Below are 68,014 nucleotides of genomic sequence, written 5' to 3'. Positions count from 1 at the left end.
GAGGGTGAACGGTTAAAGGACGAAATTATTGCAACTATGCTAATAAAAAGAATTAAAGGGTTGGTCTTTTGTGGCTGTTTACGAAAAGAATGATCTCTAGGATAAATGCACTACCATTGGTTCTGGTGTGTACTCATCATTGTTGCAGAAAAGGCTTCAGCTAGGAATCTAACTAACTCTCAACTTAATAAATGATCTGCATACGTTCTTGTACAAAGAGGCAACATTATTTTGAAAAGATTCGTCAAACTTACTATTTACCTGAAAGTCTATACAAAGATGATGACGTAATTATTTATGTATATTAAATTTGTATTTTGTAATTGACCTTTGTCTACATTTGAGAGTAAGAGTTTGGGCGTACCTGACTAATGTTTTTGTTGCTGTGGTAAACAATGTTTTATAGCTAACTTTTGTATTTGATTGTAGATTATATATTAAGATAATTATTACTTGTGGGTAGACATGTTTACATAGATTTGAGTTCAGGACATTGGTTTTTCATCGGGAATGCCTGGTGTATTTTCTATTTGCCATGCTCTTTACTAAAGTTTAATTATAGACCTGATCTTGTTTAGAATTTAGAATATTACGGAAATTATCTTTTGACCATCATCTTGGTCGTGTCTCATCTTTTATATTGAGGTTGTTTAGTTTAAAAAATGCTATTTCATATCTTAAAATCTGAAGTGAAATTAGTCTTTTATTTGTGTTCAGTTTTAATTTAAGAAGATTTTTATTTATATTACGCATTGGATTTACAATGTGCTCATTGTTCCTTTTAACTTGTTATTTTGTAAGTATTGTGAATTCATTTAGAGACAGTTTGGATGCTATATTTGTCATTCATCAAGACTGTTAGCACATCAACACAATTACAGGCTTTTGTACATCAGTACATTCAAGATTGGAATTCATTCGGAACATCATTGTAAGTCCTTCGGAATACTCTATACATTTGGACTTGTGGAAAACATCAGGATTATTTGGGATTTAATTCACAATACAACAAGTTCATTTAAAATTGTCATTTTGTATTCTAGAGAAAGAAATCATTTGTTAAATTTACTTAACGTGTTGGTTTTCGCCCTTTTCTGTTTCTTATTTAAAGGACCATAAATGCATAATACATTTCTGACTGAGAACATTAAAGTGGGCGAACTAAATCACTTGTGCATTCTAAATTTTAGTGACCGTCTATTTCTCTGAGTGGATGGCTGCCGCGTATATGGAAGATCATCCAAGATATCACTTCGAGCTTGTAACTGAATTAAGCGTTTGGAAAATTAAACATTGATCACAGATTTATTAAGTCAGAAGCTTCCTGCTACCGTTTTGTAGGTCATGATCAGAGTGTTATCTTGGCATAAAGAGGCGATGATTATTTAAGGGTCGCCAGGTTTGTTCAGGTTCAACATAACATTTCAAACTTGTTTCACGTTAACTCAGTTTGTAGTCGATGAAAAGCTTCCTGTTAACATACTTAGATAAAGGCTTAACTATCTGCACATATCTGGAGACACGAGTGTGTGTAGTGGCGTTTTACGACAACTCATCACAATTGTGGTTAAAAGGTACCAACTACAGGGAAGTTCGAAAATTTAAAGATGACACACACACACACACACACACACACACACACACATATATATATATATATATATATATATATATATATATATATATATATATATATATATATATATATATATATATATATATATATATATATAAACTTAAGGAAGATCAACCTTTCAAAATAAATGTAAAGATAAATTAAAGTAAGATAAAATGTAAAGCATAAAGAACATATAATACTCCAAAATGGACGTACAATGAGAGATAAAAGTGACCTTATGCCATATGGTCAAACTTTGTTTTATGAACCGTATTTCTTCACAGAGTTGTCGGGTGGTCCAGCACCATTAAACCTCTTCATGCGGCTCACATTAATTAGCCTAGTTTCGTCTCATTGGGTGAGACACAACTGTATTCCATTGTCAGCGAACACTAGATTTGTATGCACTCTGGTCGAAGTTCTAGGTATATATTTGTATGCACTCTGGTCGAAGTTCTAGGAATATATTATGCCTAAGTTTCGTTTCGTCCAATTGTAAATGCCAAAGCATTTACTACACCATTGGTACAAAATGAAGAAAATTGTTTCTTATCCTGTTCATATAGTAACCATGTGCAAGAGGGATATACATTTGTGTTACCTTCCATGGGATGGAATCAAATTTACAATTATGTCAATAGAAGGGACCATTTTGCATATTTCTGGACCAAGCAGGATAGATTCAGTTATGGACGGAGGTCGTGTATATATATATATATATATATATATATATATATATATATATATATATATATATATATATATATATATATATATATATATATATGTTTATGTGTATGTGTACATATTTTTTATTAAGTATGCGACACAGTTCCTATTCGACTTTGTTCTTTAGGTCAAGGTCACATACAAATATGATCCATAATTAGGTTTAGGTTAAATTTTTCATTTGCAGATATTTCAATAACCCATTGATGGACTATGTTCATGAATGGGACGTCTCATAATGAATAAAAGCAAACTTCCTTCTGCAACTCAGTTCATCTCTTTGTTCTTTGTACTTTTATTGAAGTATACACCATGATGAGTTCAGTACGTGCCATGGGAGTCCTCCGAGGGAGATTCATCTGATCTAATTTCGATTTGACTTGCTGCTATAATTTTTGATCTTGTTTTACAGTTGGAGAGATTTCGAAATGCTAAAGACGAGCATTCTGCATTCAGTTTTTGCTATAAGTGATGATTTACTGGAAATTAGTTATTTTTATCATTATCGTGAGTCTTTGAAAGACACAAAATTTGTGATCATTTGAATGTATTTATATATTTATTTCAAGTATTCATTGTAATTACAAAGTGCTTAGATTCTGAGGATTTAGTAGCTGTTGTATGTATTGTTAATTCATTTAAAGACATTTTAGATTATATAATTGTGATACGTCAGGACTATAGGTACATCATTACTACATTTACTTGGATTACCACTGGAACTCATTTGGATTACTCGATAACTTTGCACTTGTGGTGGAACTTTTAGGTCTCTAGAGTTTCATTCACTGTACTGTAAGTTATTTTGAATTTGTCACTTTCTATTTTAGAGAATAAATATTATTTTGAATTGTACAAAACTTGTTGCTTTTCAATATTTTTGTTACTTAGATTAAGAGCATAGAGTCGTAACACTTTATACCCGTCTCATGTAAAAAGTGTGTAGTTTTTAAAAAAAAATGCGACTCATTGATTCGACCTTGATATAAAAGTCACAATGTGTGCGGTAATGATATGAGCTTCAGATCAATACTGAAATCTTAGAATCATTTATTTTCTCATCATTTTCAAATTTCATGTTGATAAACTTGGTGTTTTGCTAATATCCTCATCGTCTGCGTGCTTCTGTTGTAACGGATTCTGCATTTAGCCGTAACTCTATTCTTTATCAAACTATACTAATTTCAGTGTTCATTTCTGTGGACTCTGAGTGGTGAAATATTTTTATATTTCCAGAGAAATATGGTTTAAACATTTCTGTCATTATCCTCGTATAACGTTTATTGGACAAGGTACAAAGAGGTATTGATTTTCTGCCCTAATTCTAAAGATAAATGCTTGGTGCTGATAACATTTTAAAGTGTGTCAAGTAAAGGTATTTAGACCATATCAAAGAAAGGGATGGGCAAATATACAAAGTCCAATGGCGCTGTTGTCAAACAGAATAAATGCATTTAGAACACAGAAAAGAAAAAGATGGGCAAATATGCACAGTCAAATGGCGAAAATGTAATTAGATCATATAAATTAAAGGTGTGGGCAAGTATGTAGCACAAAGACAAACAACGCTATTGTGAAACCAAGTAAAGGCACTTAGAACTTAGAAATGAAAGGGGCGGGCATGGGTGTAGTACAAAGTCAAATGGTGCTACTATAAAAAAGTAAAGGCATTTTGACCATATAAATTAAAGGGAGGAGCAATGTTTAAAAATAATGGAATTGTCGTCTTTCTTTATCTCGATGATTTTAGAGGGAGGGGTAGGATCTCCCTGTCTCACTAATCGATAAATTATGCATATGCAGTATGTGGGCAATAAGGAAATGAACGATCTCAATGATAACAGCAACGTCACCACTTTTCATTATAAGGCAAGACAACGTGTTTTGATACTTGAATGACACGTTATATGCATTATTTAGGGACATAAGTGTAACATAAATTCAAGACATCAAAGAAACGGAGAGTAAAAATAAATAAATGAATTTATGCGGGATCGACAATATGTATAATCTTGATTGTAAAATTGGTTGCAAATAACAGCTCTCACGAGCTAAGACTGACTTAATGATGGGAAAGAAAGTTTTTTTATATACTAGCAATATATATGTTTGGGACTATTTATACAATAATCGACACAATTATTTTCGTGGAATTAACTGTTTGCAAGAATAAAATCACCGATAAGAACAACATAAACTACCATTACTAGTATTACTACTACTACGATACATTTAATCATCGTAATGTTAACAAGAACAATAATTATAAAAATGAGATGAATAAGGAATATTAGACGAAGAAGAATAGGGACGGTGTAATTATCGGCCTAGTGGCCCCTCTGTATATGATCCATCAGGCAAGGCAGTCAATATTCTACTCATGTATCGAATTAATAATAATTATAATATGTATCGAATTAATAATAATAATAATAATAATAATAACGATGATGACGATGACATTATCCGCTAACAAACATGGTGCTCATTTCTTTTAGTTTTCATTATTTGTCTAAATTTAAATTTAATGTCGGTCTCATTTAACAAATCTCTTTTAATCTGACTGCTAGAGGAGGTGGAAATACATTTTAGATAAATAAACCATGCACAAATGTAAACATTTACCGTTATGTACTTTTTTATTATTCATAAACCTCAATAATAGGGGAAAATTACTCAAGATCTGAGGCAAACTTACTCATCTTGTTAGAACACACCCATCTTGTTAAAAAACACCCATCTTGTTAAAAAACACCCATCTTGCGAGACATAAACGTTTCAGCACAGTCTTAGCCATATTACACACTTAAGAAAAAATTCACCATGCCTCATTCTGAACAGTCTTGCGAGACGGGTAATTTGGTCGTACCCAAATGGTAAAAAAAACTCCAACAAAAACAACCCAATATGTTATCACTATGTAATGCCAGACCATCTTTAACGAAACATTTAACTTTAACATTTTATGGAAAAAGAAAACATGCATGAATTTAACAATTGTCTTTTCTATACCTACTTACTGCGAAGATGAGAAACCAATGAATTTTCTTGGTATAAAAGTAAAATCCTGAATTAATTTGCACTTCTCTGTAAAAGTTCTGACAAATCTCGGACAACGCCATTTTCTCCAGGTAGACAAGTCAGCTAGCAACTTAATATTTACACAAAGGCGGAAGAGATATTGATCCTTGGCAATTAGATAACTGGCATGTATTTTCAAATGATAAGTTACGCATGTCACAACTTAGCAGAATGAGAAGGCTGAGCTGAGACCAATGTAAGCGTTCCCCAGTCTAAAATAGGTGACGAATAAGAGCAATATGGTCACATGTCACTGTGTAATCAAACAGAGGTAGACGTTTTCTTCTCTCGCAGATTAGATGAAATCATTTTAATGCCCGGTAATGTATTTCAAGTGGTAAGTCAGTCTAGAATCGCTATGTTAGAGCGATAGATAAAGCAAGTCATTGGATCTATAATTGGATCATACGTATCGTTCATTGTGATACCAAGTGAAAGTTTACGCCATAAAGTTTCTCTCTCTCTCTCTGTGTCTGTCTGTCTCTCTTTGTCTGTCTGTCTGTCTGTCTGTCTCTCTTATTGGAGTTAATTATATACAGCGATCATAACTACTTTGAGACAGTACACCAATCACTCGTTAGCGCGTTTCCTGTATACTGCTTGCATGTATGGCCTCAAGTTTCATGTGCGCATTTACATTTATCAACTATGTTAACACCCATGAAAATTTAATTGTGGTTGTAATGACCCACACGTCTTGCTAAACTGGCTATAGCAAGTGTTTGGGTTATATACTATACAGGCGAAGCAGACGAGACAAAATTCAACAATAGTTCCCACAGGTTCATTCTTAGCACAGACCTACTAATTTGGACCCAGATAAAAGCCTAGAAAAGAGAAAAAAAATCTTTAATTTAAATTGATTTAAGGTAATAGTTCACAAGATTCCTTTTTGCTATTCTTATATTGTGCAGAATTAACGAAATTTTACAGTAGCATGGATTAATTTCGTATAATGGACCCAGATGCATGTCACGTTTGCTCACCGCCAGCTATAAAAGCATGTATAAGCTATAATCTACTGTCTTGTAAATATTATTGCGGCATACTCTGTGTCTTAAGGGGAATACAAAGAGACTGTCTCTCTCACTCACTCACTCTGTGGAAGAAACGTTAAATGAATTATTTTGAAAGGCACATGGACTTATTTTTACATCAATACATCGACAATTCAGTCCATCAGAAATGATCTTTTTCATCATTTGACTGAATAAGTAGAGGACATTTTAAATAAATCCCACTTGTGCAATATGTGTATCCTCTGCAAAGAATTGCTTCCCTTGTCCGCCATATTGGAGGGTCAAAACCATAATTAAGTACGTGTCTCGATCTGCTTGACTGTATTTGCATAGAGAACGTGAATATGTATTTATAATAATGAATACAATATTACTCCACACACATAATGCTCCTTATCTGATGGTGTACATTAAGTGGATATGAAATATGGATGCTTGTCTTGCCTTGCCTTAAACGTTATATATATATATATATATATATATATATATATATATATATATATATATATATATATATATGTGTGTGTGTGTGTGTGTGTGTGTGTGCGTGTGGGTGTGTTTGTTTGTTTGTTTCTCAAAATTGATGGCATGTACTGGTTTATGTTTCAACTCTTTCCCTTGGCAGAAATGTAAGCCAGGATATTGTTGTATATCTAATCAATATTTACATCAGCAAGTCGAAGGAAGCCTGGGTATGTTATCGGCAATTTGAGAGATTTATGTACTCGTTGAAATATGCTTCTTTATACACTAAATTTGGGATAATCATCGATACCATGGTAGAGCGGTTCTGGAAGTATGCACTGTAACTCGGTGTGAACCTTTTGATGATGCTGGCTAGTACTGTTTTTCAGCTTTTAATAATTCGATTTCCCTGGTGTCACAGGTTTCAGAAAGTTTGGGGCGTTGACATTTCCTTTTGGGATGATACCCATTCCCCTTGCCACTGGTTATAACATTTTTGTGTCTAATTGTGCTGTATATTTCCTTGACAATGTAATCATGTAGATGAATATTGGGCTTACTCAGTTTGTCTTTTTCTTTCTTATTGACCCTTTCGTTTCCAGCCCGCATAAATTCCACCGTACAATTATTTTCTTCCAGGATTTTGTATGCAATTTTCTGTTCTTAAAAGATTAACAGTTCCTCTCTGCGCTGGAGTTACCTTACCTGACTCCAGGCTGCGCTGTACACTGACTGAAGCGCTGATTATAACAGTTTTCGTTTTCATTGTGTTGTGAGTAGCTTGTCTTGCCCCCAAGTCGATGTCCTCGCCCGGGTTAACCACCGCTGTTGTAGTGTAATCGGGCGCTACTCTGAAGTCTTCTCTATCAGCCCATCGACAATCCTACTTAGTCTAGCCTGCAGCTCGCCCAGCACAACTTCACTGGATGTGTTCCCCGCTATCCACATTCTGCTGTCGTCAGCGATCTGCGATAGGTCAGTTCGTTTATCAAGTACACTGCCCCTTAGTGTTCCATTTTCAGGTTCGTGACAATGTGAGAGTTGATCGCCCAGTCTGGTTCTGATTTTTCGACCGGTTAGAAAATTGGTTATCCATTTATGAATGCCTCCTTTTAATCCATGACAATTAAACTTCGCAATAAAGCCTTTTTCAAAGATTAGATCAAAGTCCTTTTCACGTTGGAGGAAAACCTCGATTAGTTTGCGATCACGTTTCTTCTTTGCGGTGAAGTCCAGTGTTATGCTTGATTCCAAGCGTACAAGTTGATATAGGGTGGACCGTTTTTTACGTCTGGTACACAACATCTGATAATATCGTAAGCTTCTTAGTTACATCTTTGGTCCAGAAGCATGAAAAGTGAAATGAATCTTATCCCACACTTATCTGATTTAATACTGGAGCTGGTCGCCACTGATTGTCGGCTCGGTGTTTTCAAGGGACTACATCTTGCTAACTCTTGTTTGGACAAATATAGTAATTTTCAGTTTATCATGAAATTAAGAAACACTGGTCGTAGATTAGGCTTGGCAGACATCATTATGGATGAATAAGATGTGGAGATGACAGGAGAAACAGTCAATAAGAGGCGAGGTTTTCTTGACTTAGTGTGCGTTCTAGCGGCGACATTTCTTTCTGGAGGTTTTAAATAGATGATTAAATACGCATGAGGTGTTGCCATTTGCATAAATTAGTCAACATATGCACTTGCGATTTGTTTCTTGGACTTTTATACAACATTTTACATTGGACATTGCGACTTTTGGACTGGTGTGCTCACCATTGTTGAACTAAGCAGTGAGTATATAACACAATACTGGCATTACGATGATGTCTGTTCTTGTAAACCAAAGCTTAATTTCGTCTTTATCTTCTGTTAACATATCATATGCCAATATGTGTTTGACTAGTTCAAAAAGGATCCAATCGTCTTCGTTAGAAATGCCTCCTACAAACGACATGAATCATCCTTGACTTTCTTGGAGTAATGTGTAAGACGACGGCCACTCTTAGTAGCGCCTCACTATATGTTGTGAAGGTTGATCAAACAACTATGATTTGGGTCCAATCAAAAGTTTAACAAACTTGGTTTTGCCTGGCTCACTGGGTACAGCAGGCAACATGTTGAAGTGAGGGCGACGAAATATTGCTTCCCAACATTACCGATCGAACTTTTCGTCTATCACTTTTAGCTCGGATGATGGAACCATAACTATGGTGCTTATAAAATACTAAGATGCCATCAACAACACAAGAAATTTTATACACGTTAACTTTGTCTTGGCAGTATGTAAAAACAACACCAAAATCATTTGCATTTGAAAGACAGTATGCAAGAATTAATACACGAAAAGAAAGAAGACACAAATTACTCCGTACACAAACGAAACAAATTAAAATCACCATAGATGCACATAAATAGGTATGGGTCATATTAATCTATGTAAATGCTCTGGCGTTCTAATGTCTGATGAATTTGTTACCCTAACCTCCTTTTTTCTATCTCAACATTACCATACTAATTTCGTGGATTTTTAGCATTTCTTCCTCTATGTCTGATTCTTCGTTTACCACTGTTCTTATAAATGATTCTAATTCCATGTTCGTTTTTTGGCTTTTTCTCACTGGTTATAAATTATGTTTTGATCAGACACACTTATTGTCTTTGGCATAATTATCCACCCGGTGTATCCAATGATCGAAGCCTATATTTTACCAGTCACGTGCATGTGTCCAGTCGTAAAACTCTTGGTGTAACCTACTACCAACATTCATTTTTTGGTGTGTATGAAGCGTGGATAAAGTACGACTGATCTCTTCTTCACACACAGGTTAAGAACTAATCTTTATCACTGTTCTCAAAACATTTAAAGCAAAGAATTTTTCTTGCATTGATAAAGTTTTGATAGCCATGTCATTGCTGCATATACTGTTCCTAAATTGCACACGGATATGTTGCTAAAAAATCTGCGAAGTAGTCACACACACACACACACACACACACACACACACACACACACATATTCACACACGCACGTGTTCGCAAGCGCGCGCTCTCACAAATACACACAGATGTACACATGAACAAAACAAGTCGTCCAAAATTCAATGGAATTGTATGTGGAAGCAAATCTGTTAACATTAGTTGATAATCAGCTAATACCTAAACTCTGTCATTGATTTCATTCAAAGGAATTTGCTGCAACACTGATGACAAAAATAGTAGCTTAGTACGTTTTTCTATTAATCATGAGAAATGCCTTCGTTTTGAGGAAATAGTCATACTTTTGACAAACACCATCTACTTTTATAAAGAATTATGAAGAAATATTTCAGTCACTAACTCGCAATGCACCTCACGCCGTAAAGAAGTCACTCGTTGATGCAATACACCCTTTAATAGATTTTGTAATCCAATAAGTTATTGTCCTCTGGAAGTCTTTGTAGTATTCCAGCCTTGAAGGTAGAAGTCATCGAAACTCGTCTTAGCTGTAGGTATTTGATCCATATCTGACCATTTGAACACTTTCAAAGTAATCAACCCTCTTATATCTTTTGCCTTGCATTTCAGAATAATCTGTACAGCATATCTGCAAATGTGTTCTCTCAGCTCTAAAAGTAAACTATGAACTTTCTCTTCTAAAGTATCACTGTGGATATTCAGGAAGGGACGTCACAGAAACCATCTGGCATGTTCAAGGAAAGCTGACATGTATTTATACTCTAATTCCCGAGTCTTCACACCACAACTGAAACAAACGCTAAGCGTGTTGTTACTGTGTAATCCTTCCAGATCGTAAGGTCTTGTTTTGAACATCGAAATTAGACTTCCAAAGTCATAATAGCCAGACAGAACCACATGAAACACATTTTCTTTTTTGATATGTAAAGATCAATGGGCAAGCTGTTTCCTAAGAGGTTTTCGAGAGCATGAATGACATCCATAAATAGACACACACATGGTATCACCTTTACCAGTAAAAAGGATAGGTCGTACTGCATTGATCCTGATAATATATGCTCTCGTACGATATGGTCTTAATCCGGTTGTTCAAGGCACACCATCGTACGCAATTTTAATGAATTTGGAGTCCACAGGGGGTCGCTCGCTCAATGCTCAGTCAAATTTATCGTTCTAGTACCGCGTTCGTATTTGCATTTTCTTTTGTTGGAGCAATTTTATAACGGGAATCAGCATGTCTGTGAGGTAAGGTGTTCTGCTCTAAACGTTGCACTCGTTCTGGTGGACAATTCGATATACCTTTTCCAAAGCTCGAATGACGATTTGGTGATATTGCAAATGTAGACCTTCCATATTTGGATGATAACTATTAGACTTATAGATATATATAAAACTATAGGCGTCACACTAAAGGGCTCTATCGCCAAAACGTTCAAGGACAGTATACAGTTTTTTTAAAAGGGTAATAGTTGCAATGTTATGCTGCAATGATGACATTTTCTTGCTTCAGTGTTAAGAATTGGTTGATGTAGACTGACAAAAATCCTTCATTGGAGTCAATGTGTTTTCGATATTTTGTCTATGATAATAAAGTACCAATTTTCGTCTGCTTCGTACAGTTGGCATCCATGCTCAATAGCACCAAACAATCCGACACTCACCTACGTTTCTGTCAAACCGCGTTCTTGATTATTGTATCGGCAAGGCTGATCTTCATTACATGTTGCAGCATGCTTACAGTATAAAGGAAACAAGTTTTCATTGGAAACGATGGACAAAAACAGGATGGTACTACTGTGTTGGTAGTAACACTTTGCAATGGATCAAAGACAAGTAAACAAATGTGTTCTAAATCGATGCGTTCTATTAACATTTTAGGGTGACCGCTGGGAATCAAGCACATTAGCACACCCATGTATACAAGGTGTAAAAATGCAAGGAACACAGATCAATGTATTTGATTTCCGCTCCTTGATATATGTCCACCTTGCATTGGCACCTAGAAAAACAATAGTCGTGATTAAAAGATTCGATATCAATAAAGTCATAATCTTTTGGCAATTTGTATAAATTCTGGATTGGTTTTCAAACGTCGATCATAGTCGTGATCCTGCACATGTGTGATCAGGGTAAGAATTTGTTCAGTTCCAGAATAATTTAGTACACTTAGTTTAGTTCTTGACTAATAGGAACCGAATTTAATATTTTTGTAGTTCATGAACCAGTCTAAATTTGTGTATTTATGATCTTCATGACACAGTTTTGTTAGAAACTACTTCATTAAGGAAACCTGAATTGCAACATGTGTCAAAATCACAGACAAAGCGCATGATTGTTTCTTCATGTTTATTGCTGAAAATGTCAGACTAATAATAATATTACACTCAGAAAATAATCTTACAGAAATCTGCCAGACTTAATGAAATATAAAGAATATTGCGCCCATGTCGTAAAAAACGATTAAAGATGTTTGCTATGCAATTGAATCAATGATAAATACACAAGTGGAGGATCTACAAAATATATCGAAATATAATCTTAAAATATGTTCGTACTATGTTTAATAGGTTCCCATTTAACTTTGATGTTATTGACGATTTCAGAAGGGAATTAAATATATTTATAAATGTTACTGAATTATACTTGTAGAGTTCCAGAATAACATACCAGTTTCAAGTTGATAATTTTTAAGAAGGTTGATATGAAAGATATGTCAAAATCAATATATTCACAGATTAAGTACAAAATACAACTAAAATGTATGTGGAATATATGTATTTGAACCTATATGCATCAAAATTTAAAATGCAGTATCGCAAGAGCAACGAATAGTGAATGAATATAATTCCACAACAGATGTCAACCGTCAATTAAGAACAAAAAATTATCGTACTCAAACAAAGTAGAGTTTGTTGCATATTATGATTTAGAAGCAATACATAAACCAATACAAGCATGTAAGGCTGACTCAAGTCAATCATTAAAACGTATGATAACAAATCATATCCATCTAGGATAAGATTTGCCTATGAGTGAAAAGTGAGTACCAAGTACGCATGCTGTAAAACAAAGTCAATAATGCACTCATTTGAGTTAATTCTTAGAATGGGTATGCCAATAAAGCTGTTGGAATTAACGATAATGTTCATTACAGTTCGCTCATGTACAAATTATGACGTAACTGTGATTTGATGGAATGCCAGCCACAAAAGTTTTTTTTTTTTAAATATCACCAGTTGTAAAATTACGTATGATATTTTTGTTGAAAATATGTCTGTTGAATAACATAGATGAAACGTTTTACTTTTACATACGAAATATAGCCAGTTCTTCCTTCTATCGTTTGTTCTTCTCTTTATTTACATTGACTTTTTATTTGAAGTAAATTGCAATTAAATTATATTCCATGATTTAAAATCAACATCCATTTTGTGCATATACATATCTTTAATTGACAAATATTTTTTCGTAGAAGAATATAAATCGCCCTTCAAAGTGACTTATTTACATTGCTTTGAAGCCTAAAACTAGGAATGCGATTGTCAACAAACCCACTGTCATTCCAATATGAATAAACAGTGTGGAGGCTATACTTCGTTGAACTCTGTCAATGACGTCTGCACGTACGTTAGATGACTCTATTAGAACTATCCCTGGCAACGCGTTCTTCCTCATTCCAACGATGGAGGGATTTTTCAGTAAGGTATACGCAAGCAGCCATTTGGTTCTTGCTCTTGCGTTGCCTGGTATTCATGAAAAAATAATTGATAATAATAGTCCATGTCAACATAATATCTAATGAAACACAAGATGAGTATCGTGCAAATGTTTACCTTCAATTTAGTTGTCCAACGAGTACGTGATTAAACAGGTACTATTAATCATGTTGACAAGTAGTTATTATGGTGACAAGTAGTTATCAAACTACAAACTGAACAATCAGATCATGATCAATAACAGTTTGCTTCGAGCAATTCAATTTCATTTTAGACAGTTAAAGTAAAATGTTCCGCGTTTTATTGAAGTCATATTCTTCGCAGGGAGGTTGCACCAGTTTTCTCAATGATTTCCCTAACTATTACAGCATTGACATACTGTGGCAATTACAAACTGTAAAACAATTGTAAAATATTTCAAAAGATACTAATATTAGCATCTGCTCATTAACCTTTTTACATTCTAAATCAATGTTGTACCACTGGATGGATAATAGTTTGTATCTGATAAAGGGCCTGACTTACATACTAACACCTAAACAAAGTGCCAACCATTAACCTTACGTCTCTTTCTGCGGTGCATTTCATAGGAAGGTAGCAGAATGCTTTTATTATATTTAGAATAGTGTTATTAGTCCAAAATGCAGCATAGCAGTGGATAAAAATGACTGAAAAGAAATAATGTAAAGTCAGTATAAAATAGAAAGGTGTTTTGGATTGTCTACCTTTCACATCACTAGTGATGCAGGTCAAATAAGTGTCCATGGTGTTTCGAATGTTATGCATATTTTCATCCTTTTCTAAAAAAAGCAGTTACTTTAATATATCTGTAATATTTTGTAAGGGTGGAGATGGAGGGAAATGCAGTCAGAGGAGCACATAGGTTGACATGCATTGAAGTCATTGAAACATTGTGCATCAATCTACACAATACTATTGTCAAAGAAGACAGTTCTAAAGTATTAAATATTGGATGTGGTGGTGTTATTGCGTATTTCATAAATACGTGAGGTTCATGGGATACGAGTTATAATGGTATCACGCAAGCATCAAGGAAATCCAAAATGTGTGATCTTTCTTTCCAATGCTTGATGTCAACTGGACAAGACACCAAAAAGGTCCTCCCAGAATATGCTTCAGATTTAAAACGTGGTAGTATCGATATTTCTAATTGTTTCTAATTGTTTCTTTTTATTTATACAAGGTACTTGTTTTATATACAAAAGTTTGCTATATAATGCATACCTTGATATTGTCGTGGAAACGCCAGCGCTCCAATTTCACCGTAAGTGGCATTCTGGACGATAGTATGCTCATTGCTCCGTTGATCGCGTTCCTTAACAACGGTATTCAGAAGAACAGAACAAAACACCCTCATGATGGGGTTATTGTGCGTGAAATCCACAATCAACATACCGACGTAATTCATGTAGCCTAAAAAATATGAAATGTATTCAGTATTCAGTCGACTGTCAGATCAGGTTATCTTGAAAGTATTAACAATAATTCGAAAACTTCAGACAGAAGGTATATAATTAACGCTGTTTAGCTCCCTCTTTATGTTTACATAAATAAATATATGCTTACATATATATAGGACATATATGTTCAGCGATCATACGGGAATGTACTTACATTTATCTCCGCTTTCGAATCCTTTGGGAAACATACATCTATCCATCCTGGATACGAGGAAAATTCCTATAAATATGTAGCTGATTAAGCGCCTCAAGAAGACCATAAGACCAACACTGAGATTTAGAAACAGCATGAAGAACTTGAAGAGATCGTGGGCTTTTCTAAAAGACAGGAGAAACAATTAAATATAGTGATGTACTTCACATTCTAAGTGTGAATCTTAAAAACATTAAAAGTAGTTTAGTTATCGATTTTTTCAAGCAGCAAAAATATGGCAGCATTCTGCCGTTGCGAGAAAATGATCATTCTACGGGCCTGGTATATTTTTATTTTTAAATTGGAATTTATCGACATCACAAACTGTTCAATTGATTAAATCAAGCCTGTAGCATCCCTTTAATGTACTGTAATCACTGGTCGAAAGGTATTGTCATTATCTTTGAGACATGTCATAAAGGCAACGGCTAATGTAAGTATAAAACCCTCTTTATAACTATTAATCTGAATAATTGAATTGGTTTAAGACATGCCATAAAGGCAACGGCTAATGTAAGTATAAAACCCTCCTTATAACTATTAATCTGAATAATTGAATTGGTATCTTTGCAACAAATTTAATTAATTTTCATTATTATACTCTACATTGTCACGTAAACATTTTAAACTATGGACGTTTAGATAACATTCGATCCTTCTTGGGAACAACATTACTGTCAGCTTGAGAGTTGCTCAAAAAGATGTACATTGAAATGTACTCTTTATCGTTTCAGTATAATGGTGTACTCAATGCGACCCACTTGTCGCTAATACTGCGAACTTACTGCAACCAAACAATGCTTAATGCATCTATACTATCAAAACGCTAGCAGGCGATTGTCAGTTGTTCTCCTGATCTACAAACGCTATTGTCTGTTTGGAAATGTACCCGTTACTGACATCTGATATACAAACGGACATTTTTACTCACATTCCTTAAGACCATGAATAGTGGAAATCATACTAAAACACTATCATTCTAAATTTAATAAATCGATATAGAAGGTACTTAGTCCTTTTAAAGACCGGAAGTCGGTTAAAATTATTGTCTGAAACAAAATATGTCTACCCTAAGCTGAGCAATTAGATCACATTGAATTTCTAGCGTCTTGATATTATGATTTCACGATAAATTTCTTGTTGGCAGTAAATCAGTAAATCGCTGTACGGTGCACCTTTCGAGCATACCATGTATATATATATATATATATATATATATATATATATATATATATATATATATATATATATATATATATATATATATGTGTGTGTGTGTGTGTGTGTGTGTGTGTGTGTGTGTGTGTGTGTGTTTGTTTGTTTGTGTGTGTGTATGTTGATGCTTTGTTTTTTTAGAGCACCTTCCAAACACTATTCGTTATATCATTATATCATATCTAGGAAAAGGGAGGTAAGTACCTGCCCTAAGGACTCACTGAAACAGCCAACCCTGTCTGGTCTAGGCGGTATCGAACTCACAACCCTTTGAATTACAGAGCTATTTTGTTTTGATTGAATCCCATCATCAAACAGACTTTCTGAGTCATCAACGGCAGCATGCTCAGATGACATATGTTTAATTACAGATAAATTGCTATGCTGTGTCCAATTTATTTTCTTGTGCCACAAGTAACTGACCTTTGACTCTTGAACACTATGTGTGTATAGGCTTGCAAGAACATCAGCATAGGCCTGACTATATAGCGATAATTAAAGGTCAAATTACAAAAATATATATAGATAAACAAAAGTGAGCAAAAAAAAATCAGGGAGATAAACCCTCAAATAGAATCTAACAAAATAAAAGATAAAAGGCAAAGATGTCAGAATGATGACGGTAAACACAGCATGCTTAAAATATAATGTATTGCTTTAAAACACTCTGAGTTTTTCTGGTGGAACATCATCGAAAAGCTTCAGAAACTGAGTTCAGATCAGAATAAATCTGTCTCAAATGGTAAAAGTTGACACAGCAGAGAAACAATGTTCCACTATTAGTATACATTGGCATATTATGCACTTTGGCCAAACTTTACCATTTCGTAGGTATTAGGCATGAGGACGAAGTATGCGTGTCCGATGCGTGAGCTGGACAATACCACCTTATTTCTAAGATTTATTTATTCCATGTGAGGGATGCGTACGATACCCCAATGCATGTTGTGGAGCTTACAATCCAAATATATAGGGTTACCCAAATTCATATAATATTTGAGGCCAGAATAGATTCCTTCATTCAAAAACGGGCAACTGCAGGGCAACTTTGGCAGTTTTATCTGACATTTCTTTATAAAATTATTAGGAGAAGAACAAAGATCACGACGGATGTATAACGAGATTAACAAACAAAATAATAGTAAACCTGTTATCGATAGCAAGCGGCCTCTGTTGGTCAGTCGTGTTTAATCTCTCTTGTAACAAAAATTTGCCCACGACAAAAATTTGTAAACGGAAGATGATGAACACACTGATTGGGTACCTAAATCGGAAATGTATAATACAAGATTTTAATAGTTTATACTGTGCAAACCATTTAAAAATGCCAGTAAAAATAGAAATAAACCTGATTATACGAACTATATAAAAAGTAACGGAATGTGTAATTCATAAGAATGCACCTTAACCAGAATACAATTAATGAAAGACTGCACCTTAACCAGAATACAATTAACGAAAGACTGCAAATATTGTATTCCTTTCAAGACATGGTATTTCTCTGGGTACCAAAGCATTGCAAGGATGTCATCTGAAACACAGCAATAATGTTATGTAGCCAATATAACAATAATTTGATCAACTTAACAATGAAATTCTGAAAATAATAATGCAATTACTTTTTATTTAAGATTGGAAAGATTGTATCCGTTAAAAATCATGCTGAGTAACATTTTCTGCCTAAATCAACATAGTTATCACGATCACACTAAAGCAAAACCAAATTGTCCTCAAGACGATAAACAGTTATTTAAAATATGTCAAGTCGCAGATGTCCAGATTTATATATTTCTATTTTAAACGGATTTTATTCCTGTTTTCAGAGCTATGTTATCATATGAGTATTACAGTGATATTATATTATGAACCGATCTATACTTAGGATACTCTTTTTATTTCTTAAAAACATGTTTTGAAGTTGACTGTTATATTTCTTACCATTAAGTAGCTTTTTCTTAAAATACCCCAGAAATAACCATTTTTACTGCTTTTTCGGTACGTTTCTCACACTGACATAATCTTCCTTAAACTTCACCTAGTTTTTGGACAGCTTTTAAATCCAGACAAATTCAGAAGCATCCAATATTTTATACTATGATAGGTTTTCTTCATTTTGTGTTCTTCTTAAAATTATATTTTTTTAAAATGTTATTTTATTATTTTAAAAACACATCTTTTGAAAACATCACATACCAGTTTTCATTATTAATCTACAGGGCTTAATGGTCTGTTAGGTTAACTTACTGGTACCCCACTGAAGTAAATATTTGTAATAACTAACTACACTTTTTAATTTACGCTTATTATATTATAAGTTAAAGTAAAGTTAGATTTTTGACAGCATAACATATTGAAACAAATAATTGAAAGATATTTTCAGATATTACATAACAGATTTTATTATTTTTTTCTATTTTAACTCTTTTAGCTCTTAATTCTTAAGTCTATATAATTATTTAGGTGGATACGATATTAATTTAGGCATATTTTAATTATTTACTTAAATATCTCTATTTTGGTTCCGCACAACATTTTTGCATTTTAATATTCCGATGCTAGTTCTACGTGTCATATACGCAACATCTCTCCTTGCTTTCGTTTTCTTGGTGTTCATTTCTCTCCAACAACTTCTGCTAGTAATATATATCACCAAAATAAGTTAGGTCCAGAATATAATATCACTATATTACTCCAGGACCCATTCTTATTCCTCGGCTAAAAGATTGTTTAGATTATATATTATATTTGTCCATTAAATTAAATTTGAATAAAATTTGTTCCTAGAAACCAAGGGAAGAAATGGTGACTATTTAAGTGTGTATAATTGCCTTGCTTACACTAAAATTTGAAATTGTTCTAATAACTGTGGAACTTTATTCAATTCTTGTACGAGTTTGAAGACCATGCACAAAAGAGACAGCGGCACAAACATGCAGATGAAACAAATAATTGTGCCTGAAAAGAAAAAAAATATGATAAAGTTAAGTACATCTGATAAAAGAAAGATAATGATAGGAACAATTGATTTTAAATGTACGTACTTTTGAGACATAAAATAATAAAACTATTGGAATAATAAGCAAGCTGCTCATCATTTTATTCTCGTTCAACGAGTATCAAATCAGTTTATGCTAACATACCCGAGTTTGAGATTATGTTTATTACATTATGTTACGTTGATTAGTTCATATCTCCAAGTATTGAAAATCGAGTTAGTGCTCAACTCCACGTTAAGGTTCGTGAGTTAGCGAAGTTCCTCCAAGTAGGTATGCAGTTACTATGATGTGATGCTTATGCTATACATATCAAAAATAGGAGGAAAGTTAACAATAAATGTATTTTGCATACACGGTCAAGCAGCACATGTTTAACCTGTATGCTATATCAACTTCTTTTATTCACAATAACAGCAACATCAGCAACGACAGTGACATCCTTTCTGGCCACTCAATTAGCGTTTTTGAAGAGCTATGAATCTAAAAAGATTTTAATCTGTCATGCCTTTTGAAGTTTTATTTATTCAGATTGAGACCAAATTGTACAAAATACGATTAATTTTATTATGTATATGTATCAAATTCCTTTGGTATATCAGTTGAACATAAATGTATTGGAATATCCGTCTCTCTCAAAAGCGTCGACTTGATGGCAAAACAAATAGTCTACCGAGGATATCAGAGCGTACGTTCATAATACTTTGTAATAATAATGTTATATCTAAAGGGACTGTGAAGTGGTTAAACTGACATCGTTCTTATTGGCTCTAGAATGGGTTTAAGCAAATCAGCTAGAATATTGAAAAGTATTAACCTAAAAACTGTTTATTCTTTATCACTTCCAATTAGACCTTCATTATTACCACGAAGTTGAGATTAGTATTAAATATTAAAAGAGATATTTCGAGATTGTGATATCAAGTATGTAATGTGGAACACGATAATTCTTTAAGGCTTCTTAAGGAATGTTGCTCTTATTTAGGTTGTATACCATATAGCGTTCCGATGATTTGATTTCCCATGTACTGTGTACTTCGAAGCTGTAACATAAAGACAAAATGTGTTGTAACTATTAGGACAGAACGTTTAAATAAAATTATTAAGATTTAAATATTATCTAAATTGTATTAAAAGTACTTTTTCATTAAATTAAATTGAAAGTAATTTTCCGCTAAAATATATTGAGATAAATTTTATATATTTGTGTAATATAACTGTATGCTATTTTATAAAGATCGCGCTTTACGAGCAGGTGCAGAAATCTATAAAATACATTTCGATCGTATCTAAATGTCACCAATTGTCAGCATAAAATACATTTCGCTCGTATCTAAATGTCAGCAATCTAGATTTTGGGGGAAGCTGCTGAACAGACAAATTATTATATCAATAATGGATGAGTTACGGCGATGGTTCACACGATGGCCCTGGGAAAGTTCAAGAGTCTTGTTTTGACTGGCCTGAACGAAAAAAAAACCTGTATAAATAGAGAAGCGGGCTTGCGAAGGGTTAGTTCGTTCTTCGAGTCAGAACAGCTCTGTCTTTTCCTTACAGGTAAGACTCGCCTGTGTTCGCAATCTTCTTTAAAGAATGGGCACTTTTTAATATTTGAGACTTTAACGGTAAAATTCATATTTTCCCAATATTTTTGTGTGTTCTTTATATTTTATATTATAATATAATGGAATGTTTAATTGTATTTGTGGTATGCATTATTGGAAAAGGCGAATTCGCTACCAACTTCATGTTTAGATATAATTTGGAAATAAAAGATTCTTTAAGTAATAATGACTAATGCTTAGTAACCTATTCCAAATAAGTATTTTATTTTAAATTTAGTAAAATACATTTCTTCAAAATGATTGCAACTATTGAATTTCATACTCACTGGATATCATGAAGTTAATCGAGATTTAACTATCTGTATTACATTCTAAAAGGCAGAAATTATACAGTGAAGTTGGTAAGCTCGATGGGAAAGTGTAAGTTTATATGCATTTCCTGTATTCTTAATATAAAGGCTTTATAAATGTATCTTTAGAATTTAGTGTTATATATCAATAAAACAGTTCGTTCCTCGAGTCAGAACAGCTCTGTCTTTTCCTTACAGCGATTCCGTACCTCATTCCCCAAGATGTAGCCGTATCTACACGGTTATTGGTGACACTCTTGTTATAGAGCATGAACTCCTTTTTTTTGTCTCTCTCTCTAACCATGGGCAACGACATTTCTTAAGTTATGAGTAATCCATTCTCATAGTAAGAGATGAGAAGAAGGTTATGATGCAAACCGTATCATAACATAACTACCACGAGAGGTATGTTTTGGCTATCTTACCAAGTCTATTTGTTTCAAACAAGGTTGGGGCTGGATTGCTTTGACTAGGAACGTAGTTAGCATTGGTTACTGGTCAGCAATTTTGTCCTCTTGGTTGCATCGTGTAGCTTCGTTCGTCACATCGACGTTTAATCGCGACCTACCTTCAGTTACAAAAATGTAGAAAGCCGCTAGACAGCTGGCCTTCCTGGACAAAAGCACAGGGTAATGAGCCAAAACGATTTCCCCATTGATGAATGAATTAATAAAACATTTTTTCTTGTTAAAAGTAATAAGACAGTAAATTCAGATATAAATTATCTTTTTCATAATTTACTGTCTGTCACGTTTGAGCAAAGCAAGGGAGAATAGGCTCATCAAATCTTGATCGGAACAAAATCACTTGGTCAGAGATTAAACCCATCTCACGAATCATGCAGTCAGAAGCGTAGTTTTGTTCAGTTGTATCATCGGCTGAATAGTATAATTTCATTAATCCTCTGCATCTTTCGTATTGTTTCAGTACATAGATTTAGTCAATAATATTGCAACAGGCGATCCGTTAACAAATCTCAGCTACAGTTTGGTTAAATGACCAAAATCATACTCGATATAAAACTAAAACAGTGAAGAAGGTTCATAGCGCTCCTATCTAGAGAACAGCAAGACACGGTCCAGTTTCAATGTATGCACAAAACTCAGTTTCTAGGACAACACAAATAAATCCCTATACTTCCCTTCCAGGACATACCCCCACCTCACCAACAATAATCTGATGTACAAAGAAAACCCCGAACAATCACCTAATAATAAGATGAGTACATCGGAAGAGATATGTATGTATGTATGTATGTATGTATGTATGTATGTATGTATGTATGTATGCATGTATGTATGCAGCTGGTACACTTTACATAAAGCGTGGTCAGTTTACTATTTTTGATATATCAACATGTTAACATAACGCTTTATGTGAATATGACCGGTGCAAGTGAGCCTATGACATTTTTGCGCAGTATTCTTTGTAATGATTGGTTGTGGCAGTGAGAATTTCACTCGATGTATGTGGACAGTCTTCATCTAATCCGATTTAAACATATTACATCGGAGATAGAATGTTCAAAAGTGATGCTGTATATGTCAAATGTACAACTGATCTTGAAAGGACAGTTGCTATTGGAATATTACAAGTTATATTACATTATTAATCGATCTAGCGTCTGTGACTAATATTTTACGTGCAACAAATGAAAGGTGTACTGCATGAACCGGAATGAACGAAATTTTTCTTTCTTTCTAAACTATTTCCATGAAAACACAAACTATGTAATAAACTGAATCTTAAATGCGTGATGAAGTAATATTAGATTCAATTTATGAAGCACATAAAATAATGTCGCCAAATCTGGACATTATTCAACTCGTTTAAATAATTCAATAGTAAATCACTAATCATTTGAGATCCTCTTTCTTTCTCCGTATATAATGGTTATGATTTACGCCTTGACGCTAGTGAAATTAAATAAGAATTAATTCCAACATTGGCTTAACATAATGTGACTCCTATGTTATTTGCCAATAATTAATTATCTTTTTTATTTCATTCAAATCGTCCACTTCATTACTTACTTGTTTACCTAAATTATAATTATCCTATTTTTGTTATGCTTTAGTGCGACCCATCCAAGTTTAACTTAGTAATGATGTTTTAAAAGCAACAAAAGAAAGGACGCGGGGCTTGTTGTTGGATATACTACACTTTAAAAAGTTTTTGCTTTTGTTTTCTTTCTTTATTACAATTCCGATAATAATATTAAGTGCCTGTGCAACGAATATTGGAAAACAAGTACATTTGGACAAGAATATTATATTTATTCTAACAATTTCATTCTGATGCATTCAGCATAGAATTAATGACGTAGTTCAATGTAATCGAAGAACAGCGTGTTTAGTTCGAAATTGTGAGCAATTGATTTGTACTTGCACCTTCATCAGTTGTGTGTGTATGTGCTTTATATATGCATATGTGTGTTCTTTGATACAAAAAACAACAAAACAAATCTGAAGCAGAAACAACTCATAGTCCGTTATGTAATGAGTACAAAGTTCGATACTGACACCGCAGTTGGGTTACGTTATATGCCATTGGAACAGAGAGTGTCATAAACGAAACGGTGAACTTTCGATTTTTTCTGTCCCGCCGACTTTGGGAGAAAATAAAAAGAACCCCAAAAATTGAATATTTAAAAAATTCTGAAAATGTTATCTGATCAACATCTTGGACCAGAATTTTTGACCATTGATATACTTTTTGGTTTGCATTTGGATTCTGCAGGGTCAATGGGTATGGACTGAAGAACCCCACTATTCAACCTGAATGAAGGTAGGCTCACTTCCCCTTACACTATATTACCAATACACTCGACACAAGGATTTGTTGTCTAAGCTTGGGTCCATAAAGTGTGAAACGCAATATACAATTTTCTCGCAAAATAAGACAAGGTTTCTCCAAGCTCTCAGTGCTTAATAACAAAAACCTTAACGTTCTTGGAGATTATACATTAATATTTTCCACCTAAAATAAAACGCTCTATCGTATTGTAATTTAAAAAATTAAAACTGATGAAGAAGATACTAACTAAGTGTGTTTCCGCCTTTATTTTCTCTATTCCTTGAGGAAGAAATTCTCTTTCTCCTTTGTACAACATCAGCATATGCCGTCTGAAAAAAAAATCGATAGCGAATGGTAAATAAATGAACCAGAAGAAGAACGACTGAGAGTTGGTTTATTGTCTATTTGTTTTTTGTTCGTTTGCTCGATTAGTTTTATTTTCTTCTTTTTATTAGTATCTTCTTTCTTAAACCATATTTGAAGCTATTAGTATTAGCAACACGGGCACATATTTCACAACTAATATTTAGGCGTTTTAAAAGTCATGCCCATAGTCGAAATTAAGTATAATGAATTCATATACGTACTTGGATTTGGTGGCATTCCGTTTTCTAATTGTTTTAATTAAGTCACCAGACTGTGTATTCTATGCAAGGGGTCTAATTAAAGGTTTGGTTTTGGAAAAGATTAAGAAATATTTTCATTTTATTGCTACCTTTTGAATATTTTGTTTGATCTCTGTTGGATTCATCTTAAAATTTATTTTAAATCTCGTTCAGAATTTGTTTCAGTCGATAAGTATCATTACACGCAGAAAATGTTAACATCCCCAAAACGATATTTTAATTTTCGATTTAAAAATATTAACAGATATGTATTGCAAGGGCGTGGCCTTACAGTTGTTACAACATACCTTTCCATAGCTTAGAATGATCATATATACAATATTTACATTTAAGTCCTTTTAGATTCTTCCACCGAAAAGTGAGCATGTACAGGAATACATGTCACAGAGCTGTTAGCTGCAAATATTATAATATAATATAAACATTTACTGAAATAAAATTATCTGAAATTGTATTGATTTAATGAGGAAAATAATCTAGTTAGAATAAAAACTTTAATGGCAATTAATTGGAAAAGTTCTATGAATGGTCGCCCATTTTCTGAAGATATTTTGCGTCGGCCCAGTAAGTATTTTTTCTATCTGTCCAAATAATGAGTAATGGATATCCCCGATAGTGTGCACTATTCGAGACGAAAGGGGTGAAACAAAATCAGACAAACAAATAATAAAAGAAAGCATTAAAAAAACACCTGAAAGATCAATTGGCTAGCTAGAATGTTCTAAATTAGAAGAGAAGTACAATGAAAAACGTACACCATGGAAATGGTTGCTAAATCCATTTTTGTTCTTTGTTTGCAAGAAACATTATAACAATAGTAATAATCAGTTATTAACTGCGTCGAATTACAAATTATTTGGTAATTATCCTTTCAGTAAATCTTTTATCCTTGCCCCACGGGTGTCAGACGAACTACTTGTAGTTTTCTCAGTTTGATAGAATAAAACAACCTATTTAAAACATTAACTAGATGGAGATTTCAGTACTTTCCATATTCAAACAGAGTTTTAAATCTTTATCGAATGATGTAAGAGTACATGAGAATAGTGAACTTATGAGATAGAACGGGAGGGCCTGGCTTTACCATACTTTTGTTAGAAGCGCTTGCTCGAAAATAGAGTTTTAAATCTTTATCGAATGATGTAAGAGTACATGAGAATAGTGAACTTATGAGATAGAACGGGAGGGCCTGGCTTTACCATACTTTTGTTAGAAGCGTTTGCTCGAAAATAGTACATTCAGAGATAATAATATCTATTCTATACCATACTATTTAGAAATTTAACGACGGTATTTGTCAGTGTAACTTCAACATGGAACGAAAGGGTACTCTTAATGCTTCTCTCTATAAGTCTAGTCGATTCTAATATTTTTCCTTTATCAATTTGACCTACTTATATCTCATATATGTCTACATAATACAACTACAGTGAGAGAAGAATAAATTTAAGTTTACCTACTTGTATGTCATGATTAAGGAGTAAATCACACTACAGCCATATATTCCTGTAGCTATACCGGAAGCAATACCACATCCTGTAAATTTGTTGACAAAATATGTTTTTCTTAATACATTCATTATCAAATATATGAAATAGCGACTGATGTTTACTGTCTTAAAACGGCTGAGTTACACAATTTTTTCACTAAAAGATTTGAAAACCTTTTTCTAGCTATTACCCACTATGTTAAGGTTTTCGTTTATTATATTCATTCCTACTAGAAATGTAAGATACAATTGTACATCAATGCATGAATACGTTTCTGGCAAAGATTATTACGTAAAATAGTAAGAATGCAACACTTCCTGTTACGTTCCATTGGTGCTTAAATGGATGGAAGCTCGCATGCACACCTCAAACTACGACTCATTCTATTTAAAGAGCCGATCTTTTACTGATTATTTCTATGGTTCATTATTCCAGTAGAAAGACCATCCCAATTTACGGATTACAAACTGTAACTTCAGAAAGTCACTCGTTTGATAATCGATCTAGCAATCATCGTGGTTGCTAGACAGTTAAAACATGATTCAGTATAATCAAGAACCGGTGTCTGTTATCATCTTCAATCATACCCAAATCTCTTAGCACACTATTTTCTTACAATGGTAAGTCAAATGTGTATCAAAGCGGAAGAAGTTTGCAAACAAAATATTATCTGAAAGTCTCATTCAGTGAGAACTAACGCATCGCGGTCGTTTGCATCATCCAACATTTAGCAAGAGTAAACTAACTTATTGACACTACTGTTTCACAACATCGCGTAGCATCCTTCCATCCATATATTCATACAACAATCATATCACATACATACATACAAACATGAATATATGTAGGGTTGTAAAAGTCATCATCTAATATCAACGGCAACCAGGAAATAAAACCACTTAACTTACGTCTCACTATTGGTTTCGTAAACTCTAAATTAACTTAAAACATGGTATATGATTGTAAATTGGAGTTCTTTTAGTTGCATTTGTGTCTTATTTCTTATTATGTACCAATTTCGTAATATAGTGGAGGTCGCCGACAATACGAACCTTTAAGGATATCAAAATACTCGTCCAATGATAACCCTTTAAAATGTTTGCGTAAATATTTTTGCCAATAATCCACCACAAGCTGCTCACCAAGAATGACCTGAAAAACATAATGAAAAGTCAGATAATGTGATTTGTTATGATTAAACGTTTAAAAGACAGTACTTGCTTCAGAATTTAGTGACCCGCATAAGACAAATAATATATCTCTTAAGAATTAATAAACGTCTTCAAATCACTTAATACTGAGTACATGTTTTAAGTCAGGAACACAGTTAGCTTTTAAGATCCATATCGTAGGTTGTTTCATAGCTGTTGCTTGGAATCAATTGAAACAGACTCTGGCCTCCCTCCCCCATTTATCGGGATAAAACCCACCTTAGAATTGCAAAATTTACAAAGTTACAGTTTCTCACCAATAAGAAATAAACAAATTAAAGGAAATTAGCAATGACTTTCGAAGGCCTTGACAATTTTAAGATTTCTATTTCTCTTACAACAAAGTGAAAATCATAATTAAAATTTTAATAAAATTTTCACAAAATATTGTGAAAGATAAAGACATTTCGGCAGTGACTAACACCACATACTAACCAACGAAAAAAGCTGAGTTACCAACACAGTCATCTACTATCTAACGCCCTATATTTACATTTCAACACCCCACACTTACTATCCGATACGCCAATGTTTGTTGGTAAAGGGGGTTGAACATTTTATCCATACTAAAAGAACAAAATAAATCAAGCAGAAGTTCGCGCCAGCGATTTGAAAAGGACGCGATTGGCCTATATTCAGGTCTAATAACTTTCACTGGACACAGAGAGTCAAAATCAGCCAAGAAAGAAAGTGTCTTGCTAGCTGTTGAAGATTTTTTCATATTTCAGCTACCCAAAACTTGACTTCAAGAAACTTTAGAATGACGGTTTGTGTTTATTCATTTCATTTTAGTAGTTCAAGTGCCAATGAATGTTATATCTGTTCAGGTAATGTTGATGAAAATGCACCAAAGAATATGTTGGTAACATATAATAATACCACACACACACACACACACACACACACACACACACACACTACATTGTGTCCAAAATAAAATTTAAAGAGATCGGTCCATCATGTTGAATCAAATTATTTAACAGTGCTTAAAACGCAATAATTTTGAACAGTATCACTGACTTTCTCCATAGATTTGGTGTTACACTGACGACTGAAGAAGACTTGGCATTTCAAGTCTTATAATGTCTGACCATTTGCAGATTTTCAATATAATTAATCTTATATGACATTCTGATACCAATGCTTCAATAGTCTTTGCTGTTTTGGATGTAAATTGATCATTGCATGTCACTGATATCTGTACAAATAAGTCTTAAATACATTCTCGCAGCTCAGGATAAATGTGCTTATATAAATTGTCCATTTACAAGAATGTCTTCCCACAATTTGAACAATTTAAAATTAATTAGCATTTATAACATTCAGACACCAATGTTTACAAGATCTACGGCGTGAAGGAATACAATTTAATTTTCTGTAAACAGTAACTTTGCAAACTTCAAAAAAGTAAAACTATTTTTGTTTTTGGTATGAACATGTTACCCACACATTCTAGGGTAGGTAGATCCTACTATCGAACGGTCTTCTTAATAATAAAGCAAATTTATGAAAATAAACATTCTGCGTCTCAATTGTGATACAATATGTATTACTGGAAAACAATCTTTCAATTCAAACTATAAACTAGACATATTGGCAACACTGGTCGTGTGCAAAACTTAGAGGGGTTGTAAGTCGAGACAGAACATGCACAAAATCTAGTCAACTGACACTGATTTGCGAAATTCTCAGTAAGTTTGGTAGTAGAGAATAATTCGTGACCACTAGTTATGTAAAAAGATGATAATCTATCACAGAGGATGTCATTTTTGGTTTGGACGTCTAAAATGAAATGTAAAAATTAAAAGATCCATATGTATAAACGTTTGGCTGTATATGACCTCTAACTGAAAATGTAACTTTAAAAATACACTTACTAGCCAATACGCCGTTTAAAGTGACCAGCACGCAGATTTCTACTCTACATAAAATAGTTATATAGTATCCACAGAGCCATATAATACCAGCAACACTCCGTTTTAGTGACCAACATCCAGATATTTACCATCCAGTATCCAATTACCTACAACTCAACACCAGCACAATATCATCAACACGACCAATACCCCATGCTTACTAACTAAAATGCTCTTTGAGACCAACATTCCGTTAACTACTATTGAATATTTCCATATTAATTAGCCAACGAGAAAGGGTCGAAGGATATACAAACTATACTAACGAGTTAGATGTTGTCAAAGGAGAATGATTTTTCAAAAAGGAAGTCAAAATGCGTGCTGCTTCTGTGTCGTTATTTTCACAACCGTTATTGTTCCTGTCGGTATATTTCAGTGACTGGGAAGTAGATAACCATTACATCTACCAGCTAACATAATCCTCAGTAGTTTATTTCCTTGTTGCAAACTCCAGTTATATATATTCATTTGACATTAATTGCAACAAGAAACGCAACCCTAACTTATTTGTTCGATCCTCATATTCGATTGTTTGAGCTTATTAACAGGTCTATATTTATAGATATGGGCTGAAAAGGTGATGCTGAAATTTAGATGTCGTACATAATATTTCAGCAAAATTTTGTCGTATTTTGTATACATTTTCCGTATTACCTGATACAGAAGTATTGCCATCATGAATGCCGTGGAGAAGATAGGGTTGGAATAGGTAAACCCGGGTATATTCTGTATAATACGCTCCAGATATTTATTCCGAATTCTCTGTCTAAAATGTAAAATACAACATTTAAAGCAAGACTGAATTGGAAAGAAAAATCGTCTCTCAATTATCGCACACACACACACACACACACACACACACACACACACACACACACACATATATACATATATATATATATATATATATATATATATATATATATATATATATATATATATATATATATATATATATATATATATATATTCTGGAGTTTGTATTACAAATAACTGTTCATTATTTGTATATAAAAGTTTTCGATCATTTTCGACATTAAATTCTAATTTCTGCTTGATGCATAATTGTTCTGAAGTTTTCGTTTTATATATATTGTAGTAAACATCTCATCGTAACCTTGGGTACACCAACTTTCTGCAATGCTAATACCAATGCTACTTCTACTACGAAGACGAAGACAATTATTTTACAAAATTCAAATGAATCGGTCGAGAGAGATTGCAGTAGAGAAACGATAGAAGAAACATGCAACTAATCTCGATGAACATTTCAACTTTGTAATTTTAAAGTGCCTTTTGATCTATTAGTTTTAGTTTTATAATATATAGTATACTATTGATTCTCAATCAACGCTATGATTATATGTCAATGATACACAAATTACAATGTTATTCAATTGTGGGGTAAATGTATGCTCACATTTCTGGGAAATCTTGAGGCCGCTAATCGTTTTGTGATTGTGAATATCGCCCCATGCGCCTTTCCCAGTTTTAAAATTGTTCCAAAATGCTTAGGTGCAGTGACCAGACAGTGATATGTTTGGTTCTTAATATAATTTGTATGATTATCTTTTAATTGTCATGTTCTTTACTACATTGACGAATTTGAGAACGGACGCGAGAGAGACCGAGATCGATCATTTTTACTGAAAATGTTTCGATTGTCAATATGTATTGAAATTAATTTTCTATGGTTACTTTGTCATTTCTTGCGTTGATAGAAGTTTTTCACCATCATTACTTGAGGTTGAGAAAATTGGCGTAATTGACAAATCTCAGAGAGAGAGAGAGAGAGAGAGAGAGAGAGAGAGAGAATCGGGAGACTTGCGTGGCTTTCATTCTAACTGGATCCATTAGGTACTTGACATATATTTCATTATTTTTCGCCAATACTTCATTCTTTTCCTGCTTGAAGAAAGATATAGCAATGTGAAGAATACTTGATAATGACCAATACATAACATTAAAGACAAATATAAAATCAACATTCTTTGTGCGCTAAAATACAAGGCACTAAGTCTGACATCATGATTGCACAATAAATATAACAGCTGTCAACATGTTCAGAGAAGAATCGAATGGATATCGAGACAATACAATTACCAAGGTGGGAGCAAATTTATTTAATCACATACTTTAAGTGTAATGTGATTGAATCGCCGGACACGTTGGTATCACGAGGAATGAGGTAATATGAGGAACTTATATATGCAGGGAATCTCTGGATTATCATGATCAGTCAAAGCATGATGTATGTTTTACCTCACTATTATATACACATGGAAGTTACACGTAGTCATTGGTCTATATATGGACAAGTACCTTTCAAGTTTAGCTTAAATTAAAATTTGAAAACTAATACTATCTTTCATATTGACTTGAAAACAATATTTTCAGAATTCAATTTTCAGCATGTGAAATATATTATCGTCTCATATGAGTCAATATTTCTTCTAAACTATCTTCACTGTACTGATATTATAAATTAAAAATGCTGTAAATGTTACATGCATAATAATTAATAAAAATGTTCCTGTCACTTTATTTTATAATATTGTTTGCAATCTGTAAATGTTGATACACTCCGCACAATCTTTATTTACCTCGTGTTAAGATATAGTTTATTGAATTTTACAATACTCTACCTGACGTGTATATTCTCCTGTTTTAATGCAATCGTAAATTCTGGTGATGAATTTTCCGACAATGCACATTAAACAGATGTACGCTGGAAGCTGAATCATCACTGTTAAGACGGCCGTCTCGTCCAGCAACTTGAACACGTGATCAGAAATAGTGTGTTAAATTTGTGCTACTTGCCCAAAATCGACATCTTTAAAGGTGCATGCAATTTATTGTGAGAGAAGCTGCTTTCTTTAGCGGCATGTACTTTAGCAAATCAGGAAATCGTGAATGTTTATTGTCGGTCTTGATAGTACCGTATTAAAAAATGAAAAAGTGTACAGGCCTTATTTTGTCAATATTGAATAAACTTGCATGAGTAATCTGAGGTAGCATATAATAATGAATTAATATCTTAATTAGTAAATAATTTTAATTGCAACCATAATGTGGGTAGGATTTTTTGGTCGGGCAATATTGTATGCAGGTCGTTAAAACTTTCCTGAATCAAACTCCTTAACATTCCAGGAAAACATAAATCTCCAGGAAACTGAGATAATCCAAAATGTATTGTGATTGCAGGAGAGTAAAGAAATGGCCGCTGTTCCGTGTCTCTTCTTTGCAATATGTAACGGTACTAAGATGAATACATCCGTTAAATTTCACGAATGTACATACAACGATGTGAGAGAAACTATGGTAATGACTTAACAAAATCGATGAAGTGTGAAACGTAGTTAATTGTGATCTACTTTTACACATTGTGGGTTGTGCAATGTAAAATGAATATGAACATTACATACATGGGTGTCATATAAACAGAGCTAGGTGCAAGACTAAATAAAAGTGTTTATTTGTCTTGGTTATTATTAGCTGGCGAGACAATACAGTAGTTTTCAAAGTAGATAACATGAAGAAAACAGTACAGTACCAAGTGACATTATTTGTATGATATCTTCCAACAGTCGTTAATTTGCTATATATTCAAACTGGATACTCATAAAGAACTATGCCATCTAACAATAAATGAGAGATTGTAACTCCAAAATAACTCGTCTTATAGTCCCTGCATACTCTCAGTGCATTACTCCTGCTGATCACCTAGACGTGTTTTGTCTAATACTCATAATAAATAACCGATGGCTAATTGATCGATAACTTGACAACAAAGAATCAACATGAACAGCACCTAAAGACCAAAGCTATCATCGGGTCACGTATGTTGAAGGTAGTAAAACGCGTGATTTATGCATTTATAAATGGATTATCGACAAATCATTGCAATAACTTATAAATATTTATGGTTCTAAAGCAATCTGAATATCTATTCTTTTAGTTTGCTTTCTCTTGTTTTCTCTCATCATGACAGACATGAGAAACCGTCAGTCTTAGAGGAAACAACGCTGATATTAGGAACTTAAACGCTGACCAGTATGTTTCATGTACTATGGAGACTTTTTCAAACACAACAAAATTATTTTTATCTCAAAAAGCATGTTTGTACTTACTCTACTTTATTTTTTTCCTTATATCCTTGACTGAATTATTTTATGTAAGTTGCAAATGTTTAAGAGTCAATAACGAATTAAAATAATGCAGATGTACCTCAACATCGACACTGGTGTCTGATTGGCCATCCTGAGCCACACTTGAAATATCATTATGTTGTAAATTATTCTTCTTTTCCACCAAGCATTTGACTGTTACCACAAAATTATATAGCAAGAGGACAGACCTGTAAAATTAGACAACCTTGAAATTTAAATTCTTTACAGAGAAATTGATTGTAAATTGAATTTTTAATTTATAATACTTTTCTCAGTATAAAACTTAAAACCATTATATACATTATAATGTGATTGTGTTTCTCAAACTTTTCTTGTAATGATCAACAGACACATGTTACCCATAGAGCAAGTTGTAATAAATACTAATGAATAATATACAATGCAAATAGATATGAAATACCAATCTAATTTCACCGTCTGTATTTGGCAAGATATTATAACCAGAAAAATATGTGAAATAGAAAAATGTTCCTTACCATCCAAGGGCATACATAAGTCCGATAACTCCACCAAGTAGTCTAAAGCGCGTAGATAGGCACACGAAGAGAGGGAGGATCAAGAATGTGGCCTCCAGCGCTTGCGCATAGATCAACATCACTGTAATAATAATAATAATAATAATAATAATACGATCCAAGCGGCCTGCTAACACTCATGAAAATGAAATCTGCCAAACAGCCAAAATACCATTACTCATGATGTTATTATTATTATTATTATTATTATTATTGATCTCGATGAACAAAGATTTTTGTTTCAAAATGAAGGAACATCATCATCTTTTAGATATTTGGCGTGAACATACGGAACCATGGAGATAAGTATGGAAAGGAGCTTATTAAACAGAATCGATTATTTTTAGGTTAATCATATTTTGAATCACTAATTTATTTTAGTGATATTCAATTAAGACACAGATCTGAACATGCTATGATTATCATACATATAAAATTCTAAGACGATCAATATATGTTTTGATTTTAAAAAATCTTGATTAAAAGAAGAAGAATTTATTTTACATAAAAATACACGTATAAATGAAATAATAAATCAACATAATACAGGAAGATATATAATACAAACCTTATCATTAAGCTTCTCGATCCTAGGAATGTTACATGTTAAATGTTATGTCATTTAAATGATAAACTCCTCCTGCGGACACTTAAATTTTTGCGGAGAGAAACTATGCAATATTCTGACAAAAGAATATCTCCAAAATAGTGAGAAACAAAATAAATGAAGAAATGAAAATAATATAGATGATAGGAAGCGTAATGTCCTGACCACTACAATATCGGAATTAGAATCAAGTAGAGAAAGTTTCCTCAAAAAATAACAACAAACAAAAGAAAACAGAGCTAATCATGATATGTCATAAGACAAAATAGTGGCAGAAACAGAACAAAGAATACATTAATTAAACTGGAAACAATTGCAATGAAACAGAATACATATTTGAATGTATTAAAGTAGAAAAATATGTCGTGAAAACCTCTTTTCAAGCCATTCTCCGACATTTAATGAAGTACGCCATATTGTCTATAACCCGCACATCCATTTCATTGACTATCAGAAGAACAGTCAGATGCTTGAATGAGGTCTTTTTATATCAAACATTGTCCATTGATTTAAAATCGCCGGGGCCCTGATATTTGATTTTAAGACAGATTTGTACAAACGGTTTTGGAACGATAACACGACTCACCTTTTATACTCTTTAAATTAAATTGTCAATATATCAAACTCATGGGTTATCACATGCATACCAACTAAAGACATTAAAAGAATTCTTGTCAAGTTCGAAGCTAATATCTTTGTTAATTTAGATATCTTTGTAAATTGTAGACAAACATATTGCTTCTGAAGCCCCAGGAAAAAGAATCAAATTAATTTTACGGTGTTTATAAAACACTAAAAACGTCTTGCAAAGACGAATATATAGGGGACATCACGAGATCAAAAAATGATTTCTAAACGACGACGAAAGAGAAGAAGATATTCTAGTCATATTCATCATAACATCGGATCAAAATTGAATTAAATGTACACAGTTAGTTGACGCTGTGACTATCCATTGGCTACTGCAACAAATAAGACCCTAAACCTATATGGAACAAACTGTAGATAATATTAGATCACACTTAGTGTTTAGACTGTTTTGCATGTGTGCGTCCTGTGTCATTGTTTGCGAGGTTGAAACAGAATGCAGGCTGGAATAAAGGTCATATATTCATAATACTATTCCATATGTAATAGACTAAAGTATCTACAATATATATATATATATATATATATATATATATATATATATATATATATATATATATATATATATATATATATATATATATATATATATATATATATATATATATATATATATATATATATATATATATATGATATCAATCTTATCACCTATTACAACAATTGTGAAAGCCAAACGCTAGAAAAAAGTAAGATCACACGATAATGGATAAAGAAAGTTCTCTGGCTCCATGATTAATGTAGCAATCACTACCCTGGCAGGTTAGAGTCATCCGTTTTGTATCTGACAAAGAGTAAGAGACTAAAAGAGAAGCGATGGATATAAAGACTAGATAGCTATCTGGTGGAGAAAGAGTCTAAATATGGCCACAAAAAGGTGAATTACAAAACAAAACCAGAAGGATTGATAATGAAAGCACATAGTAAAACTCTCATAATCAGCCATGTTGAAGCAAAATCAAGACGTGTCGCCACTTTGCGGAATATGGAGGAGGAAGTACGACACCCGGTCATTCATCCAGTTGGTTTGAGAATTAGTGTGCCCCATTGTGAGCTCAATATTCTGCACAACAAACTAGACTTAATCAGCCAATGGCCACGTTCTAAGACGAATGTTTCTTGAGTCCATAAGAAGGTGGTATGATCACCAAGCAGATAAGCTTATTGATTGCAGCAATGCCCATATACCGTAGGTCTTTAAAACTCAGATATCGTACCAATTGTTGAAGCATTAAGGGTAGTATTATCCGGTAAGTTAGAAAACAAGCTGAAAATGTTAGGAATAATACTAAAGCTGTTAACGTGGAAGCTGATGATTTTTTTAAATATGATTGTAAAGAAGATCTTTATGTAATAATAATAATAATAATAATAATAATAATAATGATAATAATAATGAGAACTTTGTATAGCGCCTAATCTTTAGAAGCTCTAAGCGATTTACAACATTAGGCAACACCTAAGAAAATAAAAGACACATATAAAGATATGATTACAAACAACAAACACCATGAAATTAGAAAACAAAAAACATGCTGAAAATAATTAAGGTAAGGAAACATTATTAGGTGTATAATTCTGTTCTTGTTGTCGAAATAAGTGAGTTTTAAGAGCGCTCTTGAATGAGATCACTGTGTCTTTGTGTCTAAGTTCAGTGGGCAATTTGTTCCTGGGCCCTGGTAGGCAAAAGAACGTTGCCCATTTGACTTCATTTTCATAGTGGGGATAATGAGAATATGAGTGTCAGAAGAGGAGCGTAATTATCTTGCTGGTGTGTACACTGGGTGAGTTCGGATAGCATGTTGGAGTGGAGCCCGTCAGTGAAACAGAAACGTAGCATAGAGAACTAATTCTGTTTGATTCTGGATCGAATGGATAACCAGTGTTGGGTACAGAGCGGTGGGTGGGAGGTGTGCTCTGATCGTGGTACTCTAAGGATGATCCGAGCAGCTGTGTTTTGAACTTTTTGAAGTTTCTGGAGCAGATATTGAGACGAACCAGACAGAACTGAGTTACACTAGTCCAATCTTGAAAGTACTAAAGAACACGTACGTGTTTTAGTGGCATTAACTGACAGATAATTGCGAATGGACCTGACACGTCTCAGCTCAAGATATGCAGCCTTGCATATGTTCATGACAAGTTGATGCAGTGAGAGAATATGTAGCAAATTAAATAGACTGAAATTTGAAAAATATCAAACAATCCAACAGACGAAACAAATGTCGAATCTTCCAACCCAGGGTGAACGTTGACACGTAAGGCGATGCGAAAGGGGATTCAAAGCGGCGAACTACGAACGCTGAATCATTATTGATCTATTTTGGTTCTCTTCTGGCGTTAATGTTATCGATGTTTACAGCACGTGCAGGTTGCGATGGAAGAAAGATGGGTGAATGATTTTACATTCGATATGATTTTTATCTTTAAAATAAATTAATATGGTAATATGAAGTCTAAATGGCTGCCCTAGAATCTGTTTCCTGAATTCTCAGTTTCATGAGATTCAATTGTGTGCATTAATGCATAGTATCTTCATAACCAGGATCTACAATGTAGTGTTTTTGATATTGATTAAATGGGAATAAAAGTAAATAAACTCTCTCTCTCTCTCTTCAGCAAATAAACGTATCAGCATTATCTTAAAAAAACTTTTTCAAGTACTTCAATTAGGACATGGGTTGCATATACATTATTTTGCTGTAAATTAATAAGAAAGCCATGTTTGACGTTGAGTTGTTTGTAGTTTTGAACTGAAGTATACGCGATACTGAAAATTACAATAAAGTCTTGTCAATACACTTAACTTGAAATATATGTAAATTTTTATCATGTTATTTCTCATGTAAGGAACAACGTGTCTTATGAACTATTTACTCTGTCAAAAAGTCATGGAGATTTTCGTTTAATTTAAAAATTGGAAACATGCAAAAATCTTTTAATAATTATCATTGACATTCATAATGTTTAAATAAGCCCCCCATAACAAAACAAATACTAGTTATATTTTTAATTATGACAAGGTGGGGTTATGTTTACGTACCCATCTGTCTGTCTCTCCATCATCTCATCCATTAGTAATCTAGTGTATCTCTTACTACACTGTTCAAAGTAAACACTTTACACTTAGTGTTATGATCGGAGGTGGGGTATGAATATGTACCAGTTTTTGTAGAACTGTACAATTACCAATGGGTCTGTAGTCATTCGACGGAGATACATTCTTAAAAAAATATTTTAAAATTTTAAGCATTACACGTGGAGTGCTTAAAGTTGGCAGGTATCGTTATAAAGGTCAGGGCTATAAGATATATGACGGTTTTTTTTTAATGCACCCTTGGGTCTTGCCCCACGGAGAGAAGTGCTGGGCCCGGGTCATTTCGTAAACACTGTTGAGATGTTCAACAAATAGCCTTATGTAGGTTTAAAGAAAATGAGGAGATGAAATCAGACATACATCCAATATAGAACATTGGTCATCTCTCTTGATTGGCAGACTTGCTCCTGGGTGGCAAATGTTCATATCTACACCCTCTCTCTCTCTCTCTCTCTCTCTCTCTCTCTCTCTCTCTCTATATATATATATATATATATATATATATATATATATATATATATATATATATATATATATATATATATTGGTTGCTCGTGGGTGATAAATGTTCAAATCCACACCATCTAGCCATATATTGCTTGCTCCTGGGTGTTAAACGTTCAAATCCACACATTCTAACCATATTTTGCTTGCTCATGGGTCATACCTTAGAAATGGTTGCGATTCACTGCCTATAACCATAGTTTTGGATGCTAGTCCGTAAATTACTGGAGTCATTGGAGTGAATTATCAAAGGTATAGTTTTCCTCCAATGGTATTTTCAATATACATCGATTACATTATAACCAATTACTTCAACCCGCTATGATGTCAATATCTTGGTGTAGTTGTAGAATGTCGATATGTCACCCAAAAGAATTGAACTACCGTCGGATTCCACTAAGAACTCATTCTGCGTATATTTGTTCTAAGTATGTTCTTTCGGACCTTGAATTAAGAAAGTGGGTGCAATTGTTACAGATAAATTACTAAACCAATTGTTTTGCCGCTACACCCATGGCTTGGTGGTGTTTCGTGTATCTATCATGCATGTCAATGTAATGATCCTCTCAGCAATATGCAAGTAAAATCCAAAGCCACTGAAGATAGTGCAATAAAACGTACAGCACGACTCATCAATGTATATTTTACTTTTCTCTGTGTATTCATCAAGGTTAATATCATACATCACCATTGCTTTTATCGTTTTTTCAGAAATCTAGAAATTGTCCTGGATAGTGATAATGAGGTTAAACTTCTTATATTCATGTACAATGATCTAAGGTCATGTCGAAACGAACACATTTGTGATCCTATTTTTAAAGTCATGCCTATTTTCATGGTTCAGCGAAAGCATAGAAGCTGTTAAGCATATGAAAATGAAACATATTAGATGGTGTGCCTTTTACCCGATCAAATTCTTATCTGCAAAGGTAAGGTTATACTCATATCGTAGTTGTTTATCTCTAATGTCTTAGTTCTCACTTTAAACTAGTATTATCAGACTATCAGACGTTCTATAATTCGACATGTTGACTGACACTTGATGTGCTTGTACCCGTGATAACATGGCAGTGCTTCGTACAAAACCTTCCTTCTTCCATCGTGAAGATAAATGTTTTATATCTCTGAAGCTGTTTAAGATATTGCGAGCAAGGTATGCATACTGACATATAATAATTGTATAGTGTCTTGCATAGCATGCGTTAGGTCATTTCTCATGGTCAGTGTCAAGGTAATGATACTTCTTATGACCAAGAAGTAAGTGTAAAGCTGTCGTCAACAAAATACGATTATTGATGAATTTTATACGTATGCCCTAATTCGGTCGTAATTTTATACGTATGCCCTAATTCGGTCGTACTATGTTGTAGAATAGTTCATACATCTGACCGTCGATTTGACGGTGTGTTGCAGTTCCCGTGTGGGCCAAACACCTATATTGTGAAGCATATTGAAGTAAATCTTTTAAAGTGTGTGCATCTTAGGATGAATATGTGTTTCTAAGGCAAACTTGATCATTGTACCCATCTGATCTAAAATTCTAAAACTATCCCCTTTCTGTAATTTTTAGAATGACCATGTGTCGCACACCTAAACAAAGTCACTGTGACGTACTTTTCAGTATTAATAAAAAGTTATCAGAATTATTAGTTGGCTTCATTTCACCTCAGCATCTATTCTATACGCATTACATAAATAAAGTATCTTGGAAACAAACATGTTTCACAGATCAATATTACAGAACTTTGAGCATTAATTAAAGATGACATGCTCAGTTACATCCTACTGTGGATATTAAGTCCATATGGGTTGTTGTAGTCTACATTTTAGTGTTAATTACCCACTCTGAAATATACTAATTTGTATCTGTATCTGGTGAGCTCTTGGTCACCAAATCATACATATGTTATTGCACCATTCATTTACATAATATTTATTGTTTTATTACAATAAACATTTCTGAAAAGCATGACTAATTTTCACAGCTAACGAGTCAAAACGGTCGAGATGTTACGGAGTTGTATAAATCATTTAATTTATTAAATACATGTACTCGGGTTTCGTTTTTTATGTACAACGATACCCGAGGGTGATTTATGTATATTCTACAAAGATTTCGAAATAGTGAGTTTGGTTCATCTTATGCCACACATGCGAAGTGCTTTCGATGGGAAGAATCGAATACTTCCAGCGCACAGACGATGTATTGTGGCATCGTCTGTGTATAAATTCCTCACCGTAAGCCTAAATCTTTACATTATGCGGAACGTCTTGTCAGTGAGCAGGACTTGCACATTTTCAGCTGTAGAGGTATGTGAGGTATTAATTTATTGTGTATAAGTTATAACTATTGTAATACAACGTTTATCTCTATATATTTTCGATGTAGCTTTGGCTTTCGTAGTATCATGCAAATATTTTCTATTCTTGTTTGTGACTTAGCAAGAGAATTATATCAGCAAAATATAAAGTTGCATATTGAAGAAACGTTTAGTACCGTAGGATTCTTGTCAGGCACGGTTAGGTTCACTTCTGAACTTGTGTATTGTTTTGTAATTATTGTGTCAATCATGTAATATGTTTCACTTACCGTATATAACCCCAATACGTTTTATCGTATATGAACGTGCATGCATGGTACACGGTGTTAGATGTATTTTCAGCTGACCAGAGTGACCAGAATGATCAGAGTGATCAGAATTATCGGAATGATTGGAGTCGACGTGGTACCAGCTGTAGAGCTAACCATATAAGTTTACCATAGCAGCTGTGAAGCTGAACCATAACAGCCGTAGAGCTGAGTAAATAGTGTTGCTGGTCAAGTAGCAGGAGATCGGGCGTTGCTGACCGATATTGGTGGGGGCTGATTGCTTGATTTACCAACCTGTAATACTGACTGCATGATTGACCAGTGTGACTGGTATCCCAGTGTGCTGGTGACGGAGTGTTTAACTCCATACATGTAGTCTTTTAGCCGTGGGCTAATTTTTGGGGTTTGTAATACCCAGTGTGTTTGGGGACTTTAAAGATATTTTGTACATCTGTCACTTTTTGTCATCATTTTCACTATTTGAGTGAATACATTTTTACTATACCATTTTAGTCTTTCGTTGTGAAATCACTGTGAATCAGTCACCCCTTGTTCTTGTACTGTGTAAGGTCATTTATTAGTATTTTCATTTAGTTCGTGCAGATTATGATAATTAATTAAATATTTCGATATTATACGCACGTATCAATCATAATTCTTTTCTCATTCAAGTCATTCGTCATTAAACATTGTATTTGTATCACAATCGAAAGCGTTCTGTTGTAAATCTGAAATCCCGCCCGGTTATCTTGTTACACGAGGGTTCTTAAATGAAACAATTCACTTCAGAATTAAATGTATATATTAATGTAGACTTTAGAGATGAACACAATGTGCTCAATGTTGAGATAATTTAAGCCAGTCTCAGTGTGATTGTAATCATGGTTGATATTTCTATATATCTACTGATTGTCTTGTCTATGAAATTATAGTTTTAGCGTTTTGAAGTAAAGCAAAATGAAAATTTTCGGTAACTTAATGTTTTCGTCAATTCTGTAAAAAGGAAAAGAATAATATTACATAGTAAACATTCATTGTGAATTACCACCAGATGACCCATACGCACCTATTACACAACATATAACTTTCCTGTACAATTGCTCTAAACTAGAGGATCAAAAATGTTTTACTCCTTTTTGTACTATGCATTAAGACTTTTTTAAAGATACTTGGCTGACAGAGAAAGCAATCAAATTTCATAGCATTATCTCAAAAGATATTCGAGGAAATCTGCCAAGAGGGTACAAAAATAATTGATCAGTAATCGTGATCTACTGCTGTGCTACATGATATATTAATTGCCACAAAACTCTAAAGCTTCAATGTACCTTGGGTCATCACCGTACCTTAAACATAGGAACCCCATTTTGGTGCCTGAGACAAATTTCAGTGACTTTAAAAGTTTAGAATGAAATGAAAATTGTGATAGAAATATTCAACATACTAACCTTGAAGTATCGTACAATAAACGCCAGTTAATTATATATAAATATATATACTTCGAAAGGCTTTGGGATTTAAGGACAAAAAAGAAGGTGTGATGGTAAACGTAAACTATTTGTGTGATATTGATATCGAAGATAGAAACCACTATGTGGCATGCCGCATATTTCAGCGATGATGTTTAGGTATACGATGGCTCATTCCTAAATCACAAGCGACTTGAAAATTATACAGCAGAAAGAAGATCAAAACATACAATATTGAGCAGTCACATTGATCTTGTAGATAATACCTCGAATGTGGCTTGAAGCACATCTTCTAGAGATGATGTAAACGCATGCTCAATAACATCTTTAAGTTTACATTTGTTGAGCGGAAACTAAAGTGTGATGGACGGTTGGAGGTGCAGATAGTAGGTTCCAAGCTATTATTAAAAAGGCAGGGTCAATAATAATAATAATAATAATAATAATAATAATAATAATAATAATAATAATAACAGTAATAACAGTAATAATAATAATAATAATAATAATAATAATAATAATAATATGCATACTAATAAGGTACAAAAGTAGCCACTTACAATTACAATACCGGCAAGCAGCAGAAGCGAGTGGGTCCAACCAAATTAAGGTGGCGTCGACTTGGAGGGGGACTCCCCATAAAGGCCCATTTTACAGTCAGGACCTTGTAAGAATGTTGCTTTTATATGTGTCAATGCTAATTTATTAGTTACTAAATGTAAATCTAAGGCTTGTGTGAAATCTTAGAGAACAATTGCAAAAGAAGATTGCCACGCCAAAGTGACTGATGTTGAATATTTATTGAGTAACCTTCTGGCGACTCGCTAAGTGCGGACCGAAATTTTAGAACGAAATTTTAGAGATTCAGAGGTCTGTCCAGGCTGAATTTTAATTCTGTGATCAAACACAAACCCGCCCCCAAGTGAACCACGGGTGCTATAAAAAACGAACACCCTTAATTGGGTTCGGAGAGGGGCCCAGGCAAATTCATCAGGGTCAAGTTGTACAACTACCCATTTCACTGATCGCCACCCCACTTATAATATTTTTTTTTTACTAACGCCGACAAATACTTGTACGTTTCGAAATTTGATGTAAGTTTCCATAGGTTGATCGAAAAAATGTCTGTCTTCGACGCTCTAACCACTTTACTAAGAATATACAACTGAAATAATTTACATGAACAATATCAGCGGTGATCTCATATATATTTATCAGCATAAACAGTCAGAAAATTTATTAGTATAATCGCATTTATATACAGACAGAGAACTTTATCAGTATCAACGCAAATTTAGTATTTTAAATAACAAATCATGTATAATTGTAACTGGTATTGATTTCGCTTGAGCCGCGTGTTATTGTTAGCAGATCAGTGCGTCATATATGTTTTTAAGTTGGGCTGTACTAGTTTTAGCTCAAGTCAGCATGTGACACGGGAACTTCTAAATTAGAGTCTAATTGGTATTCCGGCAATTCACTGCAGTAAAAAGTATACGTTACATTACTGATATACCGAATTTATTTATGCATAAAGAATTAATAATTATTCCATATCGTGATGTAAGGTAAGTAATCAGATTATCTCTGTCACCGATACACGTCTCCCAATGTCAAGTTTCCATTACTGAAAGAAGTGTTGACTAAAGTGCATGCAACAGTAAGATTAATATTGTATTATTGTCTATAAAAGCCGACGTCTACAGGCTCAACAATGTTATCATAGAGTTTTGGGCTTCGTACATCTGTCTAGTTCTTCTCTTTGATGATTACAACCGGACGTAATTGTCAAGATCATAACAGGGTCAGCATAGGCTAAAATGAGATTTTGTGCACACACACACACACACACACACACACACACACAAAGACACATAAATTAACCTTGTACTTGAACAAAACAGTGTACCAGACAAAGACCAAAAAATCACATGACAACACATTTATCGCTTCCTTTAAAAGGAAAGCATTTCGTCCACTCGAAAAAGTTCCGTCTGCATAATTAAATCTCATACAGTTAGCAACATCCAAATAAATCATTACCAAATATTAACATGTCATCACGCAAATGGAGACGTATTATTTTATAAGAAAGTCGGTTATTCTACTTGACGACATCGGATGAGGTGGGGAGGGGGGACTTGCCGAACAATTTTATGTAGAAAAGACTCAAATAAACGTCGTAAACGAGGCGTTTATTCAGCAGCAGTGGAAAAATGGAGCAAATGGAAAGAGAATTATGTATCATTATGTACCATGATTTTAATTACGTTTTTGGATGGTTTTGCAATGTGCATGACAACAATACCCGCTCGCATATCACGCTTACGCCAAGAATAAGCACTATTAATGTATATTCAGTTGTAATAGTCTATTATTATAACAAGAAGATAATGTCTATTCTTATAACAAGAGGAACCTTTTAATAATTAATGTTACTTTTAAACAAAAATGTTAAGTTCTTTGAAGTATGTAGCTTTCTTACTACACACATTACATATATTTCTCACCAAAACGTTATCCCCCTCTGGAAAGGCCACCCGTCTTATACGGCCACTTTATTGGTGCAGAAGGGGTGGCCGTATAAGAGGGGGACCACTGTACATCTTTAAACCAATCGGCAACTTTTAGAGTATGAATAAAGTCAGGTTTTATATATTGATGTCTACCGTCGTATCCGAATATCAATTATTTTGGTTTTTATCCCTGATAGTGGCAATGCCCTCCTCAGCAAATTTATTTATTATGTTGGTGTTATCTCTTGATGATGGTGGTGGTTGAACGTCGGGTGGTTGTTGAACTGGTGTGGTGGGAGGGGGCGTTGTAGACTGACAACAATATCAGCAGGTAATGTTTCAAGTGTTTTCTGTGTCGCCTCAGTTGATGCAAAAAAATTTGGGGTTGGTTCGACAATAGGTTAAATAAATGGTCTGTACCTTCTGAAAATTCCACATTTCCTGACGTTGTTGTAACTGCTGTTTGACAGTATCCCGGACTGAAATATATATCCTTAACTACATCTAGCCGTTGTCGAGTTAATTTAGCTGTACGAGACTCTATAGTAAGCGCAGAATCACTCATTAGTATTATTACAACAACGATTTAAATACATATCACCGGTTAGGAGACAAAAAATTCAGTATATCAGTAATGTAGCGTATAATGTTTTAAAGTATGTAGCTTTAATTCAAAAAAGCAAGAGAAGAAAGGAGAAAGTCGGGTGTAAAAACTAGAGCTGAAGCAGTGAAGGAACAGGTAAGGCTGCGTAAAAGACGCCACCAGAAGATCTCTTCAGAACCACAACAGGATCCGAACGATGAAACATCTGAAGGAGCAGCCGGAAGTTGCCTTGCCACTTGCGACAAGGCGGTAATGTGACCACTGAATCGCTGGTGATTCAAGATAAACTTTGTCCAAATAGCATCCTCACTGATGTTGATCGACTAGAAATTCTGATTGGTGGAAAACGAGCAGGCAATAATTCCAACGAAATCATCATTTGTCAACGTTTATTTTCCGCTGGCCTCATGAACAGTAGCGTTTATCGGGCACTTATCGGTCAATTAGATCGGCTATAACAAAATGATTATACACAATGGACCTGAAAACGTCGGGGTGATAAAATCACAATTTCCTGTTTATAAAGCGATCTACGGAGATGGAATCGGCGATGTTATTCAAGGTTTATTCAGAAGGATAGCCCCAAAGGGTATCCCAATTGCAAAACATTTAGGCACGAAAGCCATCAAAGTTGTTCGTGATTATGGTATTGGCACTGTTGGTGATGCTGTTGGTAAAGCATCCTTAGCAATCAGTGATAGACTATCACAATTAGTACGACGAAAACCGCAGTCTATAATACTGCTCAGCACCTAAGTGATGACAGCAAGTGTCAGTGAAATAATAAATCAAGCTGCAAATGAACGACTGAAAGAATAAGCTGGAGTGCCGTCGAAACAAACCGCAGCAGAAATGGAAAAGATATAACTGAAAACCTAATAGCGGGGTGTGGTCTGGCCAGTCGTCGTCGGTGATACACCGTTTATTGATCGATGTTAGAACAACAATGAATATAATATAATAAAATGTTCAAACGTGTGTCTGATCTCGGTTTTGACATGGCTGTACCAGTATTTAAGGATAAGTCGTTGTGTGATTATGAATATTAATCTGATGAAGCGCGAGAACCAAACCAACATAGACGAATCGAACTACAAATCCAAGATATATCCAAGTATTTCCTTCCCGCATAGGCATTCACTGAAGTTCAGGGTAAACTTGTGAAAAATTACAATACTGCATATGCGGCAAATGACAAATGTGGACTTGTTAATAACGATATTGTGGCATTATTTAAAACTGCCTCATATTACATCGCTGGTAGACAATTCGAGGTATGTCACAATGATGTCAATCTTGCTACGCTGATACTCGGTCTTACAAGATATTCCGATGCTTATTCGAGGTTTGCTTGTTCATCAATGATGTTTCCAAAGGATAATACTGACCATCCTTACCATACACAGTATACAATAAGACGAAAAAGAAACTTCGCCGACGCCGCTGACACCGACGTAACCCAGGTAGTCCATGGCTCCAATCCAGAATTTAACCTGGAATGTGCAGCACAACGATCACATGTTAACGCCGATGCAACATTCAGCTGTGAGATACCGCTGTCACATATCTTTGGATTCAGCAGACATGTTAGAAAAGGTATCTGTGGGGCCAAACATATGGCTGAGTTAGTTCGAAAGTCCACCGACAACAATTCAATCTGAACTATCAAAACTTGCGTTATGGATGCCAACGATGATACAATCAATTCCTGAAGAATAACGGCTGCTCTTTTTCATGGATAACAGTGGTATGTCGAAGCTGTCATGTTAGACACTGACCACTGTCTCAGTTACAAACACTGCACATTTAAATGGCAGATAACATCACAAAAGGGAATTTCAGCACCACGACATATATTCTTTGCATTTGAAGCTAATGCAAGATTGGAAAATGAAGAAAGAAACCCTGGTGTTTGCCAGTTTAAGGGTGTCTACGATTTCGTTAAGAATAAACAGTCATCAAGAACCGTCCTAAGACATAATACTGAGTTTCGAACAAAACAATGTAGCACGGGCATTTCATAATCTAATGAGATTCATGGGGCGTGATCATAATGTTGAATCTGGTCTGTAGATATCTTAGAGTGATTTCTCAATCAAGTCTAATATTTCTCATTGGAACATTTAGACATGCACGTGCGTTGGTCCTTGTGGTTACAGAGCAATTGCTGTTATAATGTTAAAACAATTTTGCTTGAAAGCGTTGATGGAAGAATGAGGGTCAATGATGCACCAGTCGAAAACATGTAATTTATGTCATATCTTCAAGTCAGCGTCACTATGACACCCGGTCAGATTAAAAAGCTGCAATCTGCTTCAAAAAAGAATTCTGGGACAAAAATATCTTTAAAATCTACGCGTTGCAAGGCCCATATAAACTTTCGCTGACTGAACGTCAGCTCAAAAACTACAAAATCGCCAAGAAATCAAAAACTGGAGTGCAACTTGATCTTTCTGCTATCAACGATACAGCGAAAACCGGCGATGTACTAGCAATAATTGTCGCTGAGCTCCAGCTGTTGCAAAAGCAGCTGCACTCGGTGCAGTTGGAAAATCCGCCGGTATGGCACTGAAAACAGGAACAGAACACAGATTAAAGACTTAAAAAAGGGGACGGGTTCTAAGATTACCAGTAACAAAGTACGGTCAAGGTCTGAGACTGCAAGGTGTGTTTTGCTAAAATTCCCCATTTTCAGTTTTGATTTAATTGATGCTCTTCGGCGATTAAACATTAAAAACTTCAGAGGTGTTTTCATGCTTGATTAATTACCGGAATAACCAAATCGCGTTGAAACAGGCATCATTGATCTTGAAAATTTAGACATGCACGTGCGAGCTCTGTTCCAGCTATATACTGTGTTGCATTCTAGGTTGATCCACGCGGTTTTGTTTACCTTGATTGGTTACACCGACATAATTTTTACAGCATATTAGTGGTACTGTGCTCCGATCTGGTATTCAATGTTACCAACACAGACATCAATGGATCCAACTATATGTGACCCGGGAGTACTTGCTGTACTTAATGTCGTGTCAAGGTCATCAGCACCGCAGCATTAAGTCGTGCATAAGTATACCAGCAGACGGCATCATTTTAAACAGGTTTGGTAATTCATAATGGTAGATATTTACGGAAGATCTCCTACAGGTAGGTATCCAGATGATTTGTCCACGTATGTGACGCGACATGAGCTTGATGAGTCTCACGTATGTTGACGAGGATGAAGTTGCTGTTTTTCAGGATCAACAATGACGGTTAAAGACGAGGAATATCAAGTGGGCTGATATTATTCGGCGAGGTTTTGGTGCAACCAAAGATAACTTCGTGATATCTACCGGCGTCGGAAAAATAAGAACTCGAATATATCAATCGCAGCGATCCCCGCTGAGTTCCATAGATATGTTCCTACATCCGGTGGTTCAATGACTGGTGTACTAGTAATGACTGGAAATAGAATTGTGGTTTGGGAGAACCGAAATTAGCCAATGAAGCTGCCACGAAGAAGTTCGTGGATGACAGCAACGTCGCGATAAGGACCTCATTAACGACAGCGAGTGATATATTAACCTCATTGCGATCTGAGTTTGATGGTCATGTAACCGCGTTTACGAGCCATGCCACAAACTATCAGATTCTTCTTCAAGTCGCCTATGATTTCGATGTAAAACCAATACTCGTCAACACTAAGCTCGCCAAGAACCGCACACAATTCTGGTGATCTGGTCAGCATTAAACCCTCAATAGAAACGATTAATAAAACGCTCGCAGAAATATCAGGATTAGTTAATGGATATGATGGAAAGATAAGCGAGCTTAAAGCAGAATCAATTGATATAGAGAATAAAGTTAATAATATTCAACAAGTGCTCGGTAGAGTATCAGCAGTAGCTAATGGAGTTAGCTGCTGACTGGACACTGTCAAATTTTGTGGAAAGATTAAAGAGATAAATATAAGGATTGATAATCGGAACAATAGAATAGATGCTATGCAAAACAATATGACGAGTGCATTTATGCTAGATTCTTATATCATCTCTGAAAAGGACAAATATATAGTGATTAGCCCACTCTATCAAAATAAGTTAACCAAAGGATATTATAGAATATCAGTCGCATAAGTTATAAAAGAGCCGATCATTATGATGAAGTATTTTGAAATGAGAATAGCATACCTGGCCTTGAAGTAAAATTCTCCATGTATACTTAAGGTGTGACTATACCATCTCCGCAAAACTCTCTCATTTTCAGGATAATTAAGCCGCAAACCGTTAAAATAATATATGCAACATCATCACGATTTACAAAGGCATATGAAAAAATTAATGTTGTTTTTGTGAGAAAATTTTAAAATCAGATGATCAAGCCATACCAGGTCACACACACAACTACACCAGTGGACAGTGGTTTTAAACAGTTTAATACTTTATAATGACAGCTATTTACGGAAGATCAGCTCACACGAGGGTCCCAGCATAATTGAATGTCAGCGTATGCAACACGAGTTGAATCTGCTGATAGTATGTCACTCAGCGGGGTTGATTCGGATGATGATGCTGTTTTTTAGGATCAACATGGGTGGCTAAAGACGAGCAATATCAAATGTGTCGCGACATTTTGATGCGACCAACGATAACATCGTGGTATTTATTGAGGGTGGAAAAATCAAAGACACAAGCGCATCAGTTTTGAGGGACCGCATGAGAGATCTTTATACGTTTACTAAAGACGGCGATACAATAACTGTTCAACTCAGCATGAGCGGAAGCAAAACTACTAATATGAGAGAACCAGAATCGGACGATGAAGCTGTATCGAAGAAATACGTGGACAGCAACAACGTCCCGTTCAAGACCTCGTAAATAACAATCAGTGATCATATCTGAATATAAGAATCATGTAACCGTGTTCACGAATATTCACAGAAATATAAACAGAGTCTCTACTAATTTCTTTGGAAATCTAATGGTCGCCGGCGTTAAGCTCACAGAAATCGAGGAAATAATCATAAATATTCAATATTCGTACGACTTCGTACATCAACACAGTAGCGTATGGATCAGCAAAATGTTCACAAGAAAACATCTCCATCAAACATACCGCTGAGGTCCCCCGGTGTACAGGCTCTCCGTGTTTAGCGTTACCACATTTCCATGACGTCATTCCACCGACATATTTTCAGGAACCGTGTCAGTCGTGTTAAATCAAAATATAGAGGAAACGCAATCTGATTATTTATTTAGAGCATTTAGTTAATGTGATAGGGCCAGAGTGTGAGAGACTCTTCTCTAAATGGTCACGTTTGGATAAGCGCATATTAATTTCTCAAATAAGAGAAATCGTCAGCGCGATTGTGAAAGAACAATAAAATAAACCATACAATCTACGAGCGATGTTTGAGCAGCATGTGACTGAGTATGCGAATGATGATCTTAGCAAAACAAATCTTTAGCACAATAAGACATCTGAACCGTGATAATTCAGATGCTTCATCTTTTACAAAGATAGTTGACAGAGTAACCTGTAATGATCCCGATTATAAAAAAGTCATTTCTTGATTATTTTAAGATCACCGAAGTCCAACTGAGTCCATTCAAACTATTCCACTTGTATCCTAAAAAATGAAAAAGAATATCAATGTCATAATTGACGAAAATGTTCCAAAGATCTGTGCCCCATGGAAGAAAATAAGATGCCCTCCAGATATTCTCTGACATAACAACGATCCAACTGGTGGTGGTCTCAATGTAGCGCCGGGTATAGTTAATATCACCTTGACGATTTATGTAACTGTAGTCTGTGATGCAGTCGACGGTAGCTACATCACGTCTGGATCACAGACGGGGCAGGCCCAGCAGAAATATGTTCTTTACAGCTTGTCTCCGGAGGTTACCCTTAGTCGTTTGATTGTGTCAATGTCCATTAATCCTGTTTATTTACGATGTCATAATCCTCCGCTGTCACGAATACGTTTTTGTCTAACCGACCACGGCGGTAATTTATGGACACAAGTCGGGAAGAATTGGCTATTAGTTTGTATATGCGTGACAGAATGTGAAACAGCCAACCGTGAAAAAATCCCCAAAATAGTTTGGTCGTTAATTATTTTGGTACTGGTGACGGTGCTATACGGTGGATTTGGGAATCCTAGCTGTGGTCGTATTTTCTCAATGGCGCTTGCCAGTGGAACAACTTGAGCTCTCTCGTGTTCGTCATGTAAACCAACCAAGGTCAATTCCATTTTGCGTTGTAGTGATTTGAAAATGCGTTTTCTACCTCTAATGTATATCTGCCCTCTTCCTGTCGCTGCTGTATCATTTTAAAAAAAATCATCGTTGACCCGCGAGACCATGTTGTTGTAATTGCTCAAACTCAGAGGTAATCTCGTCAATATTTTCCTGGTTCAGTAAATGTATTCTTTTAAAAAAGATTTTAATCGAGACCAATTCGATAACATGCTGCTGGATCGTGTAAACATATTGTAATGAACCGATGTGGGGTTTTCTGATACTGTTCTCTCAGGTGCTTCGCAACCGTCGAATCACTCATTTTTATATATAAGCTCATTATTATATATAAGAACAGATTTATTCCTAATTGAAATTTCTCCAATTAGATGTTATTAAAATTATATGAGCAAAGAAAACTTGTAGGTGGCTCATGGAAGGATCTACAACACAATGCGGGATAAACTGTTGTGGTGATTATTGTTGTGGAAATTTGACAAGTGTTCGCCATGGCAGTCTTGGGCCAAAACTCGGTTTAAATTGTGGAGTTGGTGTCAGAGGGAGAACCAAACTGTGTGTATTTTGTGGAGGTAGAAAAATGTAAGCGTTGAAGAGATATTTTGAAATAAAAAACACTTCTAACGAAATTAAAATAAAGGACGCACTAGATGGTCTCGAGAGATACATTAAAAATAATTTATATTCGAAGAAAGGAAATTTATATATGGACGAAGTTGAAAAAGATATTAGCATTGATGAGTTTAAGAAACTTCCTATATACAGGAATTATGAGGCCAACAGAGCTTGTATTATCTGAAACTGCAAAAAGGAAATATCTATTCGGGCTGTCAGTAATGTAGGTTACATAATGATCGATATTATAATTTGTGGCAGTAAAAATTGAAAAACTATTATTTTCACAATTTTACTTTCAAATGCTTCATGGGGCGCTCATCAGTTATTATATACTTATGAGAGAGTGACGTATGCAAGTTGAAATTGTTTGAATTTGAAACATGAACAGGGGGAGATAATGTTGGCATACCTCTATGTTACTCTGATGTAATGTGTATTGTACTTATGGAAATTGTACATGATCTAAGCACACATTAACTCAAATGACTGCTTCTTTGTGCTAACAAAAATCAGCCCGAATTTGTCTAAAGTACATTATCTTTAACCCATATTAAGATAGGGAAAGCGAATTATGTCCTACTAGACAACACCAGCTTCTGAAAGTGCAATCGATGAATTACCAAATATATAAAATGTTAAAAAAATTTATCTGCTCTTTTTCCAGGAACTAAACAGTTTTTTGAAAGGTGCATATCTGGTGTAAGGCATAGATGTATACTCTATAATAATAATAATAATAATAATAATAATAATAATGATGATGATGATGATGATGATGGTGATGATGATAATGATGATGATGAGAACTTTGTATAGCGCCTAAACTTTAGAAGCTCTAAGCGCTTTGCAACATTAGACAACACCTATAAGATAAAAACATATATAATGATATGATTACAAAAACAAACACCATGAAATTAGAAAACAAAAAACATGCTCAAAATATTTAAGTTAGGAAACATTATTAGGCTTTTAGTTTGTTCTTGCAGTCGAAACAAGTGAGCTTTGAGAGCATTCTTGACTGGGATCACTGTGTCTTTGTGTCTAAGTTCAGTGGGCACTTCATTCCACGTTGTTGAGCCCTGGTATGCAAAAGAACGCTGTCCATATGACTTTGTTTTCATAGTAGGAAGAGGAGCGTAAATATCTTGCTGGTCTGTACACATGAATGAAGTCGGATAGGTATGTTGCACAGAGAACAAATTTTATGTTTGATTCTGGATCAAATGCATAGCCAGTGTAGGGTACAGAGCACCGGGGAGTTGTGCTTTGATCGTGGTACTCTATGCATGATCTGAGCAGCTGTGTTTTAACTTTTTGAAGTTTCTGAAGTAGATATTGAGATGAACCAGACAGAATTGAGTTACAATAGTCCAGTCTTGAAAGTATTAATGAACACACAAGTGTTTTAATGGGATCAACTGAAAGATATTTGCAAATGGAGCTGATGCGTCTCAGCTCAAGATATGCAGTCTTGCATATGTTCATGACATTTTGGTGCAATGTGAGAGTACTGTCGAGAGTAACCCCTAGGTTTCTTACTAACTGTGTGAATTTAATGTTGGTGTTGCTGATATTTATTATTTGAGGTAAAGGATGTGAATGAGAAAGTGTTTGTGTTGTGATCAGGATGGCCATAGTTTTATCATCATTCATTTGCAGCTTGTTACATCATGCCATCCATGATTTCACATCAGAAATGCACCTCTCTACACCTTGGATGGTAGCATCAGCTTCAGTTGAGTGGCTAGATTTGTATATTTGGGTGTCATCAGCGTACAATTGGTGAGACACTGGATGATGATCTATGACACTTGAGATCGGCTGAGTGTATAGAATGAAGAGAACATGTCAATGAACAGACCCCCGTGGAACACCACAACATAGATCAACTGGGCTGGAGTGTATTCCATTTGCAGACACAATGTGTGTCCTGTTGACCAAGTAGGACTTGAACCACAGTAAGGCTGTATCATGAATGCCAAATACATGCTTGAGACGGTGAAGTAATATATCACGGTCTTTTGTGTCAAATGCTGCAGACAGATCAAGGAGGGTGAGGACTGTAATCTGTCCGCTATCCAAAGCAGAGATAATGTCATTAACTACGTTTAGAAGAGAAGTTTCAGTACTGTGGCAAGGGCGATATGCAGATTGTACATTGCTAAAAAGACTGTTTGAATTCATATGAGATAGAAGTTGGGATAAGATTTTTGATATGAATGGGAGATTAGAAACTGGGCGGTAGTTCTTTAAATCGTTATGGTATTGTGTTGGTTTCTTCTTACAATGGCATGTTTAAAAAATAATGGGAATTACCCTGATGAGAGAGAGGTTAGTGAAGGCAATACTGGATATAAGCACTCAAGCAGCAGTGATGCTGGAATTGGATCAAGTTCACATGACTTTGGTATACTCTTCATCACGATTGTACGACGAAATCCATAGAGACAGGTTCAAATGCTGCTAATGATTGCCGCTCAAATTCTGTATCCCAACTGTATGGTGACGACGAGTCAATTGAAATTGTGGTGTCAAGCTTATCTCTAATGGTTTGTACTTTGTCACCTAAGAAATTTGCAAACATGTCCGGAAGGTCGATTTGAGAGACAGTAGTTGGAAGTGGTGTAGATTTGTTCCTTGACAGTATCTTGTCAGTAATCTCGAAGAGCTCTTTGCAGCTGGAACTTTCCATGATCTTAGTAGTATAGTGGGCTGATTTCGCCTCATGGACTATATTTGTGTCATTCTTCTTAGCGGGTTCATATATTTGCTTATGAATAGCGAGTCTTGTGGAAAGCCAAAGCCTCTCAACTTTACGGCGGTCTCTTTTAGCAGTGCGAAGCTAGTCCCTAACACTGCTATACAATGGATAAAACTTTTAAATTGATACTCTGCAGTTGGTAGCTGGGGCATGTTTGTCGAGCACTGAACGCAGGCAGTTCTCGAGTTGTTCTGCTGTATTAGGTAAGCAAGTTGTTAGGTTTGCTTGGATGTCATGTATTAGTTTGGTTCTGTTTATCATACGGAGGCTTCTCTTAGTAGCAGATAAAGGTGGAGGGTTAGGGACTGATACGTCTAGATGGCATTTATGCAGAGGTGATCTGATGCAAGTTTATGGGATACCACGGAAGACCGTAGAATGTTATCATCAGGTCTATGAAGAATCCAGTCTACAATGTGACCATGTTTATGGGTGGGTTGGTTAACTGTTTGAGGTTGAAAACATTAATGGTATCTAGGAGTTTTTATGTGTTTGGGTTTCCGGGACAGTCAAAGTGAAAGTTGAAATCTCCAAGAATAATCAGGTTGTTACCTATCGAATTTCCATACTCCAAGAGATTCGGAAACTGCTCAAAAAGAGAGATTCAGTCAGCTTGTTTTTTTTACTAGGATAAGAAGTAAAAATGGACTGACCTTTGATCCAGTGTGAGTGAGGATTGGACTAGTTCAAACGATGTGATGTCGATATTGAAAGTTGTGGTTAAGACGTTTGATCATAGAGTTCTTTGCGATGGCAGCAATTCCACCTCCGCGAGAGTTACGGGGGAACGACTTGATGAAGTAACCAGTGGGTGTTAGATCCGCGCACTTGGGCTCAACACCTGATGTTTTTAGGTATGATAGATTACGGTCTTTTTATCGACCAAATGAACTGAGACAAAACCGATAATCATTTAGAAAATGTACAGGCTGTTGCTTTGAGCAAACATAGCCAACGCGGAAAATCAGGCTAACACAAAAAGACACCATGGCCAGTAGAATCAACAAATTTATCTACATAATAAATAAAAGAGTTTTTATCAATTGGATCAGATGGAAATGTTTTGATAACCATATATATTCAGTACAGCTTGTCGGAAATCCGGTAACTAACTCAGCTTATTCGGTAAACTTTAATTAAAAAATAAAATTGAACTATATTAGTCAGTAGAAATATTTGCTACACTTTTTTTTTATAGAAGCTTCTGATTCATACTTTGAATGAAAAAAATTAAAAAACTTGTAGGCCAGTTTTGCAGCATGGGGGCTTCGTTTACTCGCTCTTTTTTGTATTTTATATGTATTTAAATTTTTTTCGGGCCTGATTACGATATTGGGCCTTGACGGGGGAGGGGCTTAAGATCGACGCCACCTTTTTTGTCGGCCAAGTCCAACAGAATCACTCATCATTATTATTACAACAACGATTTAATTACAGATCACCGGTCGGTTGACATAAAAGATTTCAGTATACCAGTAATGCAACGTATTTTTGTTTTACTACAGCTAACTGCCGGGATGCCAAAATATGTATGACGCACTGACCTGCCAACAATAATACGCGGCTCACACAAAATCAATAGCAGGTACGATTGTACATGATTAGTGATTTAAAATACTAAATTTCTCTATCTATAAGTGAGTTGATACTGAGAAAATGCGCGTATACTAATAAAGTTTCTGTGTTTATCCTGACAAGATTATCAGTGATCACCGCTGGTATCGTTCGTGTAATTTATTTCAGTTGTATATTCTTAACACAGACGGTATTAATGTGGTTAGAGCATCGAGGACAGACAATCTTTCGATCGACCCGTGGAAAGTTACTTCAGGTTGAAATCTCTTGTCGGATAAATATTTGTCAGCGTTAGTAATAAAAAATTATAATAAATGGAATGGCGGCCACGAAAAACATAAAAAATGAAACATCATTGAAAAGGGTAGTTGTAAAACTTGACCCAAGTCCACGTGCCTGGGTCCCTCTCCGAACCCAATTAAGGGGTGTACGTTTTATCGCGCCCGGAGTTCCCTTTGTGGGTGAGGTGGCGTGTGCATGATCACAAAATTAAAATTCAGCCTGGTCAGCCCTCTGAATCTCTAAAATTTCGTTCTAAAATTTCCTTCTAGCACTTATCGATTCGTCAAAGTGTGTATTCGCGCATAATAAAAAAAAAATGATAAAAAGAAAAATATAACAATTACGCATAAAAGGCTTTCAATAGATATTAAACATCAATCTCTTTGGCGTGGCAAACTCCTTTTGCTATTTTTTCTCCAAGATTTAATAAAAGCCTCAGATTTACATTTGGTAACTAATAAGTCAGCATAGCTGCCGATAAAATTAACATTCGTACAAGGCCAGAATTCTAAAATGAGCCTTGATGGGGTGGGGGGTGAGGGTCCGTATGTATGTATGCATGTATGTATGTATGTATGTATGTATGTATGTATGTATGTATGTATGTATGTATGTTATAACAAGCTTGCTAGCATGTATTTGAGAAAGGGAATGTGAAATGATGGGAAGGTGACAAGTGGTACCTGTCGCCCAAGGTGGGAAACTAGCAGACACAAGTGTTCGAACTGTAAGATTGTAGACAAGTGTTGTCATTGCTCCCAGGATAAAACTAGTTCCCCATCGGTCCCGGACTCCGCCATCCAGAAGATTTATTACCCTAGGAATATAAATAAAAAGATACAGATATAACCTTTCCTTCTACTCCAGGTGTATATTTTGATAAACCGAGTTGATTTTTGAAATTGTTCTTCTCAGCAGCGTTTCTCGGTGTGAGTTAAATGTTCGGTGTGATCCACATAGTCGACACCTTAACAACTAAATAATGACAAACTGAATATTTTCTTCCTCTTGTGTGTTATTTGCATGACACAGTCGGTTACTACTTAGCAAAGAAGAGGTTACACATTAGTACCGCACAATGAATCAAATTGAAAGTCATGACCTGACGACTCAGTATACACGTTAAATTAACTTAAAACGGTTACATATTAATAACGCACAATGAATTAAATTGAAAGTCATCACCTGACGACTCAGTATACACGTTAAATTAACTTAAAACGGTTTGATGATGGCAACGTTTTTATTTTCAGTTAAAATCAGTGACTAGCCGGAGCAGGGTCAAAAGATGTTAAACAGATTGTATTTTGGGGGTTTCGTCCTTTATTGGGACTTCTAGCAATTTATTTCGTCCTTTCTAGGCCTTCATATTTCATACTTTCATACTTTCTCCGTACTTCTATCAACTTATCTACTCCATCCTAATATATCTTGAAGCATGGACAATGCTCAATATTACCCATGGGGAGAAAGCATGTTAAAAGCATGTTAAAAGCAGCTCTTTCTTACTTTAAATATGCTTGCTTTAATAAAACTCTTTTCTGTCAATGACGTACTACCAAAGATCTTCCTATGAATTGTTAAAATAGGTTATTTGCCTCCAATTGTTCCACTTCGTGAGGACAAATTTATTTCATAACTTTATGATTTACATTGGACCTAGTTTTAATTCAATATCTTATTAGAACTGTGACATGGAACGCCTATATCTTTCACTTGATACCATCTGAAAAGTATTTAATTCTGCTGATTTTTTTCAAATATATTCCAATTCTTTTGATCTGTACTTTTTTTTATCGGAGAACTGACGTAAATAATTTCATATTTTTCTTGAATCTCGAGTATATGATTAAATTCTTCTCTTTTTAAGCAAACTCTTTAATGTGGTATATTTAACGCGTTTGTTATTCATTTTCTAAAATACGTATAATACAGTATCTTTGAAGGGCATTCTAATTATTTAAAGTCATTTTTAACGCAATGCTAAATGCCATGCTCATTTGATATTTATAATTAGCCCATGTGTCTAAAAGATCATATTATGGAAACAAAAAGCCTTGTGCAGGTGGTAAAATTGTGTTATGTTACAGGTAGTGCCTGACTGGCACATTTTTTTCCTGCACTGGCGTTTGCTGTGAAGTTCGCCCGGCTCCTGTTTGCTATAAGCTCTCATTCCAACGCAGAATCTGTGACACCAGCTGTATCTGTTGCTTTACAATGTCTCCCTTTCGTCACTGTTGAAGTTGAAATCACTCCTATTAGGTACAGAGCAGAGTCTGTGTCGTCCTACAATCTCTTGGTAATTTTCTTGCAGATTATATTCTATGGACTACTTGCATCTTGCATCATGTTCACGTGTCCGAGCTAGCGCCGCCGTCTCTCTTTGAGGAGTGCCATAAAGCTAGGCAAATATGACATGGCAAAGACGTCAGTGTCGGTTCTTACAGTACATACCAAGGATGTGACGAATGCAGTGGAGATTCAATCCATACAGCAGAATACTGAGGACACAAGCATGATAGATCAGCATTTTATTGCTGATGACAAGTGCATTGTTGTGCCAGACTTGTTTTGTGAATCTGCTTAAGGTGATGACCGCCCTTACAATGCAAGCGTTGATCCCTTATTCAAGTGACGGTTGTCGGTCACTGTAGATCATAGGTAACAAAACATGCTGACTGCCTGCAAGGAAATGCTATAGAGGTGGATCACTGACAGCCGTGCGAATATCTTTCTCTATATGCTCATCATGAGGTAGAACGTGGGGCATGAAATGGAGAGTGAAAAAGGATCGGGAGCGGGCTTTCATTTTGGGCTACTAGTGTTATATCTTCTACGAACATACATTATCAGGATGTGCCACATTTTGAACTTTGATATATATCAAGGTTGTACACTCTTTCATCGGATCTCGTCGAGAGGTAGACGACATACAATTCCGAGTCGAACAAGTATTGAGAAGAAAATACCGAAGAGTATTGGTGCCAGGACACAGGCGTCTTTTCTTCCGCATTTGATATCGAATCTATCAGATGCGAAGCGATCAAAATGTACATTGCCGCGCATGTTACCAGGAAATAAACAGATAAGGCTAATGAGTTTCGGAACGCAGCCAATCTTTGCTGACTGGTTCTAATTCCGTTGTGAAGTAGTAAACCACAATGGTTTATGTTGCTGCATTGTCCTGCACTTAATGCCATTCTACACCTCTAGAACCATTTGTCCACCGAAGTGTTGGAGTATCTTCGAAATGAAACTTACAAACCGCTTGCTAAAATGCTGATCACTGAGATGCTGCAGTATTTGCTGGAGTCATCGTGAAAGCATATATTCAGGTTTAACGTGATGATGCGTGCTCTTTTCAGTGATCACCTCGCCAACCAGTGCATTCCAGGAGGCGACTTAGGTAGTGTGGCTGAGGCCTTTTTTATCTCATCGTAAGTAGCGGGTATGTTTCCTGTGTATGATGGTGTCTGTATAGATTTGCCGTGTATTGATTTATGCTATTTCTTCTTTGCCAACCTAAATTTTAGAACTGCTGAAGTCTTGATTGCGTAACGTCTATGTATTGGTAGGGTAGGATTAAGCAATGATCTGGCCAGCGATATTAGCTTAAAGTTAATACACTAGATGCCTTTCACCATCCTTGAGCTACACCACTAACAGAAAAATTATAGTAATGTCAAATATCATGTTGATTTCATGTTTAATATTGTATAGTGAAGTTAAATACCATGCTATTTTGATATTAACTGGATAAAGGCCATACCTTATTCTCTTAACGTGTTCGGGTACAATTTTGAGTCAGTTCAAGTACCCTTCTACCGTTCGTGTTGCAGTCCTTGCATATGTTCTAGGTCATTACCTTCCTGAATTTGTCTGGTGTTCCCTGTACCCTATCAATTCTTTCAAAGATGTCCACTTAGAGGAGTATCTTGATTTCACTTTCTGCTTGATATCGACCCCTCTCTTTATTCGGGCTTTTTGGAGAGATTCCCAGAAATTTCCATTCATGACCGGGTTATAAATTTCATTTTGGTTTCAGCTATGTTATGGCATACATATATTTTAATGGGGCAAATAGTATTCCTCCAATAATCATATTGTTCCATCAACAAATAGGTAAGATTTTCTAAGCGTTATTGTTTTATTGCTCAACAGACATAAGCACCGCCTACAGTTTCATTTCCTTTGTTAATAAGTGTGGTTGTTGGGCATTCAGTAACTAAATAAGGTCTTACCTGAAGTCGCGTACTTTTTCTGTGTAAAGATGAATTGAAATATGTGCTCAGTTTCTCATCTTTTTACGTGTTAGTACATATAATTCCAACCATGTTATCCATTCTAACCAAATATGTTCAGACCGTTTCTCATAACAATGATACGGATGGCTACTTCTTCGTCGTGATCTTTTTAACATAGTCAAAGCGGTGCTAGTTATTGATCTTCCAAAACATGTTCATTGACTCTCACATACACCCAGCACATGGATCATGCATTCCCGCTTTTCGGATTAATGTTTCCTTGCATTTTTCACTTGTTCGAAAATGTATGCATCCATTATAGTTCAATTTCGGAGTTTTGGACGATCTTTCTCGTTTGACTTTTAATGGCCAATCGTACTAATAGGAAACACAAGACTTCTTGTAACTCCATATTATGATATAACGCTTTTTGTATTTGATTATGTAGCATTACATTTTTTATCAGTTAATTTGTTGGCTTTGTGTAATAGCCTACCTATAAACATGGGGAACCAGATGAGTCCTCTTGCTTACGCCTCTGAACAACATGTATGCCATGTGTGAACTTGCAAGGGATTAAGTTCCACCCAGCATAACTATGCGAGCCATCGATGCACATAAACCCCTCCATCATTGCAAGGTCAATATTCTACTTAGGAAAGATTAATGCCTTTTGCTTTAAATTAAAGAAATATACTCTCAAAGATTTTGCTTTTTATGTGACATTGGTTGAGGCGTATAAGATCAAAGGTAATAAATCTTTATATTTAGTACCGTGTGGGTGGGTGGTGGTAATTCCATTGCAGGTATATTATGCACAGTGCATTCACGTTTTCCAGGTAATATATTGTAAATGTCATGCTATTCACCTTAATACTATTACAATATGTTGTAGGAAAGTTAATTGGAATTATCAGCAGGATAACACGAATGCACTGGAAACGGGTTATTTGCACACTCCTTGCCAAACATATACTAGTGTAAAAGATGATAATTTTAACAGTGAAAAAGCAAAGATGACGGTTGTTCAGAAGGACCACAAATCGTCCCTGAAGATTAGTAGTACTGGCAACAATCTGAAAAGGATTGTGAATTACAATCATAAACAATCCAATAAAACTTGAATATCAGGTTGCCATCAGTGAGAACAGAGGATGGGAAACAGCAAGATCATACGTGTATATATTGAATACCTTGTGATTTGAATGTATTATTTAATCCCACTCTTCAACGTCAAGTTTAGGAAAATTATATTTACCTGTACAGGGCCGGTCTGCCTCCAAGAATGTTGGTCTTAAAGGACTTTCTCTTCTCCAGGACAGACCAAGCGAAGGCGAAAAGAACCTGGATCATAGAACAGTTAGGGTCATTTGGTATTCCTTGGGTACATGACAAGTTTGTGAAACCTTCAAGTTTGTACATGCTTATCGCAGCTAATGAAATGATCGTTCTCTCCACTCCTTACACTAGATATTTTATCAAAGCTTTGCTCAATACATTTTACAGCAATAATATGTTAAAGACTTAGAGGGTCAACATTCTTTTTTGCAATAGGCTATTCACAAACTGAGGCGCATAAAATAGTGGGTGACCAAGTCAGTATACTAGAGTGTTTCACCCTCTAATCTTCCAGTATATCTGATTTACATTAAAATTGTTTATGATGTTGTTTGGGTTTTCTTGAAACAAAAAAGACATGCATATTGGACTTTGGATAATGCTGGGGTCAATGTCCTTCCTCACTCTCCCAATTATAAACTTTACAATTCGAAATAGATAACTTTTATAACAGTTGTGCACCATTGCTGCTATTGTCTTTACTGAATATATATATATATATATATATATATATATATATATATATATATATATATATATATATATATATATATATATATATATATATATATATATATATATATATATATATATATATTGTTGTTGTTGTTGTTCTAGGGTTTAAAGCCATTTTTCAGCACAAGATAGGTTATACATGGCGTCCAGTATAACTGGTGGAGGAAGAACCCTGGAAAAACCAGGGAAGAACCACCGACCCACGAGACGTTACTGGCAGACTTTTCCACGTACCCACGCTAGCCGGGCCTTGGACTCGAACCCACGCAGACAGAGGTGGGATGGCAGTGATCCGGAACGGTGAGCGCTTTAGACCACTCGGCCACTTGGGGCCCCATATATATATATATATATATATATATATATATATATATATATATATATATATATATATATATATATATATATATATATATGTATGTGTGTGTGTGTGTGTGTGTGTGTGTGTGTGAGTTTGCTCTTGAATAAATTTTGGAATATTGTGGATTCTGTCAATAGCGATTGAATTCAAGTTATAACACTTTAAATATGGACCGAATAATTCAGGACACAAGGTAGTAGTATTATTGATTTTCACGTCATGATCATAAGATTAAATATCTGATTTGTTAGCATGCTTAGCAGTCAAGTCGAGGTGAGAATACATGCGGTCAATCATTAAGTTGTGCCTATCCCACAGAAGAGTTACTATGAGAAGTTGATGACTGAACGAGAAAATAAAAAACAAATATGCATTATTTAGTTTCCCTCGTAGAAATATGTGATAATATTTCTATTTGATAACGTTGATTATATGTACTACACACCCCTGTGTCTATCTCTCTTTCTTCTTTTGAAGCAACTTAAAAGCTAATTACAATCGTAATTTGTTATGGGCTAAATGTTCAAAATGAACTAAGATTTGATGAGAGGTCAAAGTGTACCGGGAGGCGTGGGATTATAATTTGGTTGTGAATTATGATTTTTAATTTTTATGCGTATGCACAACAAATGTTGAGTGCAATTAATGTGCAAAACTAGAGGTGTAGTACAATCATATATGTTCTGATGGGTTTGATATTGCATATAACTCTTTTGGAAGAAAGGGTCAAACTATGCAACCACACCTTCGCCCTCTCTTTCTCTCAGTCACACCCTTACCCAGTACATGTCGACTGTTCCTTTGATAAGTAACCCATTATCATCAGGTAAAAAATAAAATTCTCATCTAAGCATTTGTCTTTTTCACTGAATAGACAAAATACATGTATCTTATGTAGTTACTTACCGCGGGGATGAGAAACCACTGAATATTCTTCGTATAGAAGTCAAATCCATCATTATATTGCATCTGTCTGTTCTGGCAAATCTCCGACACCATTTTCATCTAGGTATGCCAACGAACTCAAAACGGTATACTGATACCAATGAAGGTGCTGTCGTTTCTTGAAGATAATATTTTATTCTACTTTCGATAGACAGTCACTCCTGAGTAAGAAAACACCATCAATTACTGTTAGGTCATTATTTCACAGGACGGAAACGATGACGAATTGTACCTATTGCAATCCAAAAATATTATAAAATCACGATAGAGTAAATTATACATAAGGGTGTCTCAGGAGAGGTAAAAATTTGAATTTGCAATAGCACCACGCTCCACACTTCATTGGTGACTGCTCTTTTAACACCACCTATCACATAATATTAGCATGACACTCATGACTTACAATCTCCAACAAGAAGCTTTTAGCGAAAGTAAATATAAATACATTTAGATAACCCTTATCATGGTGTTCTAGATGCAACATACGATCTATAAATATACAGAGGACGCTTACATTAATGTATTACTGTGCGCAATGTCATTACACTATCGATTGTGAAATATAAATACGCTAATAGTGACAACCGTTTGTTCTAGTTTCAGTTTAATGAATAAAGTCTGAGACAGATTTGCTAATTTACCCTTTCCAAACCAGCAGTTCTTACCCATCTAAGGGTTGCCTTAGAGTGCCCATATGTACGCTTCTACTGTGCACTTAGTTTGACTGGATTTTGGAGGTCAAAACTTTGCCTAATGGTGGGAACCTCGTGGATGTGAATAGTGCCAGCATAAGGTAGGAGCACGGTCTTCGTTCACAACTTGTCTGCGGGAAATTTATTTAGTTCATCCGTGGTCAAATTTGGGTAAATCTGAATAGATCTTGTTAACATGCTCAATGTCCACGAGTGTTTCTTAGGTATTTTGGTCAATGTAGCAAAGCTAAAAAGAATCTAAACATGTCATAGTTAAGATTTTCTTAGTACAACTTAAGTGCATCAAGTCTGCCAGAGTGAAAATGAGCTGGAGCAGAGTTGTCCTCGGATCGTCCTAATTTAGCAAAGAACAGATTTAGGAAAGCCATTGACCATGTACACTTGTGAAACGATACTGATATAATTACACTATTTATCAAACAAACGGATTACTATGACCTTATGTAACATGAACGGAACCATACTGTAGTAGCAAATACAGATTTGTTGGTCTGTGAAATATTTTAAAATGTATATGCCAATGACTCTCTTTTTTATGATATGCTATGAATTACTGGATATTCTGAGAGAAACCTTCAACCTTCTTGATATTCCATGGAGTAAAGATAGATCGTAAGTTTTCACTGGCCATCAGTATACACAGATAACGTCATAACCATGACATTCGAAATTAGTTTTAGATGCTTACGTAGTACAAAGGTAAATATGACCGTTTCCGGTTAAAGACGACTCGAGTTCAAATCCAACAAGATGGAAATTATTGCTTCCTTAATTTGCTATATAAAAAATTAAAAGACATACGACCTAATGAAAAAGAATGAAATTATATATTTCTTTTATCAGTTCATAATTACTGATTTAGACGAATAATTATGATTCGTGCTCTTACTGAGGCCGAAGTCAGGCTAGTATTGGAGATTTTGTAATAAAACAACGCGATTCTTCATTATTGTCTGGCAGACAGAAACTCGCTTTTCGCCACGCCTATATTCATGTAACCTCTTAGTTGACCTTTCCCGAAGATTAAGAATTTTAGAAATGAGCAAATGCGTGTTTACAAAAATAATGACGGAAGCAACTAGATCGAATGTTGGTAGAAAGCAAAAACTTACGGATTTTGAAAGGAAAAAGAATAAAAAAGCTCTCTGGGCAAACTATGGCAACAAGCGCATATGTATGGGTGACCAACATGAACGATGGAATGAAGTGAAGTCCACTTTAAGCCTAAAAGCTAATCCAGAGGTCGCTAAATTCTTGGTGGATAGGTGAGTCACAATTTTGCAATGAACAGCCAATTTGTGATACCGCCATTTATTTCTGTTTAGTTAATTAAAAGAAACAGCGATTTGTGTTGTTTTTTCTTCATGCTCAGCACTTGGTTTTGATATAAATTGTAACTAGTATTATTATTGAAACATGAACGAAGACAAATTTAGGTGATTAACATGCTTACCTTGTTATTCAGGATCTCTTAACATTATATCCAAAGTATTTTGTATCGTATCTGATCTTAACACACTGACTTGTAATTTGATCATTCATCTTGTAAACGTATTTTGAAATTTAGGTTGGAAAATAAAATTTAGCTGGGGAAAACTGGATTTCAGCATTTAGTCATTAATTTCAGGCTAAATCCCAGAGCTGATCATGTTATAGGTTACTCAAAACAACGTGACAGTTGTTATAATAAGACAGCTATTATCATTATTTATTACAAATGCTTACATGAAACTTAGAGCCAATATGAACTGCATCCTGCTTTTTAGGGGATGGTAGGATGGAGAGCTCTGGACAATCAGCCCAGTACTGTACATACACATTCATGGAAAATTCCAGCAAGAATATGTTGTATATCATAACAATGGACAAAAGAATAACAGACAGAAAAAGCAAAAACTTAGAAAAGTCATGCTTTGTAAAAGGGCTGAATTTCTTAACGGAAAAGAAAATAAAAATGGCAGAAGTCGTCACGGATTCACATTTACAGATTACTGCTCTGATGAGTAAGTTGGCTTTTGCTTAATTACTTTGATATAATGAAAAGACCTGAACGTATGTGCATGCTTATTTCTCTAATAAACAACAAATATAAATTATGACACATTTTTTATATATATAAAAAACGTGTTGTAACAACATGTACTGAATGCTGGCCAGAAATATACATCATCCTGAGTAATACCTAATACTGAAATTTAATCTAATGCTACTTCATTAAAATAACATGTATCCCTCTTTTATTATATACATTA

The 68,014-nt window shown here is 34.9% G+C and overlaps 2 protein-coding genes across 3 annotated transcripts; both read right to left on the bottom strand.

Moving 5' to 3' along the window:
- Positions 1–12,203: 12,203 nt before the first annotated feature.
- Positions 12,204–30,204, bottom strand: LOC149806810 (stimulated by retinoic acid gene 6 protein-like). Of its 2 annotated transcripts, XM_089957940.1 has the most exons (10): positions 30,079–30,204; positions 27,350–27,449; positions 26,268–26,343; positions 24,429–24,510; positions 20,465–20,513; positions 19,315–19,432; positions 17,625–17,741; positions 15,224–15,387; positions 14,834–15,022; positions 12,204–13,615 (listed from the first exon to the last, which is right to left on the bottom strand). In XM_089957940.1, exons 1-10 carry the CDS (start codon positions 30,100–30,102, stop codon positions 13,377–13,379), a joined length of 1,158 nt encoding a protein of 385 aa, XP_089814066.1. In that variant the 5' UTR covers positions 30,103–30,204; the 3' UTR covers positions 12,204–13,376. The 2 variants fall into 2 exon arrangements, with proteins under 2 accessions (XP_089814066.1, XP_089814075.1); XM_089957949.1 differs by lacking the exons at positions 27,350–27,449; positions 30,079–30,204 and adding an exon at positions 25,134–25,203 and having other exon boundaries at positions 26,268–26,312.
- Positions 30,205–30,681: 477 nt separating this feature from the next.
- On the bottom strand, positions 30,682–65,420 carry LOC149806809 (uncharacterized). Its single transcript, XM_089958019.1, has 7 exons — positions 65,011–65,420; positions 63,148–63,233; positions 58,329–58,462; positions 34,091–34,211; positions 33,652–33,781; positions 32,070–32,198; positions 30,682–31,332 (listed from the first exon to the last, which is right to left on the bottom strand). The coding sequence occupies exons 1-7, from the start codon at positions 65,107–65,109 to the stop codon at positions 31,162–31,164; spliced, it is 870 nt and encodes a 289-aa protein (XP_089814145.1). The 5' UTR covers positions 65,110–65,420; the 3' UTR covers positions 30,682–31,161.
- Between the last annotated feature and the right edge of the window lie 2,594 nt (positions 65,421–68,014).

Source organism: Sinohyriopsis cumingii, chromosome 1, assembly GCF_028554795.1.
Source record: "Sinohyriopsis cumingii isolate HCF-2022 chromosome 1, ASM2855479v2, whole genome shotgun sequence".
NCBI lineage: Eukaryota > Metazoa > Mollusca > Bivalvia > Unionida > Unionidae > Sinohyriopsis > Sinohyriopsis cumingii.
The sequence above is the reverse complement of the archived record's forward strand: the minus strand, read 5'-3'. Positions and strand labels throughout refer to the sequence as shown.

What these genes read in the sequence shown, in the direction of transcription:
- LOC149806810 (XM_089957940.1), bottom strand. Translation starts at nt 30,102, where the DNA reads ATGATGGCAATACTTCTGTATCAG. An exon ending in CCGCTTGCTATCGATAACAG is followed by an intron (nt 15,388 to 17,624) that starts GTTTACTATTAT and finishes CCTGTCTTTTAG; the next exon opens with AAAAGCCCACGATCTCTTCA. An exon ending in GTTTCCACGACAATATCAAG is followed by an intron (nt 13,616 to 14,833) that starts GTATGCATTATA and finishes CATGAATACCAG; the next exon opens with GCAACGCAAGAGCAAGAACC.
- LOC149806809 (XM_089958019.1), bottom strand. Translation starts at nt 65,109, where the DNA reads ATGAAAATGGTGTCGGAGATTTGCCAGAACAGACAGATGCAATATAAT. An exon ending in AGTGGTTTCTCATCCCCGCG is followed by an intron (nt 63,234 to 65,010) that starts GTAAGTAACTAC and finishes TCTATGATCCAG; the next exon opens with GTTCTTTTCGCCTTCGCTTG. An exon ending in CTTATGTATGCCCTTGGATG is followed by an intron (nt 33,782 to 34,090) that starts GTAAGGAACATT and finishes CTAATTTTACAG; the next exon opens with GTCTGTCCTCTTGCTATATA.